The sequence below is a fragment of the Phytophthora infestans genome, genomic scaffold (genome assembly GCF_000142945.1).
Source record: "Phytophthora infestans T30-4 supercont1.2 genomic scaffold, whole genome shotgun sequence".
Classification (NCBI taxonomy): domain Eukaryota; phylum Oomycota; class Peronosporomycetes; order Peronosporales; family Peronosporaceae; genus Phytophthora; species Phytophthora infestans.
Window position 1 is genome coordinate 1,352,705 of NW_003303757.1, and position 69,035 is coordinate 1,421,739.

Below are 69,035 nucleotides of genomic sequence, written 5' to 3' on the forward strand. Positions count from 1 at the left end.
GAAGATTCGAAAGTGATTGATTTATCGGGGCTTACACTGTCATCACTACCTAGGTCATCCAATCATTCTACTCATCCAATCATTCTGTACTCGTCCAATCATTCTACTCGTCCAATCATGGGTGGCATAAACAACGTACCATAATCACAGCGGGATCGTATTGGACCGGTTCAGGTTGACCGGTTAATGGGTACAAATGGTACACAGTACCAAGACCAGCAACCCTCAATACGCCCCCTCAATGCGAACACGCGTGGATACCGAGAGCAGCTGCTAGGTCCATGTGACGAGGCCCTGGGAGCGCCTTCGTCATGATGTCAGCCAGCATCACAGAAGTCTCGCAATACTCGAGCTTGACTTCACCACGCTTGACTTCATCGCGGATGTGGTGGTACTTGATGTCGATGTGCTTGGCGCGGCCGTGGTTCACAGGATTCTTTGTCATCTTGATGCACGACTGGTTGTCTTCTTGGATCTTGAGGTCGGGTCCAGTCTCATTGGCAGCTGCTAATATCTCGCACAGTAGGCGATGAATCCACTTGCCTTCTTGAATTGCCAGACTTAGCGCGATGTACTCCGCTTCGCTCGTAGACAGCGAAACACTTGACTGCTTCTTGCTGCCCCAGATCACTGGCGCACCCATCAGCATGAACGTGTAGCCGGAAGTCGACTTGCGGTCCGCGAGGTCACCAGCCCAGTCTGCGTCAGAGTATCCGCGAAAGTCGATGTTGTTACCCGGCTTGTAGCAGATTCCATGCGTCTTGGTGCCTTTCAGGTAGCGAAAGATGCGCTTGACCGCAACCCAGTGTTCTTCTTGGGGATTCTCCATGAAGCGCGACACATAGCCCACCGCGTACGCAATATATGGACGCGTCGCGGTCATCAGGTGCATTAGTGCACCAACAGCTTCGCGAAACGGAGCTTGTACCTTGGTCGCCGCGTCGCTTGGAACCAGTCGAGTGCTTATATCCACCGGACTCACCACAGCCTTGCACTCGTCCATACCAAAGCGCTTCAGGATGTCATCCACATAACGCCGTTGGCTCATCGTCACGCTGCCGTCCGGACCGTCTACCAATTCGATCCCAAGGACGAACACACACTTGCCGCTGTCAGTCATTTCGAAGCGTGTCTTGAGGTCGTCCTTCGTGCGTGAGATCAGCTCGGGTGAGCTTCCGGTGACCAGGACATCGTCGACGTAGACCAGTATGAGTACACAGTGGCCATCAACAACTTTGATGTAGAGGCACGGGTCAAAGGCCGAAACTTGAAAGCCGATAGAGCATACGAACTCGTCGAAAGTCTCGTTCCACACGCGCGAAGCTTGTTTTAGACCGTAAATGGCCTTCACCAATTCCAGGCAGTCGAAGTCACCGTCGAGCTCGACACCTTCGGGAACCACGCAAAACACGATCTCCCTCATCACGCCGTACAGGAATGCCGTCACCACGTCTAGTTGGTCTAGCGGCCAGCCAAAGTACTTGGCCAAAGCGATCACCATGCGCAACGTCACGTACTTGACAACCGGCGAGAACGTCTCAGTGTAGTCGATGCCGTACTTGTGCTTGAAGCCCTTGGCCACGAGGCGTGCCTTGTACTTCTCGATCGATCCGTCCGCTTTGCGCTTGGTCTTGAACACCCACTTGGTACCAATAGCGCGTTGTCCGTTCGGCAACTTAGCAGCACGGAACACTCCTCGAAGTCGCATCGACTTGAGCTCAGCACGAATTGCTTTGCGCCAGTGCACTTGGTCGGGGCCGTTCACCGCCTCTTGGAAAGTCGCTGGCTCCGATAAGTCCACCGCAGCTTCGACTGCGTCGGCACTTGCACGCCAAAACACGGGGGGAGTCGATTCTTCATCTTGATCTCCAGCTTTTGCTTCTTCGTTTACGTCTGCTCGACGTGAAGACGAATTGGTCGGCGCACTTGCTTCTTCCAGTCCGGGTCGATGACGCGTAGTTCGCGGTCTTGTGGCAGATTCATCTTCGTCACTCGGGCGGCTGTTGCGCTTCCTAGCCTGCCTGTGCTCCGTCTGACGCGAACCGTCATTGTCGATGTCGAGAGATTCGAAGTCCAGGTCGTCGACGTCTTCATCGGAAATTGGCTCTGAAAGTCCAAAGGTCGATTCATCGAAGTTGACATCGCGACTGATAACCACCTGCCCCGCCTCGATGTCATAAAGTCGATACGCCTTGGCTACTTCTTCGTAGCCCAGGAACAATCCGGCGCGAGCCTTCGGATCCCACTTGAGCCGTTTCTCCTTCGGAGCTAAGATGAAAGCTCGACAGCCGAAGACGCGCATGTGTTTCACACTCGGCGCGGACTTGTACACAATCTCGAACGGAGTCTTGCACTCGATCTTTGGTGACGGCAGGCGGTTCTTCACGTAGATGGCCGTCATCGCCGCTTCACCCCAGAAACACTTGTCTAGCTTGGCATGATGCAGCATGCTGCGGCCGATCGTGACGATGGTGCGGATGGCCCGTTCTGCCGTGCCGTTAGTCTGGTGCGCATACGGAACCGTGGTTTGTTGCTCGATGCCTTCGTCTTCGTAAAAATCTTTGAGCAAGTTGGTCGCAAATTCACGAGCACCGTCGTGTCGCACGAACTTGACCTTCTTGCCAAACTGCTTCTGCACCTTCGTGATGTACGTCTTGATGCAGTCTTCGCTTTCTGATTTGGCACGCAGGCAGAAGCCCTTCATGCATCCGCTGGCTTCGTCCACGATCAGTAGCAAATATTTGCTGCCACCAAGCGAGGACTTCTCCATGGGTCCGCAAATGTCGAAGTGAAGCAACTCGAAGGTGTCGTAGCAACGCTTGCCACGGTTGCTAGGGAATGGTTTTTGGACCATCTTGCCTTGCTGGCAGCCGCGACACAGACTTGGTCCGCTAGGCTTGGAAGGTACTTTCGCGTCCTTGATCATCTTGTTGTCGACCATCTTGCGAAGCACCTCGACTGGAGCGTGACCCATACGCGCATGCAGGTCGACCGTCCTTCCAGTTGTCGCCGCATTTGCTGATCGAAGAGGCGTGCGAAGCCAGTAGAGTCCATCTACGAGATCCGCCGATGCCACCACTTGATTCGAGTCCTTGCGTGAGATGTGCATCTCGGTGCCATCGAACACCACCTGGAACTTTCCGTTCTTGTTGATCTGCGGTACTGAAAGCAGATTCTTGCTCATGTTAGGCACATAGAGCGCGTTCTTGATCTCGATCTCGCGCTCGGTGCCGTTGGGCAGGACCACTCTTTCCACGATGGTCCCCACACCCTTGATAGCCGCCTTGTTCCCGTCGGCCACCGAAAGTTCGCCTTCATTGCGCTCGATGAGATTGGCGAACTTGGACTTGTCGTTACAGATGTGGTGTGTGGCACCACTGTCGACCGCCCACATTCCAGACACATTCTTGTTCGTCGATACTCCACATTCCAGGGAAACCGCGAACGCTACTCGATCGTAGTCGTAGTCGTCGTCGCCGTCGTTTCGCCACTGGATGTTGTTAGCTCCGCGTCCACGGCCGTTGCCGCCGCGTCGAGCACCTCGACCCTCATCCTTCTGCTTGGTCCAGCACTTGTCAATCATGTGCCCCAATTTCCCGCAGTACGTGCATTGGCGAGACTCTCGGTCGGTGTTGAGCGCCTTGGCCGCGTTTTCAGTCTTCACCGTCGCCGTCTTCTCACCTTGTCGCTTGATGTGCTCGTTTGTGAGCACTTTCACAACGTCTTGCGACCGCAGCTCTGCATTGCTCATCTCCAAGTTCAGCACGACGTTTTCGTAGCTCTTGGGGAGACTTCGCAGTAAGCAGATCGCCACGTCCTCGTCCTCCATCTTGGCGCCTCTGCTGCTGAGCTTGGCGCTGATGTTGAGGACCTCGTTGCAATGATGCAAGACATTGCCGCCTTCCGACATCTCCATGCTGAAGAGTTGGCGCTTCAGGTAGATGCGACCAGCCTTCTGCGACCCACCATACAGCGTCTTCAAGCGCGTCCACGCGCCCCACGCTTCCTCGCAGTCATCAACTACGTGAGGGTAGTCCGCGTTCATGTGGAGCAACATCAGTCCGAACGCAATGTTGCTCGCCTTGACGTAGTCGTCCTTGGTCCGGATGTCCGTGAAGCTCGGCGTCGTTTCCTGGTTCACTACGTGCCATACCGACTTGGTCAGAAACACGCCACGCATGTAGCGGCTCCACGTCGCGTAGTTGTCACCGTTGAACTTGTCGATGGTGACCTTGGTCGAGGCGTCATGGGCAGAGGACATGGTGCTTGGGCTCATAACCTGTTAATGGTGTAGAGGTGTTGGAACGAAGCTTGGGACTGAACGGAGTGACTTCTGCACTTGGTGCGGAGACCGGAGTGAAGGCACTTGAGCGGAAGAAGGAAGATTCGAAAGTGATTGATTTATCGGGGCTTACACTGTCATCACTACCTAGGTCATCCAATCATTCTACTCATCCAATCATTCTGTACTCGTCCAATCATTCTACTCGTCCAATCATGGGTGGCATAAACAACGTACCATAATCACAGCGGGATCGTATTGGACCGGTTCAGGTTGACCGGTTAATGGGTACAGCTGGTACACAGTACCAAGACCAGCAACCCTCAATAATGGGTAAGCGAAAGACTCGTCAACCCGAAGATCCGTTTGTAAACAGCACAAAGTCCTTAACTGATCGACACAAGCAGCTCGATCAGCTTCGTCTGGACTTGTGGCTAACAACGGTCAAGCAACTTAAGCTCGTCCGCCTGATCCGAAACAAAATTTCGGATTCTAAGGACGCAGCCGCCCGGAACGTCATTCACGACTTCAGTGAATTGCTCAAGAAACGTATTGAGCAAACCCTAGAGATTCTTGAAGGATCTTTTGATCACTCCATCCACGTAGACAAGAAACGTAGATTGTAGGGAGGAACTTTAATCGGAACCTTTTTTCGCTTCGTTTAACTTCGGTATAGGGTTCTAGTATCTTAAAAGACTTGCGCTGAGAAGTCCAGCTTGTAATGGCTCAAAGAAGGAGTCGTGCAGCTGAGCGCCCGTCACCGAACCCTCTTCCTCGTCAACAGAGCCGTGTTAGTGCTCCGAGCGACGCTGAAGCTACCCAACCCACGATGCGAACAAATACAAGATCGCAAGCGTCAAGTGAAGGGGCCAGTGCCAATGCACAGGCTGAGTCAGCCTCCCCTGCTACTGATGCTGCTCAGGATGCGGCTGGACCTGAGACCATGTCCATGCAGCAGCTGCTCGTATACATTACGCAGCAGCAACAGCAGTATCAAGCTTAGATGCAAGCGCAAATGCAAGCCCAAATGCAACAAGCTAATGCGAGATTCGAATATCTCGTTGCCGCTAGGGATGAGCAGAAGAAGAAGGACCCTCCGATGTATGAAGGAAAGTATGGTGAAGACATTGAATTGTGGATCTTTCCCACCGAGCAGTACTACGCAAGCAGACGTGAGTTAATGGAGGCAGAATCGTCAGGTTTCGTGACGATAATCTTCAGCAACTTAGGCAAGTCAGTGTTGAGCTGGTATCGCGCTTTTATAGCCGAATGTGAGAGAGCGAGTGTGAACCCCACGTGGTCGTTGTTTAAGCAACAACTGCGCATGCGCTTTCGACCAAAGGACTTCGAGTATGATCTTCGCGAGAGAATGTTTCGTCTCAAACAGACCGAGACTATTCACGAGTATGTCTCCAAGTTTCAAGACTTGCTGTCGCAGACAGAATTGACGATCAGTGAGTTGGAGAAACGATTCTTCTTTCAAAACGGGTTACGCGAAGAAACAGCAAAGAAGATCAAAGAAGAGAGTCCATCAGCGCTACAAGAAGCCATTGAAATTGCTTCGAACTTCGAGTTTGCGCACTACTCCGGGAAACCTCCTCGAGCACCTTCGAAGCCTTCAAAAGGGTCGTCGGACTCGGGGCATCATCCGCCTAAATCGAAACAGCAGAACAACAAGCGTTACGAAAAGAAAAAGGGCAGGAACGATGATTGGAAGAAGACAGCTACGTGCAGAAGTTGTGACAAGGTTGATCACATTTCTCCAGATTGTACGCAGCCAAAACGTACGGAAGCAAACCGGTACATGCAGGGCGCAGTGTATGCGATCCTAGAGGCTGAAGCTCGAGCATTCAAGACGGAAGACCAAGAGAGGCCCGTCACGATATTCATTGACAACGGCAGTAGCCTGAACGGCGTAACTGAGGAGTTAGTGATGAAGCTTGAGTTAGAACTGAAGGTGACATGATGCAAGTTGATCTCAGTTATGATCAGATTGTGCATCGTCCACGTCGGACTGTAGAGATGTATCTACAGTTACCAGGATTTCCCTTGACAACGGGAACATTCCAAGTCATGCCTGTTCCTGAGAGAAAGGACATAGTTTTAGGCATGATGTGGCTGCGGGAGCAGAACCCGGACATCGACTGGAGTACTGGACAGATTGCACCTCGCATCAACGTGGAGAACACGCAGACTGTGAAGTTGAGACTGCCGAAGACACGTCCAGCCCGTTGGGTGGCAGGACAACGCCGCGTAAAAATTGCGCAGAGCCGTGAGATCTACAGCTACTATCGGCAGCATGGCCACAACGGCCAGTTTGGACGAACGAAGGTATTTTCGTCCAACCAGTTCCAGCAAATGTTGCGTAGGGACAAGGACATCGAAGCGGTGTTTGTTATTAATCCGCATGACTCGGAGAAGGCGGAACGCTTCAAGAGTCAAGGATGGGATGCTCTCAAGGACAATCCGGCGTACGATACGCTACGTAAGTATGCGGATACGGTTTTTCGCACGGAACTTCCGAATGAGACACCCCCAGTACGTGAAGGAATTGAGCATGAGATTCTGCTCAAGCCTGATACTTCGCCTATTTCGGTGAAACAATGGCGCCAAAGTCCTGATCAGAAGAAAACGATACAGGAATGGACCAAAGAGATGGTTCAAGCTGGCATCATTCGACCGAGTACGTCAGCGTTTTGTGCACCGACTTTCTGTGTGAAGAAACCAGTCGGATGGCGAATTGTGCACGACTATCGTCAGTTGAATTTAGCTACGGTTCTACCGGCTATTCCGATGCCTCGCAAAGAAGACACCTTTGATGCGATGGCCGGCAGCTATTGGCACTCGTGCATGGACTTACTCTGGGGTTACTACCAAGCTAAGCTACGTGAATCAGATATACCTTTTACTGCTTTTTCGACTCTAGACGGTCTTTTTGAATATCTCGTCACGCCCATGGGACTCAGCGGTAGCCCGGGAACCTTTAACAGGTTGTTACAGAAGGTTTTTAGGGATTTACGTGACGTGATGCGGATCTACTTCGACGACATTTACGTGTACACCAAGAGTGAAGATGTCGACGAGCATATTGCCGCGTTGGACAGGGTTTTGGGGAGATGTGAAGAGCAGAAGCTATACATCAAGCTGTCCCAGTGCCAATTTTGTGTCGACGAAATCCCATGTTTAGGTGACTTTGTCGGACGCAAGGGCGTTCGAATGGACCCCGATAAGGTGAAGATTATCACAGATTGACCTGTTCCCAAGACAAAGAAGCAAATGGAAAGCTTTCTAGGGACAACTGTCTACGTTTCTCGATTTTGCAAGGATTTCGCTCAGTTTGCAGGTCCTTTGCACGAATGTATCAAGGGAAAACGCTCTAGAGATGCGATCGAACTCAATGAGGACCAGCTGCGGTGTTTTGATGAGCTAAAGAAACGCTTGTCATCACCACCGGTTCTCCGTCTTCCTGATGTCACCAAGCCTTTCGGTATTCGAACGGACGCCTCAAATTTCGCAATGGGGGGAGTCTTATTTCAAAAGGAGGGAGAGTTGGAACATCCAATTGCCTTTACTGGCCGGAAGATGAAACCTGCAGAGCTGAGCTACCCAGTACGCGAACAAGAGCTTCTCGCAATCATGCATGCTCTGAAGGTATGGCGTGTATACTGCTAGACAAGACCTTTCTTGTCGAAACCGATCATAAGAGCATCGAGATAATTCTTACGCAGAAGACAGCGAATAGACGCATTGCGCGGTGGTTCAATGAACTTGCGGAGTTTCGACCCATGTTCAAGTAGATCCCAGGAGAAACAAATGTAGTCGCAGACGCATTATCAAGAAACCCTGAGTTCGAGCATAAGGCTGCGCAAGTAAGCCTTCAGATACTTCTTGATACGGCTCAAAACCGTGAGATTGTGGCAACCATGGTAGCGAACAACGTGACTGTGGCACAGTCCGCAAAGAAGATGTATTCGTGGAACAAGGACTTGCAGGGAATTGTCAAGCAGCTTAAGCTTGGAGACAACGCTCCGCATTACTCGCTCAGTGATGGTGTTTTATACTACCAGACCTGTGAAGATGAAAGTCCGCGACTGTATATTCCGGATGACGAAGATCTGAGAAACCGTGTCATTTGCGAGAACCACGATGCCGTAACGGCAGGCCATCCTGGATCGTACAAGACTTACGTCGCAGTACGAGAGAAGTATTATTGGCCGAAGATGATGAAGTATATCCAGCGTTATTGCAACACTTGTGAAATGTGTCAGCGCAACAAGGCGAGACAAGTGAAACCGCCGGGATTACTTCAACCGCTGGAAGTACCAAGAGGTAGATGGATCGACATTTCGATGGATTTCATTGTGTCCTTACCTCCCAGCAAGGATGGTTGTAATGCCATCATGGTCATCGTGGATCGATTGACCAAGCGTGCAAAGTTCATTGCAACGCAGACGACAGATAGCGCAGAAGATACCGCGCATGTCTTCATGAAGAACTATGTAAAAGATCATGGCCTTCCGAAGACGATTGTGTCTGATCGTGACTTCAAATTTACGTCCAAGTTTTGGCAGGCTGTTATATCTGCTATGTAAACGCAGCATAACCTGTCATCGGCATTTAGACCACAGACGGATGGACAAACGGAACGTACGAACCGTTTTATCGGGGATTATCCTCGTGGAGTCGTGAACCCAGCCCAGAACGATTGGGATGAGTTTCTTCATATGGCAGAGTTTGCCTACAATCGACGTGTGCATTCGACGATCGGAATGGCACCGTTTGAAGCGGATCTTTGGTATATTCCGTACATGCCCGACGAGGTTTCGTTAGATCCGGAATTCAACAAGTTGGAGAAAGCAGCAAAAGAGTTCTTACTCCGGCAAGAAGTCTTCCTCAAGGTAGCACAAGACCGTATGAGTGAAGCCCAAGAACGCATGAAACACTATTACGACAGGAACAGACTTGTCCAAGACTTCGAAACGGGTGATATGGTGCTACTTGACGGAAAGAACATGGACATCCGCCACAAGGGTTTTGCACAGTCGAAGAAGTTAGCTCCAAGATTTATTGGACCTTTCCCGATACTAAAGAAGGTGTCTCGAAACTCGTATGAGTTAGGACTTTCGCAAGGATTGAAGCTGCATCCGGTGTTTCATACGTCACTATTGAAGCCGTACCGCAAAGACCACAAGCGGAGGCGAAAGGCGAATAAGGTTGTGTTAGCCGATGGTACCGAGGGCCAACTCGTTGAAGCCGTCATTGGACATCGCAAGTACAAGGGAGAACCGCAATACAAGATCTGGTGGCTTGGTGAAACCAAGAAGGAAGCCACTTGGGAGCCCGTAGAGAATCTAACGCAAATTCCCGGACTCATTGACCTCTACTGGAAGTCAAAGAAGAAAGAGAACCCTTTTCTCTAGGAGAGGCTCTTCTTCGAAGGGAGGTCATGTGACGTGGTGGTCACTAGCCAATGGCATGGCAGTGACCAGCCACGTCAATTATTTGAGTTCAGCTGGTCAGATTATTCTGATCAGCGTAAACTTAAGATTGCGTGTCTTTACATCATACTACATTCGTATTGGTCCAAAATCCCATGGATTTGCAACAATCAAGCTTCCAGCCGGAAATTGTGATTATGGGACGCTGTGCGAAATTTCCGACCAAGATAAGAATTAGGATTCATAGGCTTTCACTGGTAGTTACAGAGGAAATCAGGATTTGAGAAAGATAGGTTTTAGGATGGACCTGGATACATGCGTGAATATCCGGTTGTCAAGAACTACTGGTTGTGCGGCAGCTACTAGCTTGCAGCCGCCAACTCTAACTGATTAATCACTTCTCAATTTGCTTTCGAGCAGCAACTCCTCTCCTCCCCTACAACTGTCTACGGCGCCGTACTCGCCGTCTACGCTCCTACGCTTCCTCGCTACTTTCGTGACATTCGTCTACAAAGCGATCCACGAGCTAGGGTTAGTGTGCTTCCATCGTCAACTTCGCTCGCCAGCTACGCCAGTCCACAGTGTAAGAGTTCCTTTCGTTCAAGCGCTTCTCCGTCAACACGATAAGAGCAAATTCAACGCTCGCCGTAAGAGTGCTGCCGCCCACGCAAGCCCACACGAATCGCATCCCCGCAGTGTCGATTGTGACGCCGACGACGATCAGGACTTGGACAGCTTAGACGATCTGGACTAGCGGAGCTCAGCGTACCTTGTGTAGGAAGTGAACCAGGATTTAAGGCTCATTCATGTTTTCTTCTCACAAATACATGTATTTTTCTCCTCTTACATCCTGGTGAGCTCTGCATCCGGCCCCAAGGACATTGTAGTAAATTCAAACAAGCATGGACCGGACAAGACAAGTATAGAGCCGACGATATCGCCATGTGTTATCTGCACTCGGCATTCCGCCATTTCGTGGCAAAAATGTCTGCACTCGAAAACCCCTCAACGTGCACTCGAATACCATCCGCGCCCCTCAAGAGCGGAGAGCTCGTGAGAGAGTTTTTTAGCCACACGCACCGTATTTCAGGCTTTGACCCTACACCATGTGCGTCTTAGTACCAATGTGCACTGCTGTAGCAAAACTTGTGGCGCTTGGAGACGCTCTAGCTGAAGCTATGCTCAGCATTTAATACAAAAACAAACTCAGAAGTGCACTTTGATATTTTAAAACAAGGAGGCTCCAATGGCCTTCACAAGGCTCACAGTCGACTCCGAGGCGAGGCTGTACTTTACTTGACCTCGTTTACTAACTCCTTTTTGGCCGCGTATGCCTTGATGTTGTTCATGGTGGTGTGGCCGATGTTGTCCAAGGCCTCCTTGGTGAAGAAAGCCTGGTGGCCAGTGATGATCACGTTGGGGAACGTGAAGAGACGAGCGAGAGTCTCATCGGCGATGATACCGCCAGAGCAGTCCGAGTAGAAATACTCGCCCTCACCTTCGAACACATCCAGGCCGACACCGCGGACCTTTCCGCTCTTAAGTCCTTCCACCAGCGCCTTGGTGTCAATAAGGCCACCACGACTGGTGTTGATGATCGTTACGCCCTGTTTCATCTTGGCAATGCTGTCGGCGTTGATCATGTGTTTGGTGCTAGGAAAGAGAGGAGCGTGCAATGAGATGATATCGGCACGAGCCCAGATCCCGTCTTGGCCGACGTACTCGACGCCGTAGCTTAGAGCTTCGGGGCTCTGCACCACATCGTAAGCAAGCACCTTGGCGCCGAAGCCTGCAGCGATGCGAGCGAACAAAGCTCCGATTTTGCCCGTACCGACAACGCCGATGGTCTTGCCATTGATGTCAAAGCTCAGCAAGCCAGCGAGACGGAAGTTCTGCTCGCGCGTACGGCTGTAAGAGCGGTGGATCTTACGGCTCAGTGTCATCATCAAGGCGGCGGCATGCTCAGCAACAGCGTAGGGTGAGTAGGCCGGCACGCGGGTCACAGCCATACCGAGCTCCTTGGCGACCTTGAGGTCAATCATGTCGAAGCCGGCGCAGCGTAGGAATACAGCACGAATGCCACCGGCATGCAAGGCGCGCAGAGACTCCTCATCAGCGATGTCGTTGACGAAGATACAGACACCTTCGCAGCCCTCGACCAACTTAGCAGACGTGTGGTCCAGACGCGGCACCAGGAAGGTAATCTCGTGCGTGGGGGTCACACCGTCCTCCTTGGCGATACGCTCCATCGACTCAATGTCGTAGCTGTGCGTGGAGAAGAAGGCGATCTTCATCGTTTTAAATTGAATTTGGACGTGACTTGCTCGGGACTCAGCAAAAATGAGAATGATCACAATTGAGACTTCAAATTGACATGCAAAGAAATCGCGTGTTTTTGTGAGCAACGCCATGCAGTTTTGAATACTGTGTGAGGCATGTTTTAGTCGCTTCAATTTTCGGCAATACTGAGATCAGTTATTTAGAGTTTGTGCATATATACGGCGATAAACATGCAACACATGTGAGCAATCCTGAAGATATCAAGCCCGTCGCTATGTCTACTCGATTCGGTCTTGTCGATGTATCGGTCAAGATCCATGACTTTAACACACTAGGTCCGAGGATTGCTAAGCAATCGATATACTCGTTTTGACTGCGAGCTTCGGAGTTCTTTAATGTTAATACTACATGTAGTATTAATACAGGTACCGTATTTTTATTAGTAAGGTACAGTAGTCTTTTAACCTCTGTTATAATAGCATCCTCGTAAAGTAAAAGTCGGTTGAAAAGCTTAAGCTTTCGCCATGGTGCTGGACTGGGCGACATTGCCGTACCGGTACTTGCTCCGGGCCGCTCAGCTCACATACTGAAGAACAGTCAAGATTTATTAATAGAAGCAGCTAGATATCACAGCCCAAATAGGTCAGTCCGTGCATAAACCGGTAATGAAGGTAAGAAGAATCGGTAAAACATGTAGCAAGAAAGAAAAAAAACGAGGGTAGCCAGACCATTTCCGAACTTGCAGACTTTGCCTTCATCTCACCTGCAACTTGCCTGCAGGTCATGATGATCACCACGTTAGAAGGCAAACGAATTGGGTCGGCTGCCAAGATTGAACGAATTTCTATACTCACATATGCGTCAAGTGGCTTTGACTCAGCCCGACTGAAATTCGCACCCAATACGTATACATTTTATAGAGCGCACTTGTAAGCGGGGATCCACAACTTGATGAATCCTTAAATCTTACAGCAAGTTTTTTAGTGCTTTAATTAAAGGAAGTGGATAAAGTCACACAATGGGATCCACTTCGAGTCCGGTAAATTAAAATAAAATCCCGAGAAACAAAAATTCCGACAAACAGGAAAATAGAAAAAGACCCCTTCCTTCCAGCTCCCCCCTCCTCCGTGTCACCTCCTCTCCCCCCTTTCATTCGCCCCCGACGATTTCGCGCCGTTCATTTCGAAACAGAAAATTCGACAAAATGGCGAGCGTCGCGTCGACTGGCTCGGGATCGGACGGCGAGAGTGAGTCTGCCGAGGCACGCTCTCCGGAGATACACGTCCCGGAATCGCGGAATACGTCTACGTGAGCTCCCCCGTTAGAGCAGCGCTGTTACACAACGTGGGGTGCATTTTTTTTGGCGTTGGAGCAGTACCAAGAGCAGACCCACCAAGTGTTCCGTAAGCGTACCTCTACAAGTGCTGCATCTAGGAATGCTGAATTAGCGAAGCGAGGCAAGCTGACAGAGACGACAAGAATTCCTGATTCGTTCGACAAATACTACCGGCGACTTTGTTGCACGCATGGCTGGAGTCGGCCCAGTCGGTCTACTGGCAAGCGCTCCAACTACTTTGTCAAGTCGACGGGGTGCGAGGCTCAGATCTCGGTTACAGTGGTGTGGTCAGGAGATCATGGTTTTCAAGTGAAGATAACCCAGCAGAACACGACGCACAACCACGGCCTCGGACCAGACAAGTATAACAACCACCCTGCCAATCGACGTATAGATGATGAAGAGATGCTTGATTTTGTCGACGAGCTACAAGCTGCTGGAGCAAAAAAGAAGTTGATACTTGCATTTTTGCGGCGTCGCTCAGGTACTAGTACTATCATTTGCTGTTTTTTATTGCTATAATATTGCTGAACTAATCTGTTTCATCTGGCAGGCAAGCAGGTAACCCTACGTGACGTGCACAACATGGTGCAGAAGCTTAAGGAACAACGCCGAGGATCTACTACTGTTGAAGCAAGGTTAGAGTCCAGCCTTAGAGACTTCTGCTTGCGAAAAGGAAACACGGCTACCATCTACGTGGATGATGACAAGTTGGCTCAAGTAATTACTTTCCAGACTCATCAAATGCGGCGCTATTTCGAAGCTTTTCCTGAGGTTTTGATGATCGACGCGACTCACAACACTAACGACGCCAGATACAAGCTTTTCAGTTTCATGATTCACGACGTTTTTGGCCATGTAAGAGCGCTTCATCTATCTTTCACGTGTCTGACCGTCTAATGTTGTTCGTTGTGTTTGTTTGCACGGTGACTACTTGTGACTATTGTGGCTTGTTGACAAATGTGTGACTTTTGTGGCGATTTACTGCGGCATTGTGGTGTTTTGTGATTTACGTGGTCGCGTTGTGGCATTTTGTGGTTTTGGTGTGGCGATGTGGCATTTTGTGACTTTGTGGTTTTTGTGTGACTTAGGCACACAGGGCCAATACGTGCAGCATGCCCTTATGGAGAACGAGAGTGCAGAGTGTCTTTCCGATGCGATCACATCTTTCAAGTCATTTAACGCGACGTGGGATGACGTCCGTGTAATCATCGTCGATAAGGACTTCGGAGAAATTTCGTTACTGCAATCTGCTTTTCCGGCTGCGCGAATTCTCCTTTGTGTATTCCACGTTGTTAAGTATTTACGGACCGAGATGGCAAACATGTGTACGGACTTCTTGATCGTGAAGAGATCGAAGATGCTGTTCATATGATGCTAAGTGCGCAAACGGAAGGCGAGTATGCAATTGGTCGAAAGTATTTGTACTACATCGTGGAAGGGAAACAAATTTTGAAAGATGAAGAAGTACCGGAGCCGGAGCACGCATTCTTACAAAACTTTGACTCGAATTGGCACCAGTGCAGAGAAATGTGGAGTGGCTTTGGGCGTGTTGACGTCCCGCATTTAGGAAACACAACCAACAATCGCCTTGAAGCAGCATGGGGTCATTTAAAGGATGTGTTGAAGCCAACAATGATGCTGGACGAGTGTGTAGATACGCTAATGTTTTTGCAGTCGATAGCTGAACTTGAGTACGCAAAGAAGATGACGGATGTTGGATATATGCGTTATGGTGGCGCTGATGCTGAATTGGAGAAGCTGGCGAAGGAAGTGAGTCAACATGCCTACCAGCTCGTGGAGAAGCAGTATCGGGTTGCGAATGATCGTAAAACACACTACAATATTATCGAGCTACAAGACCAAGTGTTTCAACTGTCTTCAGCAGGAGATCCAGACCGCAAGTATCACGTCGACACTAGAGTACATTGGGTTAATTGTGATCATCTTTAAATTCCTGTGAACTTATCATCATGTTATGCTGTGCTTAGACCTAATCGCTGCTCGTGTGCATTTATGCGAACTGAGCTGTTACCTTGTCGCCATGTCATCTACTGGCGATTACTTTCCAACAAAAGTCCCATTCCGCTGAAGCATATACACTCTAGGTGGAGTCTGACTAGCCCAGCGAATGTTCCTGTTGACGATGAGCCTGTCAGTGAAGAAAATGTTAGCAGTTCTTTTCGAGTGAGCAGCTCCGCATTGAAGGCATCCCGACACAAAAAGCTCAATGGCACGAGTAAATTTCGTACATCACACGAGACTGCCACGCGTATAGCTGACATTATGAGCCGCAACGGCACACCTATCTTCAAGAAAATGATAGAAGCGTTGCAACGATTCGAGCAAAGTCACTCGGACAGTGTGCCTTCAGGACAAAGTCACTCGGACAGTGTGCCTTCTGGACAACCAATTCACCAACATTACCGCAGAAGAGAGCAAACAGTAGTGGCTCAAGCTCTAGTGAGGAAACGTCATTCTTCGTCTCAAAAAGTACGAAGAGCAGAGGTCGTCCAAAAATTCGGAAAGCTCAGAAGCAGAAGGAGAAACGACAACGGATGGTGGAGTCTCGTAAAGAAGCCAAGCAACTTGTTCAAGGAACACTAACACCTGTCGCAACGCTCAAGAATGTAGCACGAGTCCTTTTCTCAAGCTTCAGCTACGAATCAGCAAACGAGTTTCTGTCAAGCGTAACCGTGAAAGTTTTAGGTCCAAGGAAACAAGCGATGGCCAAGGTTGTTGCCCCACATGAGTGCTCCAGCGATATTAAGTTCATTTTTACGGATCAATTCGTTGCAAAGTGCCGGCGGCTGCTGGATGAGTACAAGAAGTCACTACCAAACTCGGATCAACATATTGGTATTCGTGTGGCAAAAGTCGGGATTTTCAGTGAAGAGCAGTTCGGGATCATGCATGACTGCTACACGACAATGCAAATCTTTGCGTCTGTTGGTGCCACAGCGGAATGGATAAGAGCCACATCGCTGAATCGTCTCGCAATACCCGCCGGACTTCGTGAGTACGTTGACCTTGACAAAGAGGCCGCAGCGATTGCCATACAGAAGATGATACTACCGCTGACGAGGCAGACGCCATTTGGTAAGGTTCTCAAACGATCTCTTTTGCTTTTTTGTGATGAGGAATAGATAAATGATGACTGTCTGCTGCATGCAATGACAACAATTCAAGAAGAGCATGGCACAACAGGAATAATTTCACCCGCATTCTGTGGAACGGTTAACGTGGAGTCACAGTACACGATAATTGCCGCAACTCAGCCATTTCACGCAAGCAACGAGTATGTACTACTCCCTATCCATCTCAACAACAATCATTGGTGTGGAGTTGTTTTTGACATTAAATCACAGACGCTTACCTTCTTCGACCCGATGCAAAAGGAGGATCAATATGTCGAGTGTGAAAATATTGTCAAGGATCTGTTTTCCGACACGACGGAGGCAATGATATCAAGACGTGAGCACCGCATGAAACAAAAAGACATCACCAACTGCGGTCCGCTAGTTCTACTGTTTTTCGAGTGCGCTGTGCGTAATTTAACGCTGGCGACAACATTACCGAAGAACCTCTTGCGCTACATCAGATTGCGTTTTCTGATGAAGTCGCTTTTCGCCTAGGTTCAACTAGCGTTCAAGAACGTGTATGTGCCTTTCAAACGAGATATTGAATCAACCTTATGTGAAGCTGCATCTTATAAGTAGCCACGAATATGTCTGCATAACTAGGACTGAGGCGGCCGGCACGTCGTCTCCTTTAAGAACCATAAATGCTTTCGTCTTGCATGCGTGTTCGCGAGCTCGCGCGCCCGTTTTTCGATTCTCTTCATGACCATGCAGCATGCCGTGCTGCATGGGATAGCGTAAGCACTTTTCCACCATGTATCTGCTTTCATGAGTCCATCAGCAACCGCTACAAATCTCCGTGTCCGACCTGGAACCGCGCTGTTGGTACTGTTGGCAAGGCACGAGCTGCGCGGCCATGCCCATAAACATGCTCTTACGTCGACTCTGCGGTGGTCTTGACAGCGCTGTACGACTGGGTGATGCCCACATTGCATGGCTCTCGGGCACTTGGTCACATGTCCAACGCTGGATAGCTTGTTCGAGACCTTCAGCACGGCGGCACAGCCTCCATGCAAAGCAAATCACGTCGTGACGAGGACGTCCCCTCCCCGTGCTACATGCATCTCGGACGCTTGTTTCCATCGTCTTCATCCGTCATTCCTCGCGCGTCCGCAGCGCCCGCGTCGCCTCTCACTGCGGCAGAAATCTGACTGCGCGAAGTCTTGCGTATAGTCGTGCAACACGACCATTAGCACAACATTCGCAGCACATTTCGGTATGCGCAAGCACGCGGCACGGGCTGAAATTTTTGAAATATATCGGGTAATTTATTTTGATAGTGTGCCCTTTTGTGGCTTTGTAACGCTAGTATTTGCCACACAAGACGGAGTGCCGTGTCTGTGTTACTAATATGCGCTTAAGTACGAAGTCACACTCTTATTGTGTGACTCCAACGCGCGCTAGGGCGCGCCCGCGTTTCTGCACACGGACGGATTTACCGTGAATTTCTGATGTATTGGCGTGGATATGACGAACCCAGTTGGGTAGACGAGGCAGATCTGAACTGTGGAGCATTACTCTATGATTTCTTGAGGGATCGTACGAATTGTAACAGATTCGGCGTGATGCAGTCTCATGAAGAAGAGTAGGGAGGGGACCCATGGATGTGAGTTGGTCATGTCGATGGGAGGATGAAGAAGGGCCCACAGGAAGGGTGTGGGCCAGGAGGAGGAGGATCGCTGATGTGAGTTGGTCACATCGGAAAGAAAGAGAAGACGAATCCACAGGGGAAGGGTGGATTAGGAGGAAGGAGTGAATGGTTATGCATAAGAGTGACGTTTTACGTGCGAGGAGTCCTGTTTGATCTCAAGCACGAGCTTTCAAGGGCCCCAACTATACTGACCCAATTGATCCTGGGTCATTGGCGCTAGATCCGGATGAAATCCAGGCAGGGGCCAGCCGAGGTACACGACCAAAGCAATGATCATGCGAAGCGTCACATACTTCACCACGGGCGAAAACGTTTCGGTGTAGTCAATGCCATACTTCTGCTTGAAGCCTTTCGCTACAAGGCGCGCCTTGTACTTCTCGATTGAACCATCCGCTTTGCGTTTGATCTTGAACACCCACTTCGTACCGATGGCCCGTTGACCGTTCGGTAACTTGGCAGCTTGGAACACACCGCGAAGTCGCATCGACTTAAGTTCGGCACGGATGTCCTTGCGCCAATGCACTTGATCAGGCCCGTTTACCGCTTCTTGGAACGTTGCCGGTTCAACTAAATCACCAGCTTCCACTGCGTTGGCCAAAATACAGGCGGAGTTGCGTCATCGTCGTCTTGATCCTCGACGTCTTTTTATTCTTCATCGGTCACATCACAGTCATTTCGCACACCTGATCGGCGCTTTGTTTGACGCTCAAACGAGGTTTCTCGAGCTAGCTTCCTCCAAACCGACAGCCTGCTGTGCAGCGCGCGATCTCGTAGTCATGCCGTGAACGTTAATTGTGCGGGACTTGCGTTTCCCCGCCTGCTTGAATTCCGTTGGACCCGCAGTTTCGATATCGTTGATACTGAGAGAGTCGAGGTCGAGATCAGAATTTGCGTCGTCGTCGCTTGGAGTAGCCGTTGAGAACCCGAAGTTTGATTCGTCGAAATTGACATCGCGACTAATCACCACCTGCCCCGCCTCGATGTCATAAACTCGATACGCCTTTGACACTTCTTCGTAACCCATGAACAACCCTTCTCGAGCCTTAGGGTCCCACTTGAGTCTCTTTTCCCTCGGAGTTAGGACGTACGTCCGACAACCAAACACACGCATGTGCTTCACACTTGGTTTGGACTTGTACACGATCTCATATGGAGTCTTGCTTTCGATCTTGGGTGACGGTAGACGGTTCTTAGCGTAGATAGCGGCCATCGCCGCTTCGCCCCAGAAACACTTCTCCAACTTGGCATGGTGCAACATGCTGCGACCAATCGTGACGATAGTCCTGATAGCTCGTTCTGCAGTGCCGTTCGTCTGGTGCGCGTACGGAACCGTGGTCTGCTGTTCGATGCCTCGATCTTCGTAGAACACCTTGAGTGAGTTTGTCGCGAGCTCACGAGCTCCGTCATGGCGTACAATATTGACCCGCTTGCCGAATTGCGTCTGTACCTTCGTGATATAGCTATTGAGGCATTCTTCAGCGTCCGACTTGGCTCGTAAGCAGAAACCCTTCATGCATCCACTGGTTTCGTCAACGATGAGCAGCAAGTACTTGCTCCCACCCAACGATTCTTCTTCCATGGGGCCGCAGATGCCGAAATGAAGCAACTCGAACGTGTCGGAACTGCGTTTGTCGCGGTTACTGGGGAACGGCTTCTGGTCCATTTTCCCTTGCTGACACCCGCGACAGACACTTTGCTCACTTGACTTCAAAGGTGCCTTGGCATCCTTGATCATGCCGCTGTTGACCATCTTGCGTAGCACGTCAATAGGAGCATGGCCCATGCGCGCGTGCAAGTCAACGTTCGACTTCGAAGTCACTGCATTTATCGAGCATAGTGGTGTGCGCAGCCAGTAAAGACCGTCTACGAGATCTGCTGTAGCCACCACTTCCTTCGAATCCTTGTGCACAACGTGCATGGTTTCACCGTCGAACACCACTTGAAATTTGCCGCTTTTGTTGATCTGCGGCACTGATAGCAAGTTCTTCTTCATCTTCGGCACGCAGAGCGCGTTGTTGATCTCGATCTCGCGCTCATCACCGTTGGGTAGAACCACGCGCTCGATGATGGTCCCCACACCCTTGATTGCAACGTTAGTGCCATCAGCGACCTTCAGCCCGCCTTCATCTCGTTCGTTCAGCATGACAAACTTAATCTTGTCATTGCAGATATGGTGTGTCGCACCGCTATCGACTGCTAACAGCCCGGACATACTCTTGCCCGTCAAAACTCCACATTCCAACGAAACCGCAAATGCCACGCGATCATAGCCGTGGTCGTAGTCGTCGTTTCGCAACTGGACACTGCTGGCCCCGCGTCCACGACTGTTGCCGCCGCGTCGGCCTCCTCGATTCTCATCCTTCTGCTTGGTCCAGCACTTCTCAATCACGTGCCCCATTTTTCCGCAGTATGTACACTGGCGAGACTCCCGCTCGGTACTGAACGCCTTCGCCGCGTCTTCAGTCTTCACCGCAGGGGTCTTATCGCCTTGTCGCTTGATATGCTCGTTCGTGAGCACCTTCACAACGTCTTGCGTCTTCAGCTCAGCAGTACTCATCTCCAGGTGTAGCACGCCCACGCGGTCCACGCTTCCTCGCAGTTGTCGACCACGTGGTGGTAGTACGCATCCATGTGGAGCAGCATCAATCCGAACGCGATGTTTCTCGACTTGACATATTCGTCCTTCGCACGAGGGTCCGTGAAGCTTGGAGTCGTCTCTCGGCTCACGACTTGGTCACGAACACACCACGCATGTAGCGGCTCCACGTCGCGTAGTTGTCACCGTTGAACTTGTCGATGGAGACCTTAGTTGAAACGTCTTGCGCAGAGGACATGTTACTTGGGCTCATAACCTGATAGAGGTCACGGGTTTTAGGCGACGTTGGGCTTGTACGGAGCGAAGGGAAGAGTCACCACTCGGGGAGTAGACCGGAGCGAAGACACTTGAGGGGAAAAAGGAAGATTCCGAAGTGATTGATTTATCGGAGCTCACTACCTAGGTCATCCAATCAATTGGTGCATCCAATCACCAACATTCTGGACTCGTCCAATCATCCTACTCGTCTAATCAACGTACCGTAATTATCGCGGGATCGTGTTGGACCGGTTTGGCTACCGGTTTATGGGCACTTACCGCCTGAAACCGGTACCCCTCAATAAAGTGCGACCTCTTTAAACCTTCTTTGTGCTTTCAGGCTGCATGCTCCGTCAGCCGGGAGAGTCAAATGACTAGCTGGCTGCTACAAACAATGTAACCAGGGGCATCTGGTAAACTAATGCTTTCAAACCGACCCCTCTTAGGATTTAATTGGACAAAACATAACATGGTACAAATGACGATCATAAACACTGTTGATTACGATCATGTACACTAGACACGATCATTACGAGACATAGTACTTGAATTCAGTAAGCTAAGGCGTGCGTGATTCATGTGTCGCAGTGCCAAAATCATTTTTTTGTATTAGAGCCCTGGTGTAAGCTGCAAAATCGCAATCGCTAGCACGTGTAGCCAGGGATTGATAGTAATGGTTTTTTTGTCGATCTGATTAGTAATATTTGGAAGACAAATTTTAACCTCATAGCTATCAATAGAGATCTGGATCGGCATCGAACCTACAATGGTTATTAATATTAATATTTCAGCTATTAATAAGGGCCATTCTTTATCTAATGAGGGACTTGAAGAGCGAAGCTCACGCGATTCTCTGAGATCAAGATACGGCTTGGACGTACGTCAGGCCGCTGGTAAGTGGAAAGTTACAGTATTTACTCGAGGATGTAGCACTTGATCGCGTTCCCGAGGCAATGAAACGAGATATTTTGGCGGCTTTATTGCTCATTCGTTGTGGCTTTACTTTTTCTTGGCTGTTGATTACATGTAGTTACACCGAAGCATCGAAATCAGTACAAGGATCGCAGCATCATTAATCATATCGATCATAAAGCTAATCCAGCTTGTAGCACCAGTTACTGCAAGCTGATTGTACATCACCAAGGTGAGTTGATTGGAATTATTTGCTAGACATGAGTGATTCTAGCGACTAAGTGACTTGAGTACTTATTGTCGTAGAGCAACGAGTATAATCGCGGCGATGAAGCGAACAGTGAAGTTAGAAATTTCTACAAAGACGCACAATATTTGATAACTCCACGGTATGTTTGCTAAACACCAGATATTGGCGAGATATTGAAACAATAACTTTTCCTGATAACGACAACCATAAACATATTTTCAATGATCTTCACAGCGTCGAGACTAATGATCATCTACAATTACACGGCGTCGACGTATACAATTACAATACATCGCTGAATGAAGCAAGCTATGTAAGTGTACTAATGGAATGTTATGCTTGTTTGTCAATGCTAGCACTGAAGCCCCAGTATCGTATTTTAAACGATGCCAGAACGCCAACGCTCATTCGTCGAGGTAAAGCTAGCTTTTGCCTTCTAGCCAGGCTATTTCACGCTTGTTATGCTTCAAAATCACTTGTTTTTCAGCTCGGAGGTTCTCCGTCCGGGTGCGAAGCTTGCTCATGACAAGCCCACTAGTAGAAAATACCCGTTCTTAGAAGGCGGTCGTCGAGCTGCGTCCGCACCATACTCTTGCCATTGCTGCAATTGACGGAAACTCTATTTCACCCGTCTCACGGAACCATTGACACAGGTCCACATGGTTGCATGTCTCGAACAAATTAAGACAAACTTGTCCATCTTGGCGCACAGTCGTCATACGTGCTCTTAGTTCCTCTCTTGAGAGCCCATGCAAGTTTTGCCGCTCTGCAACATCAATCCGCTTAGCAGAGAGCACTTTCCAGCGTTTTAATTCTTGATCTGCTTGAGTGAGATAGTTTCCTTCGCACATCTCTTCATGTGTCTCCAACGGGTCGCCACAAATGACAAACTCGTCTTCATCACAAGTGGTCCTGCGCAAGTCTCTCGAAGTCACTGGAATAGGTCTCTTGTCACATCCGTTTTCATGTGTCCTTTTCAGCTTAAAGAGCTTACGAAGCTCGTTCTGGAACAATGTTTCGGCTTGTTGGATAATTTGATCACGAAAACTATCGTCGTATGAGGAGCAGCTCAAAATTGACTGGACTGCAGAATTCGTTCGAGGATCAAGCAGTAGTGGCATGACATGCTCCGGCGTGAATGCTGGTGCTCGCTGGCGTAACTGAGCCGATATTCGGGCGATACAAGTTTGAGCTCCACCTAACATATCTTCCTTGGCGATTTCCAATCGAGGAAGTTTTTTCTCATTAGTGAGCGATGTTCGCCCAGACTGCAGATCATAACATCTGAACTTGTTCGCACTAAGGCGATTGGCGCGAATTTAATTAGCATGATTGCTTTCGATGCCAGCAAGTGTTCATGTTGAATCTCCATCAGTGCTAAGTGCGCAACAACATTCGTGATCCCATCCAGTTCAACAAATAAACGCCAATCCTCATCCGACAGTGCAGTAAATACAGAGATGTCATCACTTGGCTCAGGTGATTGAAAGTAGGCTCGAAAAGCTGGAAAATTCACAATCGATCGTTGCATTAGGCTTGACGCAGATGCAACACGGACGTCGACGTCAAGTAATGTAGATAGAACCGGTAATTTCAGGTATTTTGCAGGCTCTCAAGTCGATCTGCCCTTTGGGGAGTGGAGAAGTAGTTATTTAGTCTTCGTAACTTTCGAATAGCTTTGGACTCTTCCGGAAGTGCGCCGCCTTCAGTCACTACCAGTTTCTGCTTCTCCATTTGTTTGGTAAGTGGGTGTACCACGTAACCCGTTCTCACGCTCTCTCGTAACCCCAGCCCGTATGAAAGACACAAGCTTAAAATGTGCATGTGGCAATCCGTTGGCAGCGTGGCATCAAATTCTTTGGAAATCTTACGAGCGACAGGTGCTGTATCAGAGACACTGAACTTAGCCATTGCACCAATATCGATCCCATATCTTTCTTGACAGCCGTTAACAATCACTCTCCTTACTTCTTCAGCAGCGTGGGAGTCGTTTTTCACCGTCACCAGTAGCGAAATGTGATGCATGCGCCAGTTGTGATCGAGAAAGTTGACGGAAGCTCCAATTACACCCTTCTTTCCACAACTAGTGTACGTGTCGTGCATCAGTGTCAAAAATGCTTGACCATTTAACCGCTGAAACTCGTCGTGTAAGAAGCGGTTAGTCAGTGTTGTATAGCGATCATAAGATGCATCGAGGAGATCATTGTGTGTCGAAGGTGATAAAATCGTGAGTTGCTCCTTGCCTGTTACAAACCGAAGGCAAGAGCGAAACGCCTCAGATGTGACTAAATTGTAGGGCAGTCCTAACCAGTATTACCAAATAGCATTAGTATCAATACATGACATAAGACAGTAACTCGCATTATATACTACATACCGTCTGAGACAAGCCAGTTCGAAACTGCGATGTTGATTGCCTTGTTTGTAGGGCACCACAACATCTTTAGGGGGCCTGCTCAGGTCTTTGGTCCAGCCTCCTTTGCCTTGACACGCTTACTAGGTTGTTGCCTGGATATTAAATCCGACAGTCGTTTTTTTGCACGATTGCCTATCTTATTTATCTCCTTCTTACCCAAGGGGTGATCTGGATGCATCGTTCGCACATGAACCTTGGCATTTGACGTGTTCGAGCACCTCAACAAACCGACCTCCCAATGCGACGGGCTACTTGCAGGCTGGCTATCGGCCGTACATAGCAAGCAGACCGATGTAAACGAAGATTGGCTGCGCCCGCGAGACTGTTTGTACGGCTTAGCAAGGTCGTGGATAATTGACCAAACTGCGTCCCTGGCGTTAGGCCGAGAGTGGTGCTCCACATAAACAGGTACCCCATGCGTGTCATACTCTGGTAGAGCTGATGGCGATGTTGCATTTGTTCCACAGGAATCATTAGGATGTCGCGACGCTGGCGGTGTGCTACGCAGGTTATTGACGGGCGAAACAGCAGAAGCACCAGTTTCTTTTACCGTAATATCTTGGCCCAACTGGCGGCGGAGGTCCTAGGTACTGATGTAGACAATCAGTACTACAGAATCTAATGCAGACAAATAAACACAACGCATTGAGTCTCACGACATGTATGGTAAAATACATGTGCACGGTAGCTTTACCGTTTTTCTAGTGTAGCATCAGCGTAGACGTCGTTGCTACACAAATGATGAACACCTTTCCGACAGACACAACACGGCGACACTACTGATAGTTCTGGACAGCAGCAATGAATGGCAGCACACTTCATTATCTCGAGCCACGACGTGTACAAACGCCCTCAAGTCAGAGCTTAACGGTTGAGAGGTGGTTGACTAAACCTTGAATGACACAAGGAGCCTTGTTTTATTTTGGTAGAGATGACTGGTGTTCAAACCTCTGCATCTCTTGGAGATCGGGGTGGGGCTATTACTATTATTATCGCTTGATTATAGTAATTTTGTGGAGCTTAAGAATACTACATTGTGACTATTATTGTAATTGTTTAATAGGTCGAATTAGTAGTCACGATATTATTTATTATTACAGAGTGTTAGCAGATATCATTATACTAGCAATTCCTGCGTGTAGCCTATCTTGTGCGGCACAGTATTAATACATGTAATAGGAACAACATACTACTTCCTCCGTCCGAAAATATAAGGCATGTTTTAGAGTTAAAATCGTTTTAGCGTCAAAAGCGCGTTTTATTGGTGTCTGATTGGTCTAAAACATGCGTCAAAGCACGGCGGTTCTTCTGGTGCTTTTCGCTCGCATTTTGAATGAGTGGTTGACGAGCTATGGTCGTTCCAAAACGGCCACATTCTTCATTTTTCCTTTTATTCTTCGCAACAAGTCCAGATGAGCTCTAACACCGACGGCGCGCGCTGTAAAAGGAAGAACCTCACGTCAGAAGAGCGTGCTCAAGTCGTCGCAGCTCTTCTGCGCTCAAGCGTAAACTTGCAGCCGCCCAAAGCAGAGTTCGCCGCCTGTGCAGTCCGTTTTAGCTGTAGCGAGCGCCAGATCGCGCGGCTGTGGCAGCGAGTGGCCCAGGATATTCATGAAGGCAAATCTATCAACTACTCCAGCGGCAGAAAGGGGAAAGCGGCCGCAAGTCAAGGCTAACGGAGGAGTTCCGCCTCGACCTTAACCACGCCATCGCACTTACGCCGCTTGAAGACAGAACCAGCATTCGTACTTTAGCTGACTCCCTCGGTATGTCTGTATCTACTCTGCATGACTATTTTCTCTCGGGGGTGTTCAGATGCCACACAGCATGCCTGAAACCGATGCTAAGTGACGAGCAGAGAGTTGCTCGAGTTCGGTTTGCCTCTGGATTTGTTCAGAAGACGGGAAGACATGGGCTGCAGATCGACAATATGATGGAGTATGTGCACCTGGATGAAAAGTGGTTTTATTTAGCTAAGGAGAAGCAGCGCTTCTATTCGGCTGAGCACGAGGAGGATCCCCATACGACGGTCAAGAACAAGAATTATATCGTTAAAGTTATGTTTCTTGTTGCTGTGGCTCGCCCACGTTGGGATCCTAGGCAACATAAAGTGTGGGATGGAAAAATTGGCTTGTGGCCATTTGCTATCTACGAACCGGCCGAGCGTTCAAGCAAGAATCGGCCTGCGGGGACGTTGGAACTGAAGACATACGCAGTGACTCGTGACATCTATCGGCAGTGTCTTTGCCGGTCGGTCATTCCCTGCATTAAGGCCCTTTGGCCTTCGGGCAAGCGAGTCATCTTGCATCACGACAACGCAAAACCCCATGTGGCTGCAGATGATCCTGCTGTACTTGCGGCATGTGCGGAGGGCGGGTGGAGGATGCGCCTTCAGCCACAACCTGCTAATTCACCGGATTTTAATGCTCTCGACCTCGGTTTTTTTAGCTCCATACAGTCGCTCCAGCACAAGAAGAAGGCTAAAACTATCGAAGATCTGGTCAACAATGTCAACGAAGCCTTCAAGCAGCTTCATTACAGCGCTCTAGATAGAGTTTTCGTTTCTCTACAATCTGTGCTGATGGCTTCTATGGACGTTGACGGAAGCAACAAGTACGCCATCCCCCATCTTTCGAAAGCCACGTTGACGGATAGCCGTGGTCTTCTCCCGCAGTCCCTAGCTTGTAGTGACAGAATCTATCAGAAGGCAATAAATCTGCTAAGTTCGGCTGATACGAACCGAACTTAGTCTAATATTTTTGGACAGTGTTATGTGTGGCGCTGGTCTTATATTTTCGGACGGAGGAAGTATCTAAATAGCACGCCCAGTTTGGGCGGCCCAAACTCTAAAATTTGAGCGAGCTACAGCCACCGACGTGGGTGCGTGATCTAATGTGGCGCGAAGTGTACAGTACATCTTGAATAATGTAACAGAAAGCTGGGGAGGCTCCACTGGAGTCTGTTCACATCATTCTGATTACAGATACTACGTAAGAAGTATTAAAGAATCTTCAAGAACAAAAGTTTATTCGCTGTTTGCTTTATAATTGATGTTGACTCACCGAATTGACTGCGAATTTTACTTAACCTCGTTGACCAGCTCGTCCTTGGCCTCGTACGCTTTGATGTTGGCCATGGTGGTGTGGCCGATGTTGTCCAGGGCCTCCTTTGTGAAGAAAGCCTGGTGGCCCGTGATGATCACGTTGGGGAACGTGAAGAGACGAGCAAGGGTTTCGTCAGCAATAATTGCACCCGAACGGTCCGAGTAGAAGTAATCGCCCTCACCCTCGAACACATCCAGACCGACTGCACCAATCTTGCCGCTCTTGAGCCCTTCGACGAGAGCCTTGGTCTCAATTAGGCCACCACGACTGGTGTTGATCAGCATCACGCCGTGCTTCATCTTGGCAATGCTGTCAGCATTAATGGTGTGCTTGGTCGACGGGAACAGAGGGCAGTGCAACGAGATGATGTCCGAGCGAGCCCAGATCTCGTCCTGGCTGACGTACTCAACGCCGTAGCTCAGAGCCTCGGGGCTCTGCACCACGTCGTAGGCAAGAACCTTGCAGCCAAAGCCAGCGGCAATGCGGGCGAAGAGGGCTCCGATCTTACCCGTACCCACAACACCGATAGTCTTGCCGTGGAGGTCAAACCCCAACAGACCGGCCAAGCGGAAGTTCTGTTCGCGCGTGCGGTTGTACGAGCGGTGGATCTTGCGGTTTAGCGTCAGCATTAGAGCCGCAGCGTGCTCAGCCACAGCGAATGGCGAGTACGCAGGCACACGGATCACTGGCATCTCCAGCTCCTTAGCGACCTTGAGGTTGATCATGTCGAAGCCAGCACAACGCAGGAACATGACCTTAGTGCCACCAGAAGCAAGGACGCGCAGAGCCGCCTCGTCGGCAACGTCGTTGACAAAGATGCAGACACCTTCGCAGCCCTCGGCCAATCTGGCTGACGTGGAGTCTAGACGCGGGGTGAAGAACTTAAGCTCGTGCTGGGGGGTGATGCCATCCTCTTTGGCAACCCGCTCGATCGACTCGATGTCATAGCTGTGGGTGGAAAAGAAGGCGATCTTCATTGCGACTGAGAGGGAGAGCAGAAGTGAGCTGTTTGAGGCAAAATCAGGAATGACAAGCAGTGGATTAATGGATCGATGGGTCGGGTACGTGTTATTATAGTAACACCTTGTTACGAGTATCCGCTAGCAGAATCATTGGGGCTCACTATGATGGCAGGTATGTCAACAGCTTCAAGGATCGTTTTGCAAAAAAACGCAGCGCCTGGTACAGTTTTAACAGCTAAGTAGCTGCGCTTTGTTTCGTAAAAACTTCGATTTATCTGTAAAATTGCGAAAAATTGAGCTAATTCTATCATATACGAATTAATTATAAATTGCTATCCATTTAGCTGAGACACGTGGTGTTCGACTCACATTCGCTCGAGCATGCCGAAACAAGATGTGCCCGTCGTAAGCCTGCTCCTGGAGCGTCAGAGCCACCACCCGCTGCTGGAGGGGTTTCCGACGGCGACACGTATTGGTGAGCTGCCCCTGTACCTCGGCGAAGCTGGCGCTGCGCAGGTAAGCGGCGATGCAACAATTGCTAGCCTTATCTTTCAGTAACAAAAAAACAATTGGCACAGGACGCAGAGTTCCTGGAGACCAACAAGATTCAAGCAGTCGTCGCACTGGGTACTGGCAATCTTACCGTGAAGGTCGGAGTCATTGCATGTCGCTGCAATTACCATGCAAAAGGATCTCACAGGGTGCCTCTGCTCCAAATTGTAGCCATGCGAGATGCTGCTGATCGATATCCTGGACATGGAGGAAGAACTACTACTACCGCACTTCGATGAGTGCATTAATTTCATAAAGAGGCACCTAAAGAATGAAGACGCACCGGTAGCAGTTCTTGTGCACTGCGTGTACGGTCAGTCCCGCAGTGCTGCCATTTGCGTCGCGTCTCTGATGGCTATTCAAGGCAAGACGCTACTGGAGGCGTATGACGAGGTGCAGGAAGCTCGGCCATGCATCTCGATTAATCCTGGTTTCCTAAGACAACTTGAAATGTTTGAGAGGATGGAAAACAACCCGGATATTATGGGTAGTACACCTGCACATGCTGAGTTGCGAACGATGATGGCAAAACGGCAGCGAATGAAAACGGGAGTAGCTGATATTGTCACCAGTCCCGTACTCGTACGCCCGGGGAGCTCAATATGCTGCCGAAAATGCAACTATGTGCTGTGTACGACAAGAAACCAGGTACAACGAGACTTGCAAATCTTGCCTCCCTAAACGCAATCTGACAGTGCTCGACGCCCCACTGGCTGCAGTTGACACATAACCCAGCCAACGGAGGAAACTGTGTCGGCATCTACGTCGAGCCGATGCATTGGATGACGAAGAATTCGGGTTTTGTGACGAGTAACGATGGCAAGCTTCTCTGCCCGTCGTGCAACGCCAAACTTGGCTCGTGGAACTGGATTGGAGTCAAGTACGCATGGCTAATTTTTTTTCTTGATCTGTTGCGTATTTTTAACGCCTTTTGAACTTGTTGTGCGTATCAGGTGCAACTGCAAGTGCTTCATCAGTCCGTTGTTTCAGTTGGTCCCCAGTAGAACTCATAGTCGCGTGCTTTAGCCTGCACCACCAGAATTGCGATAAACGGACGAGGCGTTTTCATGTATGAGCGAGGCCATCGGTATCAATAGTCAAGCTGCCAACTCGTTTTGTCACCGAACGCTTAGTCTCTTCTGTGGCGAAAACGAGAAACCTTTATACCCCTAAATCGAGGCACTCATGGCTTCATTCTTCATCCTTTTTAATACTACGGTAGTTGAAGATTTTTGCTACTGTACTTGTCGATCAGCCTGCGTCCAGACCACTCTTGTATTATTGGATAGGTTTCTTTTTACTTCGAAGTTCGAAGTACGAGCTACGGCAGATTTGGAAGCGGGATACTGTACGGCATACGGTCGTAGTTTTGATTAACACCCAGTCTGGGATCGCCCCTACAGCAAAAGAGATCACAAAACCCAGGTATTAAACGCGTCAGCACAGCACGAACGAAGGAATAACTCCTCAACGACGCAACTCACTCTCTAGGTGGGAGCAGTGGCTCCTCCTTCCGGTACATCCGTCCAGGGCTCCGCAACGTCAGCATTGTGAGGTCCTGTGAGCAGTTAGCCGAGGTAGGACAGCAGTTGTCGATGCATGGAGTGCCAGGGGTCTTCACTGACGTAAGCTCGAACACCTCGGGACGGGTATCGCCTCTCGGCGTAAGGTCTCCAGCGCGAAAATTACAGTAGCCATCCTTGCAGTACCCATGTCGCGAGCAGAACGCTGCCACGTCCACTCGCTGCTTCATGCTGCAGCCAATTCGCACCAAGCACTGACCAAGTTTACTGTCAAGCACGATACGACATATCGTCAGGAGTTCCGACGGCGCACAGGAGTGCAACCGCCACCGCCAGGGGGCACACACCTGTAGCACGGACAGAGATAGCGCCGCGGATCCTGGTACTGCACGGGGCAGTCCATCCGACACGCCTTCACTTGATCAGACAGACATCCTTTCCCCAGCACAACGTAGAGTTAGATTGGCATCGCTCTACCTGCCGTCAACGCCTTGCCCTCTTTTTCGGCAAATAAGTGTCGCGCGAAGTGGCGGCTTTCACTTATTACCTGTCGAGACCTGATGCACCTTGGGCAGCGCCACCTTCAAAATCAAGGCCACGTCAGCCACTTTTGTGCAAAGCAGAGACCACCCAGCGATGGGTGCAAAAACCATTTTCCGATGCGACGAACGAGAGGAAGTGATTACGCGCTGGCGCCAACACTCCCTCTATCTCCATCATCACCCGACGGTATGCAGGAATTCACTTGCCTGGGATAGCGCTTGCGGGGCCTGCATCACGAGGAGCAGCGTTGCGAGCAGCACCGCGAGAGCTATGGCTCGAGTCTGCTTTCGAGCCATCTTACGCATTTTCGGGAAAATCGGCGGCGTTTCGCAGAATCGCTGACAAGCGTAGTACACATGGACCTTTTCCTTGCCAATGATTCATTGGACAGATTGTTTACGTACCAAATTGGACAAAAATATTTTGAAAATACAAGTGCCGTAATATGAGGGCAAATGTGGCAATTTTGAGTCTCTAACAGGCTGTGATTCAAAAAAATGATTGCAGAAGAATAGAGAAGCTACTTATTGGTATTGTAATTGAGGGATCATAGGCTCGACCTCACTTGTCTTTCTCTTATAAGCTTAAAATAACCTTTTGCAAATTTGACTGACCATGGGAAATGCCGCGGATTTCATTGACGCAAACTGGCACTTTTCGAGTGACTCAAGTCTGTGTCACAGAGTTTCTGCTCGCTCCTTTTACCGTACAACTGTTGTACGTGTACATTTACTCCGCAGTGTGTGCTTGCAACCGCCGACAGCACTGAAAATCTTCCAACTCGTAGTTTTTGCGCGTAAGCTCGCGTGCAGTACTGTACTACGAATCCACTCATTCGCACTGACGAGATATTTACCCGTGTTGGATGGACACCGTGAGTGCAGCCATCCTTCTTCAGCTGCGGCAGCCAAAACTGCCGGTCCAGCCGAACATTGGTGACGTCCTCCTTCGCCCACAGTTGCAGCTCACTGCGTTCCAAAAATGAGCGCTCCGCCTGCGGTTGCTTTTTCAGAAATTTGTCGCTGAAATCAAAAAATCTCATTTGGCGGTTGCAGCAACGGGCGCATCGCGCAACTGCCGACAGCGCACACAACTCAAACGACCTCGGACCGAAGCAGCAAGCAGGCACCCGAAAGGACAGAAAGAATCTCACCCACAATGGAGACGACGTTTGCGCGCGTGCCAAAGCTGCACGATGAGGTTCCAGCTCTGGGCTTGATGTTCCCGTCCCAGTACGAGCGCGATTGGGTGCGTCATGGCCACAGAGGATGCTTCTGACTTTCACGCTAACGATTAGTGGCGTTTTGATCCGTCCAGGTGGTCTCGTGGGAGCCTGGCTTCTGCAAAGAGTCGTTGCCCGTGGCTGTCGCGCTCTGCGCCGCCTACTGCGTCATGTGCTTCGCCGGCCGCCGCATCATGCGCGACGTCAAGCCCTTCAACCTCAAAGTGTACGTTTTGGTGCTCTGCTGACTCTCGTTCTCTTGGAGTTTGTATCCGATTCGAAACTGACGATGGATACGCTGCTTATTTGCACTGCTGTAGTCCCTTGGCACTCTGGAACCTGGGGCTGGCAGTATTCAGCGCCATCGGCGCATCCCGAACGGTGCCTTTCCTTATCAACACCATCTATCGCCGTGGCGTGTACCACTCGGTGTGTGCGCCACCCACACCCCACTACGGCCATGGCCCCGTGGCTCTCTGGGTCATGCTCTTCATCTTCTCCAAGGTGCCCGAGCTCGTGGACACAGCCTTCATCGTGCTGCGTAAGAAGCCGCTCATCTTCCTGCACTGGTATCATCATATCACCGTGCTGCTCTTCTGCTGGCACGCTTTCGCCACGCTCTCAGCTAGGTAAGAGAAGTCTTGTGAAGTTATTCTGGTGGTGCAGGGGTCCCGCTTCTGTGCTCTCTACTCTCTTTAAGCATTGTGTGCTGACCTTCGTTTTGCCATCTGTTGTTTACAGCGGAATTTACTTTGTGGCGATGAACTACTCGGTGCACGCCGTCATGTATTTCTACTACTTCCTCACGGCTTGCGGCTACCGACCTCGCTGGGCGCGTCTCGTGACGATCTTCCAGCTGAGCCAGATGGTCGTCGGCATCGCTGTCTGTGGCCTCAACGTGTACTACATGAAGCAGGGTGACGAATGCAGTGTGGACCCGGACAATCTCAAGTGGGGCATCATCATGTACTCGAGCTACTTTGCTCTTTTCCTAAAGTTCTTCATCGAGCGCTACCTGCTGCGCAGCGTGAAGAAGTCCGCCGAAAAAACAGCGAAGAAGACTCAGTAAGACACTTGGACAACACAAACATGATATGCGAAGGCTAGGATTGTACTTGAAGTAGTAGTGAGCTAGGCTAAACGATGATAAACTTTGGATTGACTTTTGCACCCATCGAGTCACGTCCGGGTCTTTGCACTGAAACCGCGTCGCAGACACATCATTTCTACACAAGTCGCTTTTTGTTGAAGCTGCGTTTCGTACTTATACGAGGGAATGACGTTGACGTCGTCGAGGCGAGCCCATCACCTCTTGCTAATTTGCTCGCCTCTCTTCTATCGACCACTCCAAGATTGACCGACACACCAGCTGCTATGGAAGGGGAGAAGGACCTGCTCCCTGCAGCCATGAGCACACCGGAGACGCACATTAAGCTAGCAGACCCGAACGAGGACACGTATTTTGGACGTGTGCGCAAGACGTTCTACATGCTGGACTTCCGCACCGCCTTCACGACCCAGCGCACGCTGCAGGATGCGCAGCAGCTGGTGGCGGCACACCGTCGTGGCGAGTTCGTGGACCCGGCCAAGCTCGAGCATGCGCAGCATGTGACACATGCCATCCTGCACCCGGACACTGGAGCGCCGGTCTTCACGCCGCTTCGCGCGTCCATGATCGTTCCAATTAATATGATCATGGACGGTGCCATGCTACTGGCCAGCAGTACGAAGACCACCATCTTCGCGCAATGGCTCAACCAAACCTACAACGCTCTGCACTACTACGCAAACCGCAACGCCTCCAACGAAGACACGGCAGAACAGCGCCTCGTGGCGTACGTAGGTGCCACTGCAAGCTCAGTGGGGGCATCACTTGGTATCCGACGTTTGGCTAGTCGAATGACGGACGCCAAATGGGCGCCGGCTGTTGCTCGCATGGGTCCATTTGCTGCAGTTGCTGCTGCCGATCTACTTAACATGGCAGTCATGAGGCAGAGCGAGTACCTCAAAGGCGTCCATGTGTACGACGAGAACGGAGACTACGTCGGAAAGTCAAGGAGATGTGGCGCATTGGCAGTTGCCTCGTGCGCTGCTGGCAGAATCTTCGCAGCAGCTCCGATCTTGCTGCTCCCACCGCTCATCATCTCGCGAATCGACAAGCACAGCTCGCTCTTGACGCGACCAAAGACGCGGTGGTTGCGTGTACCTACGCTGCTGGGACTTGTAGGCTGTGCTATCCAGTTTTCGGTGCCGCTGACGTTCGGACTCTTCCGGCAGACAGCGCAGCTGGACTCGAAGTACTTGGAACCGGAACTGCAACACGCAAAACGTAAGCAAGATGGCCAACCTGTACGCGTCGTCACATACAATAAGGGAATCTGAGAGTGCTAAAGTGGAGTCTTTCGATAGTATTGCCAACACAGCACGAAGTCTCGATATACAATAGACCTCAACACCTACGGCCCCTCTTGTCGACAAGCATAACTCCACTGATTTACTAAAATAGACCCATGGTTTGCAAGCCAAGGATAGATAGCTCTGTCCATCATTAAACTACAATCAGCGATACCTACGCTGACGTCGTTCAGCATGGATGCCGATGATGCGGCTACTGCAGGTGACGGCAATGAAGCGAGCGAGCTGTTCAACCGGCAGTTGGATCAGCAGAAGCTGGTGGCGATGACAGCCCGAGTAGCTCAGCTACAAGATGAAGATGCCGAGTTACGTGCAAGACACGACAAACGCGAACAGGAGACGCACGAGTTCGTGGCTTATTTCCAGAAGGAAATCCAGACGCGAGACAAGCAACTCACAAAACTGAGCGAAGAACTCGCCGCAGCTCGACTAAGTCACGCACTGGCACTGGAACAACTGCAACAAGCTCGCGATGCGGAGCGGCAGCATTTGATCCAGCAGGCTGCTGCAAAGGAAGAAGCGGCTTCGGGGCAGGTTTTCTATCTGCGTGAGGAGCTTCATCAGCTCGAGCTCTTTCGAGAAATGAAGGACAGTATTGCCACAAAGATGAAGGATCTGGAGACGCAACTGACTCTGGAGAGAGAGCAAGCACGCGATACTACCAGCGCGCTTGAACGGAAATTCCTGGAGGAAAAGGCTCGTTTACAGAAGGAGCACGAGAAAAAAATTGAGATCGTCAAGCAACAAGCAAGGGAAGATGCACGCAATGGACTGGACGCCGACACTCGGAAGATCGTGACGGACAACAAGCGCATGGGTGAGGAATTGCGCTTCCAGCTGCAGATGACCGAAGAACTCCAGCGTGAGAAGCAACAGTTTGAAACACGAGCCAAGTCGTTGACTGTGGAGCTGCAACTCCAAGTCCAAAAGGAGGCAGGGTTTGCCAAACAAGCCCAGAGACAAGCTAGAGAACTCACTCAGTTGCGCTCTAGTCTGCGAGAAGCTGAACAGAAACTTGGCGCAGGTTTGGCTGCAGCATCGTGGGATGCTCATGCATACGCTGCCCGTCACGAGCGAGAGCGCGAGGAGTTGACGCTAGATGTGGAAGGCTTACGGAAGTTGCTGCGGCTCAAAAACCGCGAGCTACGAAACCTGAGACGACTAGCGCAAACTATCTTAACCCAGCGCACGGACGTTGAACAGTTCTTCCTGGACTCGCTTGAGCATGTCAAGCGTGAAATTGAAAGAGAACGCAAAGAGAAACACGAGCGGGAGACTGAGAATTACCATCGAGAAGTGAATTGCGCACACGGGATGAAACCCGGTCTGAGATTCCCGAAGTTAACATCCCCAACGAGTCATCAAAGCTCGGTATTACCCGGACCACCGCAGCATTTCACTGAAAAAGTTAATTTACGCCAACTCAGCTGGGAAGACCGAGAGCGAGTTCTTCGTCTTGTGTTTGCCAAGATTAACCATTCCCAGAGTTTTATCGACATGCAGGGTGATCTGCCTCCAGAATCTACTGAGGCTCCGACCAAACACTCACGTAGCCCGAACCAGAGAGAGAAACAGCGATCCACCGCGGTTTATTTCGCGACGGAGCCTCACAATGGACATAACGGACGCGCTACAGCAGATAGCAGCTCAATGGCGGATGACTCATTGAGCATGTCACTGAGCGGGATGCCAATCGTACCGCGAGCACCAACTCGTGGCAGCATCCGTAAAGGTAGATAGGTTACAAAAGAATGGTCGGATTTCTCCATCATTGCGTCGATCAACAAGTCTGCCACGCAGTCACATTTATCGTGAGGTTATTTGATTGTTATGTTCTCACTCAGTGACCAGGTACTCGTTCGTAATAATAGTTGCTGTTGCTCGTCTCACTATTGTAACTATCCGATAAGTGGCGAGGTGACGGCACCGGGCCATCGTCCGAGTCGTAGCGCAACGGATCTTGAAAGAGATCACCCCCGTGAGTCCATCGCGGGCGCTCACGCTCGGGCTCTTGCTCAAACCCAACCGATCCTTCTGTTCGAGTCCCATAGGAACTATACGCACTTGTTCCGAGAGGACTTGCAGCCAGAAGCTTGCCCTCCCCCGTGTTGATGATATGGAAAATACCGTAGTCGGGTAGTTTTTGTGATGCCGGCCCATGCTTTGGAGCTACTTCCATAACAACACATTCCATTACTGACCACGCTTTAATTACCCAGCAAAGAATAGGCGAGTGCTCACCTCCAACCCCACCAGCCTTCGATGAAATCAAGCAGAGCAACAACAATGTAGGCAGGAACTCCCAGAAGCAGAAGAATACAAAGTAGGCGACTGTCGTCACACGGCCATTCATGTCCAGGTTGTTCCAGATGCTCAGGAACCAGCTTTGAGACGTCGCCAGATCCCGAATTCCTCGAGTGAAGAAAATGAAACATAACAGCGAATTGATCACTGCCAGACTCTGCATATACCGGTAAGTAGCACTTGTAAGCATCCAGCTATTCTGCAACTGAAACGTGTTTAACGCTTGGCGCTTCCTAGCGTACCCGTGGCCTTGAAATCAGCAGTCGCCTTCGTTTCCAGCTTTCCACCTATTCCAACGATCACACAGTGGGTGCGCCTTTGCTTCTCATAAATCTTTTCAACGAAATGATACGTACGTTGGCCATTTTCCAGCCGAAGAAGCCGAATAATACACTCAGCAGGAAGAAGGAGAACGCCGAGTATTTCAGCTGCACGCTGACATCTGACACTCTAGAGAACTCCTGATCGTACTCATCCCCCCGCCGCGCTGCCTTGGATATGTCGTTGGACGAGTTGAAGGCCCAAACGACCGTAAACGTGGCCATGGTCATGGTGAGCAGCAGGTAGAGTGGCAGACAGACATTGCGCCACTTGGAGCGCCACTCTGGGCCAGTGAGTACCTGGATGTAAAACAGGATGAGCAGCGAGAAGTTGGCGAATTGGATGGGCGTGGGTGACCAGTAGAGCAGGTAGAGCGTCAGGTAGCGCATACTGGACTGAGTCGACATGATGATCCAGTATGCGGCGCGTACGCCCGTCCAGAGCAGACACAACAAGTAGAAGCCCGTAGACCAGGCGAGCAGTTTGTTTTTATTGCGTACCGCCACCAGTAGCCGCGTCAGGAGGAACAGCGCCATCAGCAGACACATACCCGTGAGCAGCAACGTGTACACCGTCGGCTCGTACGTGCTGCTGCTGTTCTCGTTGGCGCTGGAGATCATATCGATGATAAAGTAGTTGCAGATCTGTATTTGCAAGCAGCTGACGTGGCTGAGGCGGGTCTGGAGGCTACAAAATCCGGTGCAGGCGCCGCGCACGGCGGCAAGTCCAAGCCGGCGACGCTTCTTGGCTGCTTCGATTCAGAATGGCAAATCCAACCTGATTAAAGGGCTTATTGGAAAAGGATGGTACAGTGTACCAGTGGGATGTTGCCATGTGACGAGCCACTTCGTTGCATTCTTTTTTTAGTAGTAATTTGTTCGTTTATTTATGAATTGTCCTGCTTAGTACCAAGAAGCAGCACAAGCGGGTGCGAGGTGTCACTTGAGCTACTTGCGGCTGCAATTGAGCTGCCGCACCGCGTCAAGAAGCGGGCGCAAGCGTTTGCGTGTGTCGAGGTCTTCGGTTGCCTCCTCGAGGTAGTCGTCTGTTGGGACTCAAATTGTTTTATGAGACTGACGTCGATCAAGCAGAGATCGAAGCAACAGTACTCACCGTAAAAAGACATGAGTGCAGATTCGGCTTCGGGAGAATCCACGTAATAATCATCATGGGAGTCAAAGTCTTCTGTACTGCAGATAAGTGCAAGTACCTCAGCTCCCACGCCTACGTCCGCCGACTAAAGAAAAAAAAAAAAACATCAAAAGCTGATCAAATAGCCTTCTGACTCAGCAGTAAATCGACAACACGTACGTTCAGGAGATTAATGTGAGCACTTAGATGCATCGCCAGTAGAGCGAAAATACGCTTCTCCGCCAGCAGCGGCATGACTCTGAAAACCAGCAAACAGCCCACATGAGCGCGAGTGGCACTATCTCTCAGCCACATCCACCCTCACTCACCGAGATTCATCGATCGAGTCCAACTGTCTGCACAATCCCAGCAGAAAATGAATGACTGTGACTTCTTGGCAGTTGTCCATCTTCTTGTTCGGAAGATACTGTTCATCAACAGATATTATAGTTACTTGACACAATCAGAATTTCTATAGTGAAAGAGCAACCGTACGTCTGGGCGCTCGATGCAGTAGATAAAAATATCGTGAATGTATTCGATCAGCAGTGGAAGATCCGTGGTCTGAGAAAAAACCATTAGCCTGGAATGTTAACTACGACACATTTCTTGTCTTACCTGCACTGCCTCAGCATGTAGCCATGCATTCTTCAAAGTCAAGCCCATGCCATGTTCGAACTTCTCCAGTGTTGCCATTGTCTCAGTCTGTGCTCATCAACACCAACTTTAGTTAGTACGACTTGGCTTATAACGCTAATACCAAAGCCAATTAATTACTTTCACGGGACCGCGCTCGATCATCCGCTTGAGATAGTTGTTGTAGTCCACGAGATTGCGCAGGCACCTAAATTGCATGCAGCCCTGACATTGTCAGCACCGTTACTTGTTTAACGTACAAGTTGTACGGTACAACCTACAGCAGCACCTACAAATTCAACTTGCCGTCCTCGAGCAGATAACTTCATGACAACGATTCATACACGCGGTCAGCTATCGTAAAAGCAGCAAACTCAGCTGGTCACCCACCGTAGAGCGATCTCCTCGCACTCCCACAGCGTAGCGTCGTGCTTCTTGGGTAGTTGTCGTTCCATCTCAGTGATATTACCGATGCGATTAATCTGTTCAGCCATTTGTTTCCAGTCGTCCGAAAGCACAGGGTAGTCGGCCATGAAGTGCACATGATTCCGTAGATCTGCTGTGAGCTTGGCCGATAGCTCTTCAAAGCTATCGGCGGCCACCTTCTTGGGCACGTAATGGTGCTTTCTCGACATATCCTGCCTTTCGGTCTGTCGTGGGCGTCGCGTCGAGTGGTTTCTCTTAAAAATGTCTAGTGGCTTCCGTCAGTCGTGTCCTACAAATAGATGCGTTGCTTCGGGCTCCTATTCATAGTCGTGAAGCAGCACCCATACGATGCATCCGATGGCTTGACAGCAAAATAAACTTTGATGTCTTTAAATTGTGCTTCGTTGCGTCAAAAATGAAGTATACGATTGACACCGAGTTTGTTTTAAACTGCTACTTGAAGTTTAGCACACTACTTTTATCAGTATTACCGGTAGCAGTGAGCCGTTTGCACAATAAAAATTCACGTCCTTTTAAAACCTGCTTCTTTTAATAATATAATTTTGCTTCTTATAATTTGAGAAACAGAAGTAAAAATTAACTTGAGTTGTTTCCAGACAGCTGTAGTAAAATATTTGTAGGCTCTATCCTACATCCGAGTTTCTACAAATCAGCTCAGGGCGATCTGTCGCTGGATTGGCTGAGACTCTCAGCGAGAGGTCAGAAGCCAGAAGGGGGAAATCGCGGACACTCGAGTGTTCCCCACCAAGCACAAAGGACCGATCATGGACTCGCGCGGGGAGATGAAGGCGCTGGACGCGCAGATCGATCGCTTGCGTCGCGCCGAGAACCTGACGGAGACGGAAATCTACGAGTTGTGCCAAAAGGCCAAGGAGATTCTGGCGGGTGAATCCAACGTACAGCCGGTCAAGTGCCCCGTGACGGTCTGTGGTGACATTCACGGCCAGTTCTACGACCTGCTGGAGCTCTTCCGAATAGGCGGCGCTTGTCCGGACACCAACTACCTTTTCATGGGTGACTACGTGGACCGCGGCTATTACTCGCTCGAGAGCGTCGCGCTCTTGGTGGCGCTAAAGGTGCGTCACCGCGAACGAATCACGATCCTTCGTGGCAACCACGAAAGTCGCCAGATCACACAGGTCTACGGCTTTTACGACGAGTGCCTACGTAAATACGGCAACGCCAACGTGTGGAAATACTTCACCGACCTGTTCGACCACTTGCCAATGACGGCGCTCATCGAGAACCGCGTCTTCTGCATGCACGGCGGCCTGTCGCCCTCGATCGACACGCTGGACCACGCACGCGCACTCGACCGTGTGCAGGAGGTTCCCCACGAAGGTCCTATGTGCGATCTGGTGTGGTCCGACCCCGACGACCGGTGTGGGTGGGGTATCTCCCCTCGTGGCGCTGGCTACACCTTCGGCCAGGACATCACCGAGCAGTTCAAGCGCAGCAACGGCCTCACATTCATCGCGCGTGCCCACCAGCTTGTCATGGAAGGATACCAGTGGACCCACAACCGCGGCGTTGTGACTATCTTCAGTGCTCCTAACTACTGCTACCGCTGCGGCAACCAGGCCGCGCTCATGGAGATCGACGAGGTCATGGCCGACCGTAACGGAGACAAGGTATACGAGACGTGCAAGTTCATCCAGTTCGACCCTGCTCCGCGCGACAGCAACTTTAATGAGAAGAAGCGCACGCCCGACTACTTCCTGTAGGCTCCGGACAGAGACGACGGACGACGTAACGTAGGGTGGACAGGTGTGAATGATACGTAGCGACACAATGAGCGACCAGAAGAGCAGAGAGGTGTGCATGAAGTAAGAATGCTCACTGATACCAACGACCAAGACGCTATCGAGAGAAAGATACTAAAAGAAAGCAGGTAGGCGGTCGACCCGAGAGCAAGTAAAGGCGGGAGAAGAGGTTGCTAGGGCTCTGGCCGGTTCGCTTGGCGTGGGATGTCCCTGCTTCTCACTCATGCCTTTATGTTAACGAGGTGGGACACGATGGTATTCTTCATATATGCACGATTTAGTTGGTTTGTTGCAGATCCGTGTTGTGTTGTGTCTTTTCTGGTTGCAGACACACCTAGAGCATGGTGAGGAATTGCTGCAACTGCTTCTTGAGCTCCAACGAGTCGCTGTGGGTCGGGTTTGTGGTGAGCGCGCGATTGATCTTGGTGAACGAGTCGTGGAAGTCGCCCACCTTGTAAGCGAGCAGGGCTGCGGCAAACCACAGTACGTTAGAGCAAGTGGGACAACACAGAACAGAGCATAGTCAGACAGGGCCTACCGCGGTTGTAGCTAGGTTCGAACATGAAGTCTGCGAGCGACTCGGATAGCTGGAAGTTGGCACGAGCCTGGTCCTGGTTGCCCTTGCGGAGTTCAAGCACTCCGAGGTTGTTGTACGACTCGGCGTGGTTGCTGTCTACGGAGACTGCAATCTTGAAAGCCTGGTAGGCGAGTCCAAGGTCTCCGATACCGATGGCAACCTGGCCAATGTTGTACCAGACGTCGGCCATGCAGTCGTCGGACGCGAGTGAAAGAGCTCGATCGAAGCACGACAGTGTCATGTCATACTGAGACGCGTAGAAACAGCAGAGACCGATGTTACACCAGAGCTCGGCAGTGTTCACGTCCATCTGCAGCAGACGTCGGTAGTAGCGAAGTGCCACCTCTGGGTGATCCGTGTAGAAGTAATTTGAAGCTAGGCATGCGATGGCCTCGACATTGGAAGCGTCCAGCTGCAGCACTTCCTTATACACACTAACGCTCTTCTCGACGTCGTTGAGCATGTCGTGCACACGAGCAATGCTCACCAGGAGTTGGATATCTCCAGGAAACTTGGCCTTGCCCTTCTCGTATCTGTCCAGCGCTGTATTTGGCTGGTCAAGACGCAGATACACTTTACCCAGCTCTAGGAATGTGATAATCATGTCCTGGTTGCGCAACGACGACTCAAACTGCTTCTCAGCGTCACGGAAAAGACCAAGCTGGTAGTAGCATTTGCCCAACCTTGCCTTCCACCACCAGTCCTTATAGTCGGCTGCCACTGTTGACTCTGCAGCCAGTTCAAGTGCTTTCCGTGGGTTATGCTCACAGTACAGCAGGTAGTCCACCAGCGCCTTTGCTATTGCTGGCCGCTTCGCGTATCGCTTAAAGTCGAGACGGTTCACATCGATGAACACGCCCGAGTCGGACGCTTGCATTGACGCCGTACCGAGCCGCACCTGTCGTCCCAACGTCGTTGCCGGGCGAGAAGTGCCCGGTCGATTGCCTTGTAAAGCGCGATCTACCGACATACTGCCTGTTCCTGGTCTAGAGCTCGTTCCAGGCCTGGCAAAGCCGCTAAGTGGGCGACCTGTTGATGTCATGGGGCGTAGACTCGGGTCACCAGTGCCCGCCCGCGAGTTCGGGCGATTGAGCGACGTGCCCGGCCGCGGCATGGATGCCATTACGTTATCATCCATGAGGAGATCCGCAGCGCCATCCTCTTCTAGTTCCGAGTCGTCGATATAGTTGTGCATGGTCATAGCTTTGGTTTTGGTCACCCATGCCGCCTGGTCGTACGGGTTCTGGGCCAAAATTTCCGTGCAAATGTCGATGCAGTCAGCGTATCTTCGCTGGCGTGAACGCAGCAGCGCCATGTAGAACGGATCTACCTGGTCCAGTGCGTCGAAGTCCGCCATGACTCGTGATTTTGGCGTCGCTTCGTTTGTTGAAGTACTGAAGTAAGGAGATACGCTGAAGTGAATTATTCTGTTACATAGCAGCTACTTCAAACTGGAATCAAGATTGTATTATAAAACGACCCGCAATAATTAACAAGAATTTTGCAAAAGGTCGTTTCCTCCCTTAAACTTGCACGTGCACAATTTCCTTGCAGCCAATAATAATGGCAGCAGGTGGCTTCCCAATGGCAATCCCATGCGTTTTGAAGAGAAGGCCTATCACCTTGAAGTTAGGAATTGGTAATGGAGATTAGGTTGTTGACCGCAAGCAAAGCGATCATTGTGGAATTTAACAATAGAAAGACATCTGCGTAAAAGTTGCTCATGGCACCCATTTCAGCGCGCAACGCCTCCACGTATGTCCCGCTGCATTCATTATTCGATGGCGATCATGGCGCTTACCTCAGTGTCCTCTAGTTACGAGTTGCAGACGTCGCTACCTCCTCTTCCTGTGCCTTCCCTTCACGCAACGCTGGACAAGTACCTGCGCTCTCTAGATCCTCTGGTCACAAAGGTTGACGCAACTATTAATAATGACGTTTACATCCACCAGCTTAGAACTAACCACCGATAATCACTACAGGAGGAGCTTGAGCAGACCAGGAAGCTCGTGCAGGAGTTCGGGAAGCCTGGAGGTCAAGGTGAAGCTTTACAGGCGCAGCTGCTGCAACGGGCCAAAGAGGAACAAAACTGGGTGAGCTAAAAGATAATCCGTAAAGCGAATGGACACTAACAGTGTGCTGGGGCTGTAGCTGGCAGAATGGTGGGAACAAGTGGCTTATCTCAGTGATCCGACGCCCAACGCGCTGTTTGTCAACATGGTAACCGGCTTTGGCTCTTTCCAAGACTTCGACCGACCTGTGTCTCAAGCCAGACGAGCTGCAGAGACGATACGATATACGTGCGAGTACCTAGAGAGACTCAAGCGTCAGCTAGTGCCACCAGAGACGATGGGTGGCCACGTTTTGTGTATGAACATGTTCCGCCGTCTCTTCTCCACTTGCCGCATTCCGGACACGCCGACAGATCGCTTCAAACGAGTCGACCCAGCCACAGTTCGCCACATCACTGTGTTTTGTGAAGACAGAGTGTTCGTGCTGCGTGTATACGACGCAGACGACGAGCTTCTGACAATTGGAGATTTGGAGGTGCAACTCCTGCATATCTTGCGGCACTCGGCGTATTTGAACTCGCTTCCGGCTACCAAACGCGATGTCGACCTGCCACAATTTGTAGGGGCTTTGACAGCAATGAGACGCGATAAGTGGGCTGAGTCTCGCCAGGCCATGGTGGCATTTGACCCGTTGAACGAGCGAAGTCTTGAGAAGATTGAAGCCAGTCTTTTCTCGCTGTGTCTTGAGTCCTCTACACCTGCCACGCCCTCGGAGTTAGCTCGGCAATGTGCTGCTGCCAATGCCGGCAATCGCTGGTTTGACAAGAGTTTCCAGTATCTCGTATTCGCCAACGGAATGGTAGGAGCCAACATGGAACACGCTAATGCAGACGCTACAGTGCTGCAGTCGATGTTTCGGTGGCTGGGAGAACGCTATTTGAATCGAGATGGCGGCTACGAGACGTTCATTGAGAGTCGTCACCAGTCGCTGGAGTTCTTACCTCCTCCTGAGCTGCTGCGCTGGTGTTTACCCGAAGAAATCACGCTCGACACTATCCCAGCAGCCTTGGCAGATTTCCAGCGCAACGGAAGTGCACTGCGCATGGTAGTGGTGCGGAACAAGACGTTTGGCAAGACCAAACTGCGGGCGATCAAACTGTTTCCCGATACTTTCGTGCAAATTGGAATTCAGCTGGCGGGCTATCGAGTCTTTGGCCGTGTAGTCCCAACGTACGAGAGCGGCCACACCCGAATGTTCGTCGAAGGACGCACGGAGACCATCCGAACGGTGACAAGTGAAGTACTCGCGTGGCTTAAAGTGCAGGACCAATCTGGTGCGGATGAAGCGGAGGTGGTCGACAAACTCAAGCGAGCGATGATTCGTCATAAGGAGATCTCACTCGAAGCGCTTTCAGGTAGTGGAATCGACCGTCACTTACTGGGACTGCAGATCGCTGCGATGCAAACAACTGGCTCTCCTCCTGCAATACTTACTGACCCTAGCTACGCTAAGAGTGGCGGGGGAGGTAACTTCGTGCTCTCGACGAGCAACGTGTCCGGTTACCCGTGGCTCTGGGGCGGGTTCGTGCCGATGCTGCCCCACGGCATCGGAATCTGCTACGGTAGTGAAAACGATTTCCTGTCGTTCATGATCACATCGTTTGATCCGAGTGACCGCGACCAGCAACTTCCGGGCCCACCAGGCGCACGACTCCCTCGAGTAACCGCATCGGAATTCCAGCGTGCGCTCTTCAAGGCGTTCGAAGACATTTACGGACTCATGGAACGCAACCATGAGCCGGCAAGACCTGTTAGCAAAATGTGAGAATCCTCTTCACTAGCAAGTAAGCTGATAAACAAAGACAGAGCACAGTACAAAGAGCAATTATTCTCTTCATTCGGGTCTCTCGGTGTCATGAGCCAGGCCCCCCCCTCACTTTGTGCTGTCAACCAGCCAAGTGCCTCATCATGTGCGCGGACTAAACAAAATCCACGTCGATTCCGTCGTCGCCGACCTTCAACCGAGACGTACCACGGTCCTCGTCGGGTAGAAAGAAAAAAAACACTTATCACTTATCACTCGCCAATCTGCTCGCCGGACGTCACGTGGTCTGCAAGAGCGACCATGAAGGCGTGTCAGATTCAGTCGCAGGGGCTCATCGTGCTGCTGTGTCTCGTGAACCTGCTCAACTACATCGACCGGGGCATCATCCCTGGCGCTCCACAGAGCTTCCGACGCTTTATCACGTCGTCGTTAGGCGTGGCTGTGACCGACCAGTCAGTCTACTTGGGACTACTCTCATCGTCCTTCATCATCGGCCACTCAATTCTATCGATCGTCTTCGGGTACTTCGCATCGACCCATCGACCATTTCGGATCATTTCGCTTGGAACGAGTATCTGGATCGTGGCTATCATCATCTGTGCCATATCCGAACATGTCAACAGCTACGCACTACTCATCGTCGGTAGAGTGTTGAGTGGCGTCGGAGAGGCTTCATTCCAGTGTGTAGCGCCGCCGTTCATCGATCGCCACGCTCCACCGGCACGTCGATCGTTCTACGTAGGGATCTACTTGGCGTCGGTCATCGTGGGCACCGCCATTGGATTCGTGTACGGCTCGCTGTTCGCCGAATCATCTTTGACGTGGGCAGGGGCGTTCTACTTTGAAGCCATTTTGATGGCATGTCTGATCTTCTGCTGCTTGTTCTGCGTCCCTGACGAGCTCAACGTCGTACCGCCCACTGATGATGAAGCTGCACTGAGGAAGCCTCTAGTATCGACCAATGAATTCGCTAGTGAAGTAATGTCGCTCTCAAGGGAAAGTCGTGATACGGTGGACAAGAATGCGGCCGAGCTGTCACCTACCGAGTACGCAGACAAGTTAGGCGTATTAATAGAGAGGCCGCACAAGGAGAATTCAGAGTCTTTCTTGCAGACTTGGTGGGAGATCCTCTCGGACGTCCCGTTCTTGCTGGTGGTGCTGGCCCACGGAGCGTATACGTTCACTCTAGGCGTGTTCAACGCCTTCGGACCGGACGTGTTTATTGGTCTGGGACTCTTTTCGGATGAGACATCAGCGTCCTTGATCTTTGGAGGAATCGTGGCTGTCACGAGCCTCATTGGCACTCCACTTGGAGGCTTTGTGCTTGATCGCCATACCAAACACACTACCGTGCCCGGTAAAAGATGCTTTGTCGCAGTCGCATCACTCTTGTTCTACGTATCCATCGCGGAGGTCTTCGCGTTGGTCATGTGCTTCATCTCGGACAGCAAAGGAGCCTTCCTGACGTGTTTTACTATTGCTCTCTTCTGTATGTGCGCACTGTGGGGACCCGAGATGGTGGCGGTGATGGAGCTGTTCCCGTCCTCACGTCGATCGATGGCCATTTCAACCAACGCAGTGATCATCCACGTCTTTGGAGACGTGCCTGCACCTATCGTCATGGGGGTTGTGAGAGACAAATGGGCTCCAAACTGTGGCACTGTCGAGGAGGACGGCGATGCCGTACTCAATAGTGAGGACCAAGACGGACTCAGTGGTGACGTAGGGTTCGTCACGGGGGGATTGTTCTCCATGTGTCGATCGCTTCTAAGAGTAGGAGCCATTTAAATGTAAATACGCTTAAATGTCAACTTTAGGAAACTAATCAGGAAGTAACGTAAGCACGTAAGTGCCGGGCAAAAGGCCGCGACAGGACTGCGGTGTCTGGCGAGGCTGCTCTTCTCTGCTGCTCTCTGGTGAGCGGCAGGCGTCAAAACGCAAAGTGTGGAGCAGCCTCCGCCAGAACACCGCTGTACCGCAAAAGTAGATTAGTATACAAATAGCAAATAAGTCAATACTAAACTCTAGATAAATGCACTCTCGTTTGAGTACACCATCTTGGCAGCGCACAGCCAACGATGTCCTTGTGCATACAGTCCTTGGTATAGTCCTTCGCCATTGCACGCATGTGTACTCAGTGTAGCCGGTTGTAGTGCAGCCGCAAGCTGCACTGCCAGGCGCAAGCTGCACTGCCAGGCGCATGAGTGTCCTTGGGATGTGTCTTTGCAGACACTGGCAGGTGACGGTGGCTCGTAGATGGGGGCACCGGACACTGGCAGACTGCAATGCACTGGCGCTCGACACGCAGGTAAGTTTTATAGCTCACACTCCCACTTGATCTCGGCGACGCACTTGGAAGTCGACGCGATCACACACGCGCATCCTAGTTGCCGCCATAGTCCTAGTAGTAGCGTAGTCGCAGCTCAAAGACAATAGCAGTCAACTCAGTAACAGCACTCCCACTCGATCGCCCTCTTCTTCATCAATGTCGCTCAGGTACAGCCTCCGCATCAACAGCAGTAGTCAACGCAGTAGCAGTAGTCGTAGTTGTAGCCATGTCCTCGGATACGTTGTCGTCGCTCGACACAATAGGTAAGACTTTCATAGCCTTGCGAAAGTGTGTGAACTTCACCACTGCAAGTGCCTTTGTCATTATATCGGCCACCATATCATCAGTTCCGATGTGTTGGCTTGTAAGTTGCTTCAACTCCACATGGCGTCTGATCATGTGGTACTTGCTATCGATATGTTTCGATTTCGAATGTTTGCCAGGTTTCGCAGCTAAGGCAATGGCTCCTTGATTGTCTCCCAGTAGTTGAGGTACTGGATGCTTCCAGCTCAACTCCTTGCATAGGCCAGCAAGCCACAACAAGTCCTTGGTCGCCTCTGCCATTGCTACGTACTCAGCTTCACAGGTACTGAGCGCGTTGATCTCTTGCTTACGAGATGCGTAGGAGATGACGTTGTCGTCCAGCATAGTGATGTAGCCACTGACACTCCGTCGATCCACAGGGTCATTCGCATAATCAGCATCAGAGTAGCCACTAACTTGCACATCAGTCTGTGGCTTCACATTCATCACTAGTCCGTAGTCACATGTAGCCTTCAGGTAACGCAGCACCCTCTTGGCTTGTGCGAAATGCATATGATCATAGCTCGCAAGATACTTGCCCAGGTGTCGGGTAGCATGAGCTATGTCAGGTCTCGATGCACTAACGAGGTACTGGAGAGCACCCACCAGTTCTCTGTAGGGAAGATACTCCTTTGAAGCAGGCACGTCTGTCTTCGAGGGCGTCGTAGCTTCTGGTGTAGCGCAGCCATTACAGTTCTCCATATGAAAACGCTTCAACACCTCCAGTACGTACTGCTTCTGGCAGTACACTATTTGCCGGCGCGGCCGGTCAATCAGGATCTCGACGCCTAAGAGATATTTGACTGTGCCCATCGTCGTGAGCTCGAATGTCTCTTGCAGTGAGGCAGCGATTGTGGCACACAGGTCACGTGAGCCCATCAGCAGTAGATCGTCCACGTAAACAGTCAATAGCAACTTGACTTCACCATCCTTCCTCAATGCATATAGGCCATAGTCAGAGTCCGTCCTAGTAAACCCCATCGCAACAAGCTTCGCATGAAGCGTGCGATTCCAAACGTTCGGTGCTTGCTTTAATCCGTACAGGCTCTTGAACAATCTGCAAATGGATCCAGGTCCATCCACCTGGAAGCCAGGAGGCTGCTCCATGAAGATAGTCTCGTCCAAGTCCCCATACAGAAAAGCCGTCTTCACGTCGAATTGCAACACCTCCCAACCTCTTTGTACAGCGTAGTTGATAGCCGCACGTATGGTTTCGACCCGGATCACAGGTGCATAGGTCTCAGAGTAGTTAATCCCAAGCTGCTGTTTGAATCCATGGATCACTAGTCGCGCTTTGAATCGTTTGATTCGTCCACGCTCATCTCGCTTCACAGCAAAGACCCACCTACACGTTATCACCTTCACTTTCTTGGCATCTTTGCGGGGTACAAGTTTCCAGGTCTTGTGACCCTTCAACGATTGAAGTTCCACCAACATTGCAGCTCTCCACTGCTGTCAGTACTTGCTTGCATGTGCTTGTTTGTACGTCGTCGGAATCTGCACATCCGTAGTCATAGCCTGCACTAGGCCTACCACGTAATCCGACAATCGAACGTTCGCCTTCTGCTTCCTTCTTGGTCGCTTTAGGCAGGGCTCTCTTGATGGAGGTTGAATCTCGAAGCCACTTGTCTCTTTCTCCACCATTGCAGGTTTCTTCTTTATTCTGCGTCTCTTGCGCTTCCTCACTTCCAAACCCTTCTCGGTTTCTTCAGCAGGATCCTGCAACACGGCTGGTGCTGCAACACCAGCAGTCTCCGCACTGTCCTTGCTCACAGGTGCGTCAACGATTGACAAACTCCCACTTGAACTTAACTCAGTTTCTGCAGGTTCGTCAGCAAGTGGTACCGCCTCAAGTGGCTTCTACGCACTAGAGATGCCGTCACTCCAACCTGGAAGGTACGTCTCCATGTTGGTCTTGATGCGCGCCACAGGTACAGTCTCGAGTAGAGTATGATCACCATCAAAGAATGCGTTCTCTAATAGATGCTTCATGTAGATGCCATCGGTCGTGAACTCTTCATGGAACTTCACATTCCCACTACGAGCTGTCACCACTTGAGCTGTCACCAGGTCAATGAACTTGTAGCCTAGGGTCGATTCGCTATAACCCAGTAATAAACACAGTCTTGCCCTTGCTTCCAGCTTCTCTTTCGCTTGTCTTGACTCAGGGGGAACACGCACGTGTGCCAGACAGCCCCAAGTACGCAAATCATCCAGCATGGGCTCCGATTCGTACAGTTTCTGGTGCGGGGACACCAATCCTAAGGGCTTGGTGGGCAACCAGTTCAACGTCGTCACCACATGCAGGAAGGCTTCTCCCCACAAGGAGTTGGGCATGTGTGTAGCCATCAGCATCGCTCTGATCCTTGGTAGAACCACGCCGTTAGCACGCTCCACAATGCCGTTCTCTTGAGGAGAATAGGCGTTCGTAAACTGCTGCTCAATCCCTTGGTCGACGCAGTAGTCACTTAGTTCCTTGCTTGCAAATTCACCTCCTTGGTCAGAGTGTACTCGTCGCACCTTCTTCTCAGGAAAGCGAGCTCGCAGCCTGTTCAGCAGGACCTTGATGTGGAACGTTGCTTCACTCTTCTTCTTGAGTAGGAACGGCCACTTGTACCTTGTAGACTCATCGATGATAAAGAGAAACATTGTAGCTCCATCCACAGACTGTTCGTTTACAGAGCAAATGTCCATCATGAGAGTCTCCAGAGGTTCGGACTTCCGCGATGGAATCCGTTTATAAGACATTCTTTTCGCCTTACTGGCAGCACAAGCAACGCACTCGTAGGAAGTCAGACCTTTTGCATTCATCTTAACTCCAACATCGAGTTTGTTTGCCAACACTTTCACCGTCTCCATGCTCATATGACCAAATCGTTGATGAAGCAGCTCCATGGCTTTCTTGCTGTCCATGTCCTCTTTTATACCCGCCATCACCATCACTCCAGTCACTCTTTCTGCACGTAGTAGGTAGATACTGTCACGCATCATGAACTTGAGTGATGTGCTTGGCTTGGAGATCCAAGCAGTTTGTTGGTCCTCTGAGCATGTCAACTTGAAGTTGCCCTTCGTTTGTAGGTAGACCAAACTAATGATGTTCACCTTCGCGTTCGGTGTGTACACCACGTCGTCCAGGAGACGGTACTCGAGCTGGCCAGTTGCCTGGTTAACAACACGCAATAGCACAGACCCACAAACAGAAGTGTGTTCAGTGTGCCATTCGCAAAGTCAAGTCGACTAGCTTGGTCTTCCCTTATGGTAGTAAACAATGACAGGTCACCACAGACATTTGCCTGGGGATCCTGAATCAAGTATCCACTCCACAAATTCAGACTGAGCTGATTGCATACCTTGGTTCTGGTTCACAGCGTTGACTTGACGAGAGTTGGGTGGTCTGCTCTCACGACGGTCTTCAAATCGACGTGGAGACATGTTCCGCCCTTGGAAATTGTCACGTCGAGGTGAAGGTCCTCGTCCTCTCGAATGATTGTCACGCCACTGCTGCTGCGGAGACGACGGTCCATAGCGACTCAGTCGATCATCACGTTGGGGTGGCGGCTCATAGCGACTCGGTCTCTCGTTACGCCACTGCTGCTGACGCGGTGGAGATCGATAGCGCCCTGGATTCCCTCTTGGTTCACGTCCTCGCATTGACGGAGAACGGCTTCTTCCTCTTGGTGGAGTTCGTTCTCGATTGAAGAATCGGGGTGGTGAACGACTTCGTCCTCGTTTTTGAATAGGAGGGTCAAAGTGTCCAACATCTTGACTCCAGAGTCCTCTCTCGTACGCGCTCTCCAAGTTAGGTCTGTAATCATTGCGCATCCCTGGTTCTTGGCGTCTGTTAAACCCGACATCAGGACCTCGACAGCTATCCCCCGGCACAGCCGAACCCCCTTGTGGTTCAGCTTGATTGCGCCATGGCTCAAGTGTAGGCCCTTTCGAGTTACTCGACAGTCCTTGCTTCAAGTAGTAGATGACTGATTCCCACGTAGGCACCGATCCAGCTGTAGACTGATTGCCCTCCCACTGAGTCTGCGCAGTACTCGATACAGTAGGTTGCATGTTTTACAGTACAGTAGCTTGTACACCCTGTTGAACAGCAGGTTGTCCAGTAGGTTGCACTTCAGGTTGTACCGCAGATTGTATGGCAGTTTGCACAGCTACAGCTGGTGCTTGCAGTGTAGGCAGTGAGGTTGACTGTCGTTGTTGTAGTCCTTGTCCTCCAACTTGTATGTGCTGAACAGGAACTCCAACTTGCAGCTGCAGTCGCTGCGTTGCTTGCGCAACCGACGATTGAGTGCGTTGCGTACTTGCCCGCACCCCTTCAACAACACGACGCTCTCCTCCTTCTTCACTATCCGCAGGAGACGTTAGTGACCATGCAGGTGATTGCGTAGCCGTAGGCAATAGGGCAGCACCATCCGTGAGGTCAATCGCATTCGCATCGCATAGTGATAGGCCAGCAAACAGTCCTTGGCCATCTTCTTTCAACGCTACCGCATCCACACGACGTACGGAGCTCACCAGCGACACGGGAGCCCTTGGTTGTCTCTCTTGCAGCTTTCTCGCGAGCTCTGGCTTCAGTTGCTGGCCAGTGAGAGCCGTACACTCGGCATACCAATGTCCCTCTCCTTGACAGTTCGCGCAGTTTGTGCGCTGCTTCTTATCTGCAACGCCCTTGGATCGCTTGCGCTGTTGCTTGTTGCGCTTGCGTCCTCGGGCTTGACCTTGTCCTTGGTCCGTTCCGACATGAGCAACTTGCATTGAGTGCACGACCGGTTGTCTGGTCTGTGCACGCAGCTGGTCACGCTGGTGTTCAGCAGCGCGTAGTCGTTGTAAAGCTTCAGCAAGTGTAAGTGTCTTACGATCATGGTTGTTAAGCTAATCGCCGTGTTCACGGGCGAGATCTTTAAACGCTTCTACGCTGTTTGACAGTAGTAGGCTTGCATGTTGCCACTCAGCAAACTCACCATTAGCTTGATGTAGAAGTGTCACCTTCTTTGCAATGTCGTCAGCATACTGCGATACTGACTCGTTTGGCTTGAGCCGGCGCGTCACTAGCTCTTGCAGTAGGTAATCAGGATTAATGGCATCTCCAGCCTCAAAGTGCTGCGTAATCGCATCGTAGAGCATAGCGGCGGCGTCCATGTTGTCGTGGATGTCGTCGATCTTGAACGTCGTACGTAGGTCAACAGACAGCGACAACGCCAGTGCTGAGAACGCCTTGTTCTTGCGCGACTTGTACCACACGCGATATTTGTCACGACGCATGCCTTCTACTGCATCGTAACGCTCAGGGCCATAGGTGATGTCTCCCAGCATCTTCGGCTCGAAGTGCAACGGCACCTCGCTCTTCCAGGCCTTGTAGTCGCCTTTCAGATGGAGCTTGGGCAGCTTGATCGGAGGCGAGTTGATGAGGACCTTGGTGTACTCAGCCAGCTCGCCGTCGTTGTAGCGGCCAGTAGGGTTCATGTTGTCTAGAGGGCGCCACGGATCGTCGGGGTCTCGGTCGCCGTTTTGTTGGTTTAGCGGCGACTGGGGAGGATTGTCAACTGGCACGGATTCTTCCGTGTTCGTCGACGAAAGTTTATGCATACTTTCGAGTAACATTTGGAATAACGGGCGGCCACCCGGGATTCCAGCCAATAAACGAATTAGTCGTTCTGCATCACTGTGCGACAGTGTTGCGTCATTGTTCAAGCTTGAATTTCCTGCCAATGGGGTTGAAGCTTGATCTTGATTGGTCGAAATTCCAGAACTTGTGTATGGAACGCCAGCAGCCACATCAGTCGCAGACTGCGCCCTGATTGGGCTCATAACCAGTGGTGACGTAGGGTTCGTCACGGGGGGATTGTTCTCCATGTGTCGATCGCTTCTAAGAGTAGGAGCCATTTAAATGTAAATACGCTTAAATGTCAACTTTAGGAAACTAATCAGGAAGTAACGTAAGCACGTAAGTGCCAGGCAAAAGGCCGCGACAGGACTGCGGTGTCTGGCGAGGCTGCTCTTCTCTGCTGCTCTCTGGTGAGCGGCAGGCGTCAAAACGCAAAGTGTGGAGCAGCCTCCGCCAGAACACCGCTGTACCGCAAAAGTAGATTAGTATACAAATAGCAAATAAGTCAATACTAAACTCTAGATAAATGCACTCTCGTTTGAGTACACCATCTTGGCAGCGCACAGCCAACGATGTCCTTGTGCATACAGTCCTTGGTATAGTCCTTCGCCATTGCACGCATGTGTACTCAGTGTAGCCGGTTGTAGTGCAGCCGCAAGCTGCACTGCCAGGCGCATGAGTGTCCTTGGGATGTGTCTTTGCAGACACTGGCAGTGGACGGTGGCTCGTAGATGGGGGCACCGGACACTGGCAGACTGCAATGCACTGGCGCTCGACACGCAGGTAAGTTTTATAGCTCACAGACTCAAGAACTTCATGCTCCTGTCGGTGCTCTGGATGCTCTGGGCGGTGATTCTGTGGGCACTAGCCATGGTTGCTGTCAAGAGAAGACAGAGGAACGGGGGATTTGTGCTAACCGCACCGGCAGAGATTTAAGGTGGAAAGTGGGAAACTGATGAAATACTACTGACGTTGCTTGTTATGAAATATTAAAAGTATCGATAAACTCTTGTTTAAAAGGAGAACACCCTCTAATTACACACAATCTGTCATAAACACCCACTATACTCACAGCACACAGATACCGGTACACTCCTGGTCCAACAGCACGTTGTCCGTCAAATGCGCATTCTCCTCCAGAACTAACTGCCGACGCACGTATCGATGAGACTGATGCTGCAGAAGGCACGGCGCAACGTCCTGCTCAAGCGGAAGGAGCGAAGAGTTCTACGATGTAGAACGCCACTACGCCAAGCGTTGAATTCATTATTTAGAGTTTTATCTGGTGCAATGGGTTGGTTATCGCGACATTTCAAGTTCGTGTTTTAATTTTTACGAGCTTAAGCTAGTCGTTACTCCTGATTCGCTACGCGTTCGCTGCGTCGTGTAGGTAGTCTTTTGCGCCGTCTTCCTCTTGTTGGTTGGTAAAGCCACACGCAGTCGATGGTCTCAAACTCAAAGTCGACTTTGAGCTTCCACGGAAGGTTTTTGGTAGGATCCCATGTTAATTCGCAGAATTAACTTGCACATGGCTGTTGGTTATTTTTGTATTAAAGTGTTTTATGTGAGCTTTGGTATGTGCCCTCCGCCCCCTGTCGTGTCATTTTGGTAATGACGTCGGACAGACTACTGTACTGTTTTTTCTTAAAGGAGGTGACTATAAATAAATTGTATTGGCAAAATTACTTTTAAATTTTATCATTGAAAAAATATTTTCCAGGACACAATCGCATATGAGACTGTGTCCAAGTTTCATTCTATGCCTATTTTAAAAATTGGTCAGGTTTCTTATCAGGACACTTTTAGTTGAATACTGGACACATGCTTCATCTCATTACCTGTCGAGTATATAATTAAAATACTTCGCTCATAAGATGCTGCAATATTTGCTGTCAGGTGTGCGTACTTAAACAGTGTACTGGATTTTTACGAGGCGCGAACTTACCGGGCTGGACTGTTCTTCTATTCAAAATTCTGAATTAGCTCGCCGATTTTCAGAATCCAGTACATTAGTACTGGATTATGGAAATTCCTCTCCTGGACACAATTATACGGCCACCTCGTCGCCCATAACTCAGTCAATTTTTATTATTTGACGGTGCGGTTTTCACACAAGTTGCAAAACATGTAAAAAAAGCAAAGATGTGCTAACGCTCTCGTTTTTGCACTTTATAGGGAGGCTCACTTACAAAAACGAGATTTGTCAAGCTGGACACAACTTACGGCCACCTTCAGCACAATGCAAAAACCTTTATAAAATAAAACATGTGCCATTTTGGCTGACTAGAAATTTGTATGGGCTGAGTTTTTGTATGCGATTAAATGGACACTATGGATCGAAAGCTTAAAGTAGTTGCATGGGAGTGTACTGTATGTAACGTGTTGCACTTGCACCTTTGCTTGATCGATATTGATTTTAACACGCTACATATAATACTATTGTGTACACCCCCATGCAACTACACTTTTGCCAATCCAAACTGGTGGTAGTGTAAACCAAAACGGAGTGTCCCTTATTTAGAAGTTTATTTTTTAAAAAATTAGAAATCCCCAAAATTAATCCAGACCAATGCGAATTTAGTGTAAAGCAAAATGATGAATATATCTTGTTCGATGGTCGCCTCGATAAGAGTATCTTATCTTCTACAGTACAGTACTGCACATGCACCACGTACATTACATTAGTGCATTGGCTATAGCCACGAGCGCTCCGCACCGGACGCCGTTAGAAGTGTACGAGCTCTTCTTAACGCTGACCGTCCAGGCAAGCAGCCCCAACACGAGCGCTTGATGGCACGTCAATCGCTGAGCGCCGTTCTTGAGACGCAAACTCAGAGCTGCAACCCCTCTCCTTCCATTCCCCACGGCTGGTTGACATCTGCAAGCGCAGCTTAAAGCCCTGTACTCTGTCTAATCGGGTTGCTGGCCGTCTTGGTCCCTGTATGCAGGCTGTACAAGCTGAGAGGTCACTGTGTGCACCCACACTCTCCTGTTCTGGCGCCCATACGCAGCTTTCACGCCCCCCTTACATCTTTGTGTGTATCCCATTCCGCAGCGCGCCCGTAGTTCGTATTGCTGGATGTGTCACTCGTGTTCTTGCCAGTTTGTACAGCACTAAATCTATATTGCTCTAAAACCTAATTTTGTAAAATTATTCCTCAAATTTAGATGCTACTTCGGTTACTTCACTCCGTTTTGGTTTACACTGCCACCAGTTTGGATTGGCAAAGGTGTACTTTGAGCTTTCGATCCATAGTGTCCATTTAATCGCATACAAAAACTCAGCCCATACAAATTTCTTGTCAGCCAAAATGGCACATGTTTTATTTTATAAAGGTTTTTGCATTGTGCTGAAGGTGGCCGTAAGTTGTGTCCAGCTTGACAAATCTCTTTTTTGTAAGTGAGCCTCCCTATAAAGTGCAAAACGCGAGTGTTAGCACATCTTTGCTATTTTGAAGCATGGTTTGCAGCTTGTGTGAAAACCGACCGCACCGTCAAAAAATAAAAATTGAGGCACTCGACGAGGTGGCCGTATAATTGTGTCCAGGAGTGTACATGCCGTGTCACACTAATTGTTGTGTGAAGTACCGCATTTTTCTCTACGACACAAATGACTGGCCCAGAACCACTCGTATTGTTGTTAAGGGCACCACAGTGACTTTGCACCAATCCGGTCCTCTCATACAAAAATTTTCAAGCCAAATATATATGTACGATTACCCTTTTCTTAGCTATACGCATCACTTCTCAATTTTCTACCTCGACCAAGTGCCCCTAGCTACTCCTGACCATGACACCGAAGCTGCAGTGGCTAACCTTGTCAACAACCTACTCAAGCACGATGCTGAAATTTTGGTGCAGTCGTTTGTCACCTACAAAATCACCAAGAGTAACGTTCGACCTTGCAATCTCTGCGCTGAGATCATGCCGCGCCACAAGATGTCACAGCTTCTTACCTGCCACTCCTCAGCGTGCAAGGCTGCATCTCCCTACACCAAGTGCCCTTGAAGCGGCAAGCTAGAGACGAGTGAAGCACTAAATATCATGTTCTTGCCGAGGTTGAATCGCACGTAACGCAGGCGCGCCCCGCTCGGAAGCCTCGACTAACTGAGCCTATGAAAGCCTTCGCTCCAGCGTTAGCGGTTCAAAGGCTTAATCTCTCCCGTATCCGCAATGGAATGATGCGCCGCTTCGACCTGGATGAAAAGCGGCTGCCGGCATTAGCCACAGTCCAGCGCTTTGTGGGAAACTACAAGAAACACCACCTCAGCTTCAATGACTACCACGATCTCATCGAAGATAAAGTGCGCAACTCAGTCTACACTGGTGAGGAAGAGGACAGTGTGGGATTTACATTTTCTGGGCGGTAAACGAATTTAGGTGTACCCCATGTCGGCCGGGGAACAGATGACGATCCGTTCATCGTCGGAGTGACGTCAAAGTCTCTTGTTAGACGAGCCGCTCGCAACCCCAGCACTTTCGTGCTACATGTAGACGCTACGTTTAAATCGAATTCGTCGCATTACGCCGTAGTGGCTGTGGACATTTCCGACCGACTTCGATTGTTTCATTTGCTGGCTCTGTTTGTGGTCTCCCAGCGGACGGAAGAAGTGTACGTCACAATGATGGTTTCTCTTCGTCAAATTTTCTACAAGTGATGGGTACGCAGCTACAAAAAAGATACAAAATGACGGACGCAGAAGCTGCAATGTTCTCCGCAGTCGCGCAAGTGTTTCACATGGATAATGCGTACGTGCATCTCATGTGCTGGTATCGCGTTGTCGCAAAAGTATACCAACACATCCAAAAGCTACCATCAGCGCTAAGCGAAACCGTCATGCGAGACGTATTTGATATGCACTTCACACGAACCCAAAAAGAGTATGACCGTGTCCGCATCGCTACGCTGGAGACGTGGAGCGATACCCCACTCTTGACACATTTTGCGTTCATACTTCAATAAGATCTGGGTGACAGGGCATGCAACCCGTTGGCAGTGCTACTGGACCCCTAGTGGCTTTGCTAAAACAAACAATCCATGTGAGCAGTTCAACAAAGTTTTGAAGTGAGACTATACTCGCCGTCGGAGGTAGAAGGTTAAAGCGCTTCTCACCCCGCTATTAGCTTGCTGTGCTGTTGAATCTATCATGACGACGCCGTTCCGTCAGCTGCCGGTAGCCCAATCCAAGCAAAAGACTCGCACACGTGAGCTGGAGCGCGCTGGACACGTATATGAATATGCGCCAGCTCGGATCTCGATTGCATTCTTGACTGACGAACCACTGCCACCTCTGAAGGAGCTATCTGTGTGGTGTCGGTGCTCTGCCCTCGTGTCTATGAAATACAAGTTGGCAAGTCACAAGAGAAACTGTTAGTATCAGCACAGGAAGGCGTCCATACTGCTAGAATGGAGGTGAAGGATATGCCACCAACCGAATGGGCTGTTGATCTGAACCTGCGCATGTGTCCGTGCAACTACTTCTTCAAGTATGCCCATTGCATTTATTGGGCTATGGCCTCCGGCTCCGAGGTATTGCAGACAGTGATGAGCGGCAGACGCTTTACTACCGTGGACCAGCGAGAAATCATACTCGCTGGACGACCTACAGCAAACAGACACGCGCTTGACAAGTATTAGTTATTGCTAACTGCTATAGCACTGCTCATTATTCCATATCACTAATACTTGATATCATGCACATTATCCGTACGACATCGTTTGCTTGCGGAGATCTGTGCGGCGCCACGCATCTCCCATCGTTGATTTATACTGGTGGGCTTATCTTGGTTAGTACGCAATTATTCCCGATACCCTTCTTCTTCCAGTGGACGTCCGGCTTGACAAAGCTGTGGGCTTGAGCCTGACTGGGGGCGTCTGGCTCCCCAGTCCCCGTTTGTAGCCTCTCCACTTCCAACTTGCATGCAGCAGTGTCATGACGCATGCCGCCCAGCTTATACTCAGCACCACCAACGAGGCAGGTCCTTCTGGCTGGCTTCGATTGGCAGCGAAGTGGCATTCGCCCTGCAGTTTCACCCAGAACCTCCCTTCCTGATATAGCACTGATCCAGCATACTGCAGACAAACCCCACCGTTCACTCTTCGTCCTCATAAGCCCCCCTTTCTTCCTGCAGCCTTCTCCGGTGGCACCGTCATGGCATGCGTCTTTTCCTTTTCTTCCATGTGCTTGACAGCGTGGCGAGGCACCCTCCCTCCGGTCGAGCGCGACGGTAAAGCCCTTACCGGTACGCCATCCCTTCATTATGTATGCTTGCAGATTGTGTGCCTGCCTCGCAGGGAGGCTGGCGTATTTGTTGATGTGGCTCACACGAAACTTGTCACACTGCCCAGTGCATCTTCTTTTTTATGTACAGGTGCTAGAAGACTTTTTCGGGTGTTGAGACAACACTGTGTGTTATGAGTATTTTCACGTTTAAGATGCGCTCGGAGATCGGATTGAATAAAACGGATGACTCTGCGTGCACTTTTAATTCGGATTGCCACCGAGTAACATTTAATTCATGAATTAAGTGAGGTGACACTAGAGACTCAACCCCGTGTTGTCGAATCTCGCTTAATAATACATGTTCTTAGTAGCACTTAAGCTGCCTACTTTATCACTCTCACGTCTTGATCTTTAAAGATCCGCGTTATCGCTTTTAAAAAAGCGGTACCTTCAAAATCACATATACTGTAATTCATACCCAAAGAACTAGCCGAGCGCCGCCGCTACGCGGCGGTAGTTTAGGTTAAGATTTTTTCTTATGTCTTTCCGCCTCCGCTACGCTTTGACTCTACAGCAGTACCACATATGAGTTATTTTTGCTCAATCTAAAACCATCTATCTTTATAGTACAAGTGACAACATTTATTAGCTCAGCGTTGTTCCTACGGCCAGCTTCAGTTGTATTAATACATGTACTCAGTTACCTCACACTCAGATAATTATTAAAATTTCTACAACAAAAGAGTTGAAGTTTATTTTTAGTCATTGTAGCTAGCAGAAACTATGAAGTACAGAGTATTACGTATATTAATAATATGTCCTCGGAAACACGCATTCCTACTAAGCATCTTGCAGCATTGGAGGCGTCTTTATGGGCTACATGTATTACATTTGAGAATAAGTAGCTCAGCTATGCACTCGAATATTAAAAACCATCATGCATTTATAAATTGAAAATACCAGTAGTATTAAAACGATTTCGCGTTCGGATCATGGATAGCCTTGTGCAAATCTCCATGTGAACAATGTGAACCACCTTAATTTACTGATGTAAGCTACATAATCCAGTTTTAAATAATTGGAGCCGCCTTCGCTTCGCTTGCAGCCAATGAGAAAGCTAAAAAAATCTGAGCGCTACGTGTGACGGACGAACAGACACCGCGCTAGCCTTGTCTAGGACTAGCCGGCCGCCGCCGCTACGCGGCGGAGTGGGATGGTTTGCTGGAGATGAGGAGGCCGCAGATGTTAGTGCTTCACGGTATCGCGTGCTTCGTAGTACTCGCTCATTCCAAACGTCGTGGCTTCGTTTACTTAACCGCTTACCTTTCTGTAGTCTCATGTGGACCTGGTAATATTGTGGCTTGGTACGCTTCCGTTACCCCGTACTACAGGTTGGATGTTAATGACCCGCGTTCTTCCGTATTCTTCCTGGCATCGTGGCTCCCTGCTCACCTGTGATCCATGTTACTCAGTGGTTATGCGCCTTCTCTTTTGGGTTCATGCTCTTTAGTACGGCCTCTTTCGTGGCTGATAACTATTCCGTGTTCTCGAATGCTTTCGTGGGTTGCACCGGTTTCGTTTCGTGGTACATAGTCTTGCGGGTCGTTGGCCTCCCATCGCCGGTACATTAGTCGAAGGGTGCTATTCCGTGGTTTGGTGGGTTCACGCAGTCGTGTTGTACCGTCGCTCGTGTATTGTGATCTCTTGGTTAGGTTCCATCGACCGCGTTATCACGCTTTTGTGCAAGCGCGGTGTGGTTATGCTGTCTATGGTATTGTGCTCACGTAGTGCATCTGCGTTGCCCGCTTTATCGTGTTCTATGATGGCATCGTACTCCATGGTGTGCAATTGTGGTCACCTTAAACGCCCCCTGTGTATTTCGAGGCTGGTCCGCCGTCCGTGCAATCGAGTTATAATGTACTACTGTCCTCTGTGGCTCGGTAATCTCCCGTATATAGTCCCTGTGGTTGCTTCGGTTTCCTTGGTTTAGTGTTTGGACCACCGTTCATGCTAGTGTGCTCTTCGTAGTCCCGTGGCTGGTCTGCCGTATGTGCAATCGTGCTCTAATGTAGTATCGTCCTCCGTGGCTTGAGGAGCCCCGGTTCTACATGGGTATTGCTCGGTGATTTCTCGTTTATCGCTCCGCGGTTGCGTTCTCCCATGGTTTAGTGACACATTCCATGCTATCGTGCTATCTTGTGGTGTCGCGGTTGGTCTGTCGTCCGTGCGATCGCTAGCTACCGTAGTATCGTGCTGTGGGACTTGGTGAGATCCGGTTCTCCCGAATATCGTGATCCAAAGATCAGTGATCTTCCGTTTATGGTATCCTTCGGCTTCATGCTTGGTTCGTCGACCGTGCTCCGTTGCTCTACTGCGGTGGTAGAGAATAATTACTTTTATTTCCCTCTACGTGCTCTTCAGTGGCTTCAAGCGTGTGTGCTCTTCCGTGGCGCCTGCTTCTTCGCATGTGGGGTGTCATTATTTAAGCCCTCATCCGCCATCTTCATTTCATGTCCTTCCGTGTTTTTCATGGCTGCGAGTTTGCCTCCGTGGCTCGTGCTTTGCATAAAATTTTGTGGTCTGCATTTGTTCAGTCCCCTTTATCGTCCGCGGCCTTCCGTGCGTTGTGCTGTTCATTGTATTCCATCGTATACATAGTCTGGCTCGGTGTTCCTCTGTGTTTCGTGCTCTTGCGTAACCACGTGCCTCCGCGCTAATTCAATCGCAAACGCGCTACATATCGTGTTGGAAATTGCGCACAATCTCTTTGGGTCACGCACTATGCGTGCAAATACAAAGGAGTACGATTCTTTTTTTCCGGTGGTGGAGTGATGTTGTGTGGGGTGGGATCACTAAGTCATTTCAAAAGGTTTAGATAATTAATATTAGTAATAAATTGTGCATCTTTTGGGTAACGCAAATAAAATACTAAAGTGTCTACAAATTAATATTGGTCATAAAAAAATTGTGCAAATTTTCAAGCGCTAATTTATAAATTTATGTGAAAGAGTAATACAAAAGATTGCAAGCAAAATATGAGAAAAAGAAATTTAGAATCTTGAAAGTAAAACTATTATTAAATTACTACGAAGCTTAAAACATCATCTTTTTTGCAGCAAGTACTATAAGGACTATTTAAGACGCAATATGAGTCACCGTAGAAAACTACAAAATCTACTAGAATAATTAAAAGTATTCTGATAGTAGCTATTTTTTTCAATCACGGCATATCGAAACCTGAAGTTGACCCCGCCTAGCAGTACCAGCTAGCCGGACTGTCGCCATTGTTTTACGCGCTCCAAGTGCACTCACGCTGCAGTGTTGTCAATGACAACTTGTCATCCCACGTCGGCGATTGCTTGAGCTTCGACTTCGCCAGTCGAGTCTTTTGAAAAGCCTTCGAGAAATCCGCAGCTTCCTGTCAAATGTGTAATGACCCTCTCCATTTCAGTGCGCTCCTCACATTGTGGAGTCCATGTATGGCCCCAAGCGCAACCGCATGTACACGGAACGCGGAAACACAGACGACGCATCAACAACACCGATTTTGCACTCGTGAATGGTGATCACGCTTGCAGATCGTGGCCGGCGATCAAACATCTGCACCGGTGGTAATGCAACGACAAGACCGCCGACGCTTTTGAGACCGTTCACTTTTATAACTCGTAAATGACAGGTCGAGAAGAAGTAGGGAGAGGAAGAAGACGTTACTTGTAGGCGTCAAAAGACGAAGTGAGTACTTTATTAGTATTAGGAAGCCACCAATAGCTGTACACCAGCCATTAGTGTCTGTATAGTTTAAGCCAGTCATACCGACTTAAACAGGACCTCCTAAATCTCATTATAATATTTTGGAGTGACTAGGTCAAGGTAATCAAACTGTTTAGAGGCTACTTCAACAGCCTCCCTGCCTCTGAACATATTTTATCAAACTGACAATTCTATGTTATAACAGAGGTAAAACTTTCCTTAGGACTTTTCCTCAGTCCTTGAAACGCCGCCAGGAAGTCGCTTAGGCTAGCCGATCTGACTTTGCCCTGCAGTTTCTGCTAGGGAAGGAGGACGCTAAGTGACACGCCTGGTAGGAACTCAAGGATGGAGCCCAACATGTCGTCTCTACTTGCCGCTGCTACGAAGCAGGCTCCCTCGCATCGGTAGAGGCTATTTCGGTGGGCACAGAGCCCTTCCGATCTGCAAAGAGCGCTTCTTATGAGGGAGAAGAAGAAGCGGGCGCCGCAGACAGCACTGCAGCTTGCGCCAGTTCTCATCGCCACGCTGGAGGAGGGGGGGAGGGGCTTCTCGAGCACACGTGGCCACCACTCCATCGAAGAAGTCACTAAGCTGGGGTATTTAGTGATGATGTCATTTGTCACACAGAAACCACAAAATCTACACATTATGACACCGACTACGTGTCCAGTGACACAAATGCTGAAAGTGAAAGCGACTGAGATGTACTGGCGTATCTCTAACAAATTTGTTGTTAAGCATGGATTATTATTGATAAACTCATGTGTCTAGATAATTCGGTACTTGACCAGGGAAACCTCAACGAGGGAAAACCTTGTGCGAACAAAAAAGAATAAACCCCAGTGGGAAAAAATTCTAAAAAGAACGCAGAATATAGACACGCTTCATGCGCTTGTATTATCAGGGTATTTCTAAACTGAGTGGCCGGATCCTGCTTTCAGACATTTCATCCTGAGCTTGGCCCTTAGTTCTCTAAACTGGTGCTTATCTAAAGCTTTAGTGAAGATGTCAGCTATCATCTCTTTCGTATTGCAGTAGGTGACGTTGAATTCATGCCGCTCTACTTTTTCTTGCACGAAACAGTATCGTACGTGTATATGTTTTGATAGTCCGTGAAGTTCGGGGTTGTAGCAGATTTTGATGCAGCTCTAGTTATCCTCGTATATTGTGTTAGCCTGCGTTGTAGCAAAGCCAAGTTCGTTGAGAAGAAGTTTGAGGAATATCATCTCTTGCATGCAGTGACACAGAACGATATATTCTGCCTCTGTTGTAGAGAGAACTACAGTATGATGCTTACGCGAAAGCCATGAGATAGGACCGCTAGCTAGCATTGTCACGTATCCTCCAATGGAGCGTCTCGAGTCGGGGCAGTTGGCGTAGTCAGAGTCACTGTAGGCAATTAGTTGATCGGCAAGGTTTTCCGATGTAATATCGGTCGAGCCTCCCAGAAGAAGACCGTATTCTTTCGTTCCAGATAGGTACTTTAGACCACGAATGACTGCTTTCCGGTGATCCATATCTGGATTCGCTAGAAATTGGCTGACCTCTCGCATGTAGAATGCCAAATCGGGTCGAGTGCCTACCATTAAATACATGACACTACCTACAGCTTGTCGATACGGAATCGATTTCATCGCATCTTTCTCTTGCTCACTGCTGGGCTGGCTGCTTACGGAAAGTTTAGCGTTCCGTTCTGCTGGTGTTGCAATAGGGTACGGAATGTAGTCGCTGAAGCGGTCAATGACCTTCGTAGCGTACTTGTGCTGGTGGATAAACATCGTTCGGTTTTTACGGTCACGTTGGATTGACCAGCCGAGTAAGTATCTCACCTCCCCTAAATCTGAAATGGAGAAACGCTTTTTCAAGGCTGATTTCAGCTCACTGACGAGTGCTGGTGTAGTCGCAATGACCAGTAAGTCGTCGACGTACACTGCAATGTAACAGGTGATGTCAGCAACTGTGCGTCGAAATACGCATCGATCTTTAATGAGTTTCAGGAACCCGAGATTCTCTAGGAAGGCAGACAAGGTTTGGTACCATACACGAGGCGCTTGTTTAAGCCCATATAAGCTCTTAAGAAGTTTACACACTAGGTGCTCCTTGCCCGGGATTTTGAAACCTTCCGGTTGAGCCATGTAGATCTCCTCTTCCAAGTAGCCATTAAGATATGCTGTCTTAACATCCATTTGATGGACTTCAAAGTCGAGAAGAGCTGCAATAGTAAGAAGTAGTCTAAGTACCTCCATCCTGATGACAGGAGAGAATATCTCGGTGTAGTCGATGCCATATTCCTGGAAGGAATCCTTTGATCACAAGACGCGCTTTTAAGCGGTCGATCTTGCCAGTGCCGGTATACTTTACTACAAAGATCCATCGGCTACTTAAAATCTTCCTTTCTTTAGGAGGGGATACCAGCACCCAAGTGTGATTGTCCATGAGGGACTTGTATTCCGATTTAGCTGCTTTACGCCACTGGTTAGCGTGGGAAGACTTCATTGCTCCCCGATACGTAGTGGGCTCAGACACATACCGAATAGCTAGTAATGTGTACAGTAAATGCTGACGTTGCTCCTGTTCGTGTATGTCTTCCTCAGAGTTGAGGGTTACGTCATTGGCTTCCTCAGAGCTATCAATGGCTTCCGCAGAGAGGCGGGGTCGCTTAGGAGTCGAATGATGCGGAGGATCAGAGTCCGTCTCTGTTCGAAAAGAATAATGTATGGCTGTTCGATCAACAGCCTCCCTCAGTGAGGGCAGTACACGTTGGTTCACTGTGCCTGGCACTGTTGTCATTGCAGGGCCTGATGTGGGTGACGGTGTGATCACTGGTTCTGACACATGTTCAGGCTCCGGTGCTACTGCAGTAGCAGTTGCAGGTGGCAGAGGTACAGGTGCAAGTGTAGCGGTAGATTTCTGCCGATTCGTGGACTGTGTGGGCTCTGGAGTAGACGTCAGGCCTGTGAGAGAGGGAAATTCTTTAAAAACTACATCACGACTGTAGATAATTGCATGAGTATTGATGTCCATCAGACGGTAGCCTTTCTTATGGTCAGGCACACGAAGATACATACACAAACGGGCTCTAGCGTCGAGTTTGTCTCGGTATTGCTCCGTGATGTGGACATATCCGCTGCATCCGAATACTTTGATGTACTGCATGGATGGAATACGGTTGTGCAAAAGCTCATACGGGGTTCGTCCATCCGTCTTGGAGCTAGGAGTCATATTGATGAGAGTGGTCACATGACAGACACACTCGGCCCATAACTGCTTCGGTAGCTTGCCGTCAAGTAGAAGGGCTCGGACACGCTCCATAATGGTACGCATGCGGCGTTCTGCAACTCCGTTTTGCTGAGGTGTGTATGCATTGGTAAACTGGGCGTGAGTTCCATACTTGTTAAATATGATGCGGCCAAGCTTCTCGTACTCTTTAGCGTTGTCTGCTTGAAGCCGCTGAATCTCAAAGTTACCCTGGTTTGCATTGTCTTCAACACTGAACGCGTACTCTATGACAGATATATATTGTCTGAAAATATTCAGGGCTTTCTTCCTGAAGTCTTCGTAACAGCTATACAACTCGCTACGGTTCTTAATTGCATAAGTGAACATGAATCGAGAAAAGTCATCGATGAAGATCAAGAAGTAGCGACAACCAGTAAGGCTAGGCACAGGTAGTGGACCACAGATATCTGAATGGACTTTTGACATAGGTGATGTAGCACGTTTAACAACTCTATTAGAGTAAAATGGGGAGCGGTGTGACTTTGCTAACGTGCAGGCAACACAAAAGAAATCTGTCTTTGGACCTAGAGGTATAGATCCATCGAGTCCATGTATGGCCTGACTCCTGAGGCAATAAGAGCCGCTGGAGGTGCCGCTGGTTTGGCTTGAAACTGATACAGATCCGTGTTGGTAGCCATGAGCGCTTTGATCTTGAAGCGCTGGTCAGTTTGCATAGAGCACTGTTTGCGGTCAAAGTTGAAGCGAAAGTCGTGCTTCACAGCTGCTGGAATTGAAAGCAAACTGAATTGGAGCTGGGGACCATACAGGACGCCATGAAGGATAAGCTTCTGCATAGTGCCCTTGGAGTCAGTGACTTCCAGATCGACCCGTCCAATGCCTTCGATGGGGATTTGGTTCTTACCACCAACCGTAATGGATCCACCACTGGAGGTGATGTCGGTAAACCACTGAGACTCATGGGTGACGTGTCGAGTGCAGCCAGAGTCGATTGTCCAGGTGGGATCGGGTTCTATCTTGGCTTGAGCAGTGATGCTAAACGGGAGATTGACTGTGGTAGCAACAGCGATGAGACCGGTGTCACGACGTCCTTGGCGAGTTACCTTGCGGTTGTTTCCAGAATCACTGTCGTCGTCATCGTCATTGTCTGACTCAAGCGGGCGGTCCTTGTAGCGATCTTGACCGCGTTGTTTGCCGCCATTTCCGTGCTTGTTCTTGCTACTACTGTTGTTGCCCTTGAAGTCGCGGTTGTTATTATTCTTGCCGTGTCGCCCATTGCCACCTTTGTTCGAGTTCTGGTACGGGTGATCGCGTTTCGAGTTACCCTTGAAGGCGAAGTTAGCAGGTAGCACTGTCCCAGCCTTCACTCGTCCATCTCGCAAATCCTTTTGAAGGCCTCGGCATTGGCGAATGTTGTGGCGTGGGCGATCACAGTAGGAACAGACATTGGCGCTGTCACGGCCTTGGGCTTGTGACACAGGAGGTCCGGTAGCCCCTAGAGCTCTCTCACCCTTGGTTGCATAGGACTCTGGTGTGCCCTTGGCCAAGGTGTAGCGCTCTTGAGCTTGAAGATCGCGAACCTTGCCTTCAATGCTCTGCTTGAGGTCTTCATACGGGATATACTTCCGCTGGCCCTTCCAGATGCGGAGATCGTCCTTCCACGACTTGGGCATCGAGTGGAA

At 50.0% G+C, this 69,035-nt stretch overlaps 14 protein-coding genes across 14 annotated transcripts; 7 read left to right on the forward strand and 7 right to left on the reverse strand.

Moving 5' to 3' along the window:
* Positions 1 to 11,012: 11,012 nt before the first annotated feature.
* On the reverse strand, positions 11,013 to 12,014 carry PITG_01407 (D-isomer specific 2-hydroxyacid dehydrogenase, putative; the record flags this gene model as incomplete). The annotated part of the gene is made up of 1 exon (XM_002908029.1): positions 11,013 to 12,014. The coding sequence occupies one exon, from the start codon at positions 12,012 to 12,014 to the stop codon at positions 11,013 to 11,015; it is 1,002 nt and encodes a 333-aa protein (XP_002908075.1).
* Positions 12,015 to 27,571: 15,557 nt separating this feature from the next.
* On the reverse strand, positions 27,572 to 28,675 carry PITG_01408 (D-isomer specific 2-hydroxyacid dehydrogenase, putative; the record flags this gene model as incomplete). Its single annotated transcript, XM_002908030.1, has 1 exon — positions 27,572 to 28,675. One exon carries the CDS (start codon positions 28,638 to 28,640, stop codon positions 27,639 to 27,641), a length of 1,002 nt encoding a protein of 333 aa, XP_002908076.1.
* A 331-nt stretch (positions 28,676 to 29,006) lies between these two features.
* On the forward strand, positions 29,007 to 30,203 carry PITG_01409 (uncharacterized protein; the record flags this gene model as incomplete). Its single annotated transcript, XM_002908031.1, has 5 exons — positions 29,007 to 29,141; positions 29,204 to 29,275; positions 29,349 to 29,759; positions 29,897 to 30,057; positions 30,131 to 30,203. 5 exons carry the CDS (start codon positions 29,007 to 29,009, stop codon positions 30,201 to 30,203), a joined length of 852 nt encoding a protein of 283 aa, XP_002908077.1.
* A 221-nt stretch (positions 30,204 to 30,424) lies between these two features.
* On the reverse strand, positions 30,425 to 31,595 carry PITG_01410 (uncharacterized protein; the record flags this gene model as incomplete). Its single annotated transcript, XM_002908032.1, has 5 exons — positions 30,425 to 30,574; positions 30,662 to 30,967; positions 31,048 to 31,135; positions 31,248 to 31,281; positions 31,450 to 31,595. 3 exons carry the CDS (start codon positions 31,101 to 31,103, stop codon positions 30,499 to 30,501), a joined length of 438 nt encoding a protein of 145 aa, XP_002908078.1.
* A 753-nt stretch (positions 31,596 to 32,348) lies between these two features.
* Positions 32,349 to 33,534, forward strand: PITG_01411 (elongation of very long chain fatty acids protein, putative; the record flags this gene model as incomplete). The annotated part of the gene is made up of 4 exons (XM_002908033.1): positions 32,349 to 32,491; positions 32,561 to 32,691; positions 32,786 to 33,094; positions 33,207 to 33,534. 4 exons carry the CDS (start codon positions 32,402 to 32,404, stop codon positions 33,532 to 33,534), a joined length of 858 nt encoding a protein of 285 aa, XP_002908079.1.
* Positions 33,535 to 33,839: 305 nt separating this feature from the next.
* Positions 33,840 to 34,847, forward strand: PITG_01412 (Mitochondrial Tricarboxylate Carrier (MTC) Family; the record flags this gene model as incomplete). Its single annotated transcript, XM_002908034.1, has 1 exon — positions 33,840 to 34,847. One exon carries the CDS (start codon positions 33,840 to 33,842, stop codon positions 34,845 to 34,847), a length of 1,008 nt encoding a protein of 335 aa, XP_002908080.1.
* A 207-nt stretch (positions 34,848 to 35,054) lies between these two features.
* PITG_01413 (uncharacterized protein) lies at positions 35,055 to 36,620 on the forward strand (the record flags this gene model as incomplete). The annotated part of the gene is made up of 1 exon (XM_002908035.1): positions 35,055 to 36,620. The coding sequence occupies one exon, from the start codon at positions 35,055 to 35,057 to the stop codon at positions 36,618 to 36,620; it is 1,566 nt and encodes a 521-aa protein (XP_002908081.1).
* An 863-nt stretch (positions 36,621 to 37,483) lies between these two features.
* PITG_01414 (uncharacterized protein) lies at positions 37,484 to 38,268 on the reverse strand (the record flags this gene model as incomplete). Its single annotated transcript, XM_002908036.1, has 1 exon — positions 37,484 to 38,268. The coding sequence occupies one exon, from the start codon at positions 38,123 to 38,125 to the stop codon at positions 37,484 to 37,486; it is 642 nt and encodes a 213-aa protein (XP_002908082.1).
* Positions 38,269 to 38,452: 184 nt separating this feature from the next.
* PITG_01415 (uncharacterized protein) lies at positions 38,453 to 39,907 on the reverse strand (the record flags this gene model as incomplete). Its single annotated transcript, XM_002908037.1, has 9 exons — positions 38,453 to 38,550; positions 38,619 to 38,742; positions 38,817 to 38,895; positions 38,966 to 39,063; positions 39,132 to 39,200; positions 39,255 to 39,341; positions 39,414 to 39,480; positions 39,566 to 39,595; positions 39,663 to 39,907. The coding sequence occupies 9 exons, from the start codon at positions 39,905 to 39,907 to the stop codon at positions 38,453 to 38,455; spliced, it is 897 nt and encodes a 298-aa protein (XP_002908083.1).
* A 576-nt stretch (positions 39,908 to 40,483) lies between these two features.
* Positions 40,484 to 41,443, forward strand: PITG_01417 (serine/threonine-protein phosphatase PP2A; the record flags this gene model as incomplete). The annotated part of the gene is made up of 1 exon (XM_002908038.1): positions 40,484 to 41,443. One exon carries the CDS (start codon positions 40,484 to 40,486, stop codon positions 41,441 to 41,443), a length of 960 nt encoding a protein of 319 aa, XP_002908084.1.
* Positions 41,444 to 41,816: 373 nt separating this feature from the next.
* Positions 41,817 to 43,433, reverse strand: PITG_01416 (sporangia induced TRP protein; the record flags this gene model as incomplete). The annotated part of the gene is made up of 2 exons (XM_002908039.1): positions 41,817 to 41,950; positions 42,021 to 43,433. 2 exons carry the CDS (start codon positions 43,414 to 43,416, stop codon positions 41,817 to 41,819), a joined length of 1,530 nt encoding a protein of 509 aa, XP_002908085.1.
* A 329-nt stretch (positions 43,434 to 43,762) lies between these two features.
* On the forward strand, positions 43,763 to 45,896 carry PITG_01418 (choline/Carnitine O-acyltransferase, putative; the record flags this gene model as incomplete). The annotated part of the gene is made up of 3 exons (XM_002908040.1): positions 43,763 to 43,814; positions 43,876 to 43,972; positions 44,042 to 45,896. One exon carries the CDS (start codon positions 44,277 to 44,279, stop codon positions 45,894 to 45,896), a length of 1,620 nt encoding a protein of 539 aa, XP_002908086.1.
* Positions 45,897 to 46,196: 300 nt separating this feature from the next.
* Positions 46,197 to 48,152, forward strand: PITG_01419 (Major Facilitator Superfamily (MFS); the record flags this gene model as incomplete). The annotated part of the gene is made up of 2 exons (XM_002908041.1): positions 46,197 to 47,623; positions 48,050 to 48,152. 2 exons carry the CDS (start codon positions 46,197 to 46,199, stop codon positions 48,150 to 48,152), a joined length of 1,530 nt encoding a protein of 509 aa, XP_002908087.1.
* Positions 48,153 to 59,306: 11,154 nt separating this feature from the next.
* On the reverse strand, positions 59,307 to 59,900 carry PITG_01421 (uncharacterized protein; the record flags this gene model as incomplete). Its single annotated transcript, XM_002908042.1, has 3 exons — positions 59,307 to 59,476; positions 59,576 to 59,745; positions 59,854 to 59,900. The coding sequence occupies 3 exons, from the start codon at positions 59,898 to 59,900 to the stop codon at positions 59,307 to 59,309; spliced, it is 387 nt and encodes a 128-aa protein (XP_002908088.1).
* Positions 59,901 to 69,035: the final 9,135 nt, after the last annotated feature.